Here is a 60,948-nt window from a genome sequence, read left to right as displayed (position 1 = left end):
CTATGTTACTTAGTTCTGGAGCACACTTAAATTTATGGGGTGAAGCTGTTTTGACTGTATGCTATGTGCTGAATAGAATTGCTAATTCTAAAACAAAGGTTACACCTTATGAGCTATGGAAGAACAAGAAGCCTAATTTGAGTTACTTTAGAACCTGGGGATGTCTGGCTTTTGTGAGGAAGCATGATCCCAAAATCTCAAAGTTTGAGAGTAAAGCTTATGGGTGTGTCTTTCTAGGTTATGCCATGAATAGCAAGGCCTATAGGTTTCTAGATATGAAGACCAATGTCTTGTTTGAATCATCTGATGCTAAATTTCTAGAAGATAGATTTCCATATTTATCTAGAAATAGTGGGGGTGTGTCTTCCTCTAAGGCACCTACTTCTGATGTTTCTAACACTAATATACCTAGATTGCATGATAGAGACACTATTACATAATCTGAACCTAGAAGAGGTAAGAGAGTAAGGGTAACTAAGGATTTGGGACCCGATTTTGTCACTTTTGCTTTAGAAGGAGATCCCTCCATTGAAGAAGCTCTCGCATCTTCTAACTCTAAGTTTTGGAGAGAAGCCATTTAGAGTAAGCTTGACTCTCTCATGGATAACAAAACTTGAGAGCTTGTTGATTTGCCTCCTGGTTGCAACATTATAGGAAACAAATGGGTTTTAAGAAGGAACTTTAAAACCGATGGTTTAGTAGACAAGTTTAAGGCAAGGCTTGTTATCAAGGGTTTTAGACAGAGAGAGAACTTTGATTTCTTTGACACATATTCACCTGTTACAAGGATAACATCCATTAGAGTATTATTTTTTGTTGTTGCTGTTCATAATCTTGTTATTCATCAAATGGATGTTAAGACAGCCTTTATAAATGGGGATTTAGAAAAGGAGATTTACATGGATCAGCCAACAAGTTACGTGGAACCAAGTAGTGGTAAAAAGTTATACAGATTACTTAAGTCACTTTATGGGTTGAAATAGGCACCTAAATAGTGGCATGAGAAATTTGATAGCTTTGTCATTACTAATGGGTTCTAGATAAATGAAAGTGACAAGTGCATTTATTGTAAGTATTCTGATGGGATATGTGTTATCATATGCTTATATGTTAATGATCTACTAATCTTTGGTTCTAATTTACATATTGTGAAAGAGACCAAGAACATGTTGTCTTCTAACTTTGATATGAAGGACTTAGATGAGGCTGATGTAATATTATGGATCAAAATTACAAGATCATCTGATGACATATGGTTGGATCAATCACACTACATTGAAAAAGTGTTGAAGAAGTATAATTACTTCGATTGCGTGACTGTTAGTACTCCTTTTGATCCCAGTGTTAAATTATTTGCGAAGAATGGTGAACCTATGAATCAAAAGGAATATGCAAGTATGATTGGTAGTTAATTTGAGATATGCTACAGATTGTATTAGACCTGATATTGCCTATGTAGTAGGTGTTCTTTGCAGGTATACTAATAGTCCTGGTGTTGAGCATTGGCAAGCAATTGGCAGGTTAATGAGATACTTAAAGAAAACTATTAATTTGGGTATTCATTATCATAGATATCCTGTTGTTCTTGAATAGTATACAGATACTGACTAAAACACTCTCTCATAAGACTCTAAGGCCACCAGTGGCTATGTGTTTAGCATTGGTGGAGGTGTTGTATCTTGGAAGTCCAAGAAGCAGACCATTATAGCACAATCTACCATGCATGGAGTCTGAACTGATTGCTTTGGCTAGTGCAAGTGAGGAGGCTGGTTGGTTACGAGATCTACTCACTCATATTCCGGTTTGGCATAAACCGATACCAGCTACTTTGATACATTGTGATGGCACTGCTGCTATTGGGCGAGTCCACAGTAAGTTTTATAATGGTAAATCACGACAGATTCGCCGTAAACATGGTACTGTAGGGGATTTTATATCTAAATGTGCAGCAACTATTGATTTTGTGAGATCTGGAGATAATCTAGCAGATCTATTTACCAAAGCTTTGGCAAGAGAAAAAATGTGGACTATTGCCAGAAGCATGGGACTAAAGCCCATTGAAAGATGAACTTAACATTTATGATGGTAACCCAACCTAGGGACTAGAGATCCCAAGAACTAGGTTCAAATGGAAGAACAAGTCATAGAATGTTGGTTATGAGACATGCATTGTTATTAATGTGTCCTGTAGTTGGATGATAAAATGTATGAGATCCTGAAGCGATGAATAAAGGTTAAAGTTTTATGGGAAAAACTCTTAATGAAGTTCTATGGTCCTTATGGGCAAAGTGCATAGCTAAAAGAGCACTCTTGATAAACTCACCTAGTGAATGTGAAAGTACAGACCACTTTCTATAAGAATGAGGGTTGATTCTCTAGATCATTCACGAATCCAAGATGGAAGCACAAAGCATTTAATGTGCAAACATGAAAAGAGAACACTAAATGTGTTATGCGTGATTCTATGTTATTGTATACTCAAGACCTAAGTTTAAGACTTTGTCACTTATGACTCTTATACTTTGAGTAATTTTCACTACGTAAAGATTTAAGTCTTGAACACCTTCATCTATGCATAACATGTTGAAACTGATATTGATTGCCTTTAAATATATTTTATATTTTGTTTTTTATCAAAAATAACTGGGGGATTGTTGTGTTATTTTGAATAAAACAAGTGGTTATGTTGGGGTGGCTTTGTGGTGGTTTGATACCTTGACCTCATTGTGGGATAGTTGTTTAGGTAAAGAACTTTAGTCCCACATTAGAGAAGAAACACTAGCAAGTAATGTTTATAAGTTAAAGTCCAATACTAAGGGCGTGCTCTTAAGGTATAAAGTCTTTTGGGTTAGGAAGGAGGACTCACACAAAGTCACACACGCGCGCGCCAAACCGAACTGATCCAGGCTTGGGCTCTTTGATCCCTTATCTTTTTGGTAAGCCTTTTTCTTAACTGTTCCTTTTGGGATTGGAAACAGAATTGGAAACAAAAACGTAGTGGGCTAGTAGACTCCGATCCAAACTAACAGGAAACTATATCAGTTCCCTACTTTAGCGGATCGATCTACTACTGCTCCACGTTTCTCCACCATTTTTCCTCTCTATATATACTATATATACGCCTCTTCCAGCAGCCTAAAGAGCATATGCAAAACTCTATTTTTCTTATCTTCTTAACTACGTTTTTGGACAGTAATAATATCAATATCGTTGTTCGTCCTTTTATTCTTTGTTTAAGTGCAATTAACACAGAAGATTGATTAGTGGTGGTTGTATCTTAGAGGTTGACGTGGTCTATCTGCACAGAGAAGAACAGACGCAAAACAACCTTAAAGAGAGCGTACTAATCCGCGTCTCAGCCTTCTTGTATTCACAGTTTGTTCTTGTTGCAGAAATTATTTTCCAATACATAATAAATTTGCACCAATATATAGTCTTCAAATCCCAGTTGATACGCTTGTACTCTCTTGTAGACGGATTAAATAAGCAGACAACATCCCACCTAAGTAAGAAAACTAATCCATTACAAGAACCCAAAAGCAACGCCTCACAAAAGTTGTCACTCGTTGTCCCAGTTCAGACCCAGGCGGCAGGCCACTGATTACAGACACAAGACATAACGCCCACATTAAAAAGGCTCTTGCATGAAAGAAATGCTTAATTGACGTATACAGTCACACTAAATCAAAACATTGTTTACTGTATTATCACCACTGGCTCTCAGGCTTCTCGCAAATATAGTCTTCAGTTGGGTCGTAAATTTTTTTTTTTTTTGCTAAAGATAATTCATTATCGATGAATCAACCTCGGAAAACAGATGTCTCGCATATCATGGTTAATCCACCCTCCTAAGAACGGAGGAGGAATTACATTCCAAACAAACGCGAACTTGGGTATCCAAAATCTCCAATTCTCGAATTTGAACCAAATGATACGTGTTGCAATCCAGTCCATAGCTTCAAATTCTACGAGCTCGCGAAGTTTGCTCTGGCATCGGCAGCGTAGTTTGCTTCCCTATAAATCCATCGCGATGATAAAATTCCCATCCTTCATCAAATCCCGAATTTCCATAATAAATTCTTGAACCGAAATTTCGGCGCTAAAGAGTCTTTATTAGTAACGAGTTGATGTATAAGACTGCAATCCGTTTCCACGACCACATTAGCAAGGTTTAATTCTCATTTGCCTTGATTCCTATCCTCGGTAGCCAAAGTCTCGCCATAAAAGCTGATTCATAAGCAATCGGTGCTGCAATGGCCAAAACGAAATTCCCATTATCACCTCTTAATACACACCCCCCGCAAAGACCCGGATTCCCATGCGACGATCCATCAGTATTTAATTTAAACCACCCCCTCGGGGGACAATCCCATTTGACCCGAATCTCCATCAAGTTATGACCATTTGGTTTGTTTTCACCATTGATATACTCCATTGTTGCTGCCATCCTTTTGGCTTTTATCACAGATGCTAGTGGAAATTGTTTTGTGTCGGTGAACTTTTTTCCATTTCTTGCGAGCCAGATATACCATAGACCAGCACCCAAAGTTGTGAGCCATGTTCTTGAACCATCCGCACTTCCAAGGCATTTCATCATATGGATTAACCACTCACTCATCTGATTGATGTCGAAGTGTGCTATGGAAACAGACAGACCTAAACCCAGCCATACCGCCCTCGCAAATGGGCATTGGAAGAAAAGATGCTTTAAAGATTCTTCCTCCTCCAAACACAGTGAGCACCGAGCCTCAACTTGGAAACCTCGATGACGTAGTAAATCAGAAGTCGGTATCAGTTGATGTGTAAGCTGCCACAGAAAAAAACGAACCTTTTGCGGAAGGTTGAGTTTCCAAATTTTGGAGAAGATGGGAACTTTCTCTTTATCTGGATCACAGTAATTTTGCATCATATTGTAGGCGCTTTTGACATCATATCTCCCATATTTATTAGGCCACCAGAAGGTAGAGTCCTCTTTTGCTGTGATTGTCAGAGGGATAGAGATGATCCTTTTCGCATATTCATCTGGCCAAAACTCCCTGATAAGTCTCGTATTCCATTGTCTATGTACTGGATCAATGAAGTCGCACACTCGGTCCATCAAACAGCCATTCGGTTTAACCATCAAGGGCATTTTAATTGGAGTTCCGGAATCCAATTATCCCTCCAGGCTCGAATTGAGATGCCATCCCCAACCTTCCATCTCCTTCCTATAACCAACATATTCCTTAAATAAAACATAGATCTCCAGGTTCTTGATGCACTTTTGTGCTAAAATTTGGGCATGCATAAAATGTTGGTTCTTGAAATACTTGTCTTTCATTTGTGTCGCCCATAATGATCTTGGATTGCATAATTCCCATGCCTTCTTCCCCAAAAGAGCCAAATTTTGCATCTGAAGGTCCTTGATTCCCAAACCTCCGAACTGAATTGGTGTACAAGCTAAATCCCATCCAAAGTAATGTATTTTCCTTTCTCCTGGTTCTTGCGCCCAAAGGAAATTCCTTCTAATTTTATCCATATCCTCAATAATGTTCATCGGAATCTGTATACAGGCCATGATATGTGTCGGTAAAGCCGACAAGACAGAATTGATTAAAGTCAGTCGCCCTCCTTTGGAAAGCAAGGACGCCTTCCACGATGCAAGTCTGTTGTTAAACTTTTGAATCAACGGCAAGAAGTGACTTCGTTTATTCTTCCCATTGAATACCGGTGGAATTCCCAAATAAGTAGGGAACTTATGAGTACATGGCGTGCCAAAAATCCGATGAAAGATCCTTATTTCAGTCTCCGGTAACCCTTTGTGGTGAAGGAATTGTGACTTTGTTTTATTTATACTCTGACCTGAGGCCTCGCAGTATCTGTCCAGGCATCTGCTAATTTCATCTGCTTCTTGAACCGATCCTTTCCCAAAAATAATGGTATCGTCAGCATACATGAGGTGGGTGATCGGTGAGTTATTCCTGGAAAGTTTAATTCCATGAACCAGCCCTTGCTCTTGTAGTTTATTGAGATTCAGAGAGAGGACCTCAGCACAAAGTACAAACAGGAAAGGAGACATAGGATCGCCTTGACGAAGTCCCCGTGTAGGGGAGAAGAAACCAAAAGTAGATCCATTGAGTAGAATTGAAAACGTCGGGCTTTTAACACAGAACATCACCTTCCTAATCCAGTTTTCCCCAAAGCCAAATATGGTTAGAACCTCCTCAAGAAAAGGCCATTCAATTTTGTCGTAGGCTTTGTGCATATCCAGCTTCAGGCCAAATCATTTGGCATTTACATTTGTTCTGTTCTTGATAACATGGAAGGCCTCATGTGCTAGTAGGGCATTATCATGTAAGGATCTCCCCTGTAGAAAGGCGCTCTGTTGGGGCCCTATAATTCGCTGGAGGATCGGTCTCATTCTTCTGACAATTATCTTCACAATGATCTTGTAACTTACATTTGTTAGACTGATCGGCCTGAAGTGCTCATCTGCAGATGGATGTTGCACTTTGGGGATAAGCACAATATTGGTATGGTTGAGCTATTTACTGAAGGTACCTGAGTTAAAGAATTGTTGAACAAGGGCATTTACTTTTTCGTGAATCTCCTCCCAGTATGTTTTATAGAACCCTGCCTGAAATCCATCAGGCCCCGGAGCCTTGTAGGATCCAATGTTCTTAACAGCCCACCAGATTTCATCATGCGAAATTGCTCTATTCAAAGAAGAGTTATCCTCCGGAGTTACCAGGAGTGGGATCACATCCATTAACATTGCATCAGTTTCTGGGTTCGATGTGGTCAGTAAATTGGAGTAGTAATCTATCAAATGATTTCCAATCTCCTTCCGCTGTGTCAACACCTCTCCATTTAACTGTACCAATCTATTAATGTCATTTCTTCTCCTTCTATTAATCACCACAGAATGTAAATATTTCGTATTCAGTTCACCCATTCCGTACCAGTCATGTCTAGCCTTTTGTCCCCAGTGTATGTCCTTCAACTCCAAAACCGCTTCATACTCCAAGAGTAGTTCTTGTTCTTCTTTGCACCGTAGGTCAGTTGGACTCCCACTTCGATGTTGTTCTTTGTTGGCAATGTTTGATTTTCAAGTCCAACCGATTCGGTTTATAATCCAAGTTGCCAAAACTGTTATGATTCCACTCAATAAGATCGGTTCTACATGCGCTAATCTTTTACAAAAGGAATATGAAGGAGATCCATACAACTCTTTGCGCCATGATATTTTGGATTACACGCCGGCAACCATCATCCACGGTCCACATGGCCTCAAACACGAAAGGCCTCTTGAGTTTCGGTTTATATGGTTCAAAGATCAGGTGGAGCATCTTATGATCTGAAGCCAGTGTGGCTTTATGGTATATCATAGCATTTGGGAACATTCCTCTCCAGTTGGTTGAACACAAGGCACGGTCAAGCCTTTTAGACACTCTGTTAAGAAAACTCTGTCTGTTGTTCCAGGTGAAGATTGGTCCAACAAAACCCAAATCCATAAAAGCACAATTTTGAATCATATCTGCAAAAGGTTGACACGCCATTGATACAGTGTCCGCCACCCTTTTCTCCCCTCTATACAAAATGTCGTTGAAATCACCAAAGACATAAACCGGGCTTGGTTATTACCCGGGTTCAAACTTTCCAGCATTTGCCATTGCTCTTTTCTCACAGAAAAATCATTACTTCCATAAATTCCAGAGAAAAACCAAGAAGTACTATTTTCATTAATTTTCGCCTGAATGATCCAAGAATCCACATATTCTATATGAAGGTCTACATCATCATCCCACAATAACCATAAACCACCAGAAAGACCTCTTGCTGGAACTACAAAAGACAGATAACCACTCCTCATATTCCTTATAATATTATTAGATTTTAATAAGCTAGCCTTAGTTTCACACAAAAAGATAATTTTTGGTCTCGACTTCTTGATAACATCCTTCAGCTCTCTTACTGTCGAGGTGAGACCCATACCTCGACAGTTCCAAATTAAACAACTCATGGCGCCTTGTGGAGCTGTCTTGGTTTTACCCTTCACCGTCTGAACTTTATGTCGCCTTCGAGAGGCCAATTGTGTTTCCAATTGAGGAGATAGAATTCTCATCACCACCTGTGTTTAATGCTGATTTGCGCCTCTGCTCACGGTCTTGGAACATACTCCCATCAAATTCTATCTGACGTTGTGCATTGTGTCATTCCATGTTCAATCTCCTGTCTTTTATAAGGCAATGAATTTTCACCAATGAGGTCTGATTCAGAATACCTAGAGAGGTCCACATAGGGGATATTGGTTGGGTCATTAATCATACCTTGAGAAGTCAGTACATAGGAAGTATTTGGAAGCACATTCATCTGTTGGCCTGGGATTTGGGAACTAAACACCAACGCATTCGGAAACTGAGTGTCATAGTTAACCGGATTGTTATTAATAGTCCATTCATTATTCATCTGGCTAGAAGGTCCCAGGTTAGTAGGGTGTACAACATATGGCTCAGGGGAATTAATTTCCATGATCGAGGTTCTTTTCCCTTGTCCCGCTTCTCACGGCGGTGTTGTTCCGCATAAATCGTCACCGGATTGGTGAAGGCACATTCTTTGTGTTCTTGCAAATAGTCTTCCGAAGCCATAGCGGTTGATACACTCTTGGTACATCAAACCTGGTTGAGAAGGGATCTTGCACTAACGGGACGGTCGGGGCATTGGCTTGGGGAAGATTCTTGTTTTGGATTATACATCTCAAAAGCGGCTGTCCATTTGATGTGTGGCGGGGTTCCACACTTAAATCCAAGATTCGCTATATTGCATGAAGCTTGATGATGGCCAATGAAACCACATTTGAAGCGACATCTTGGTAGATTTTCATAAGAGAACTGAACCCATTCAACTCCATTGGCGGCTTCCGGTAGTTTAAATCCCGGGACGGTATCGGGTCGAGAAATGTCCATTAGAACTTTTACTTTCGAGTCGGTTGCACAAAATCATTGTGTTTAGGGTATAACTCCATATGAAAGAGTTGATTTGGAGAAAAACATCCTGAATCTATCAGATTACCCTCCACAATTTCCCTATCCTGAAAGATTTCTGGAAAGTTAATGAGCTGCATCCACACAAAAAACTTATTGAAGTCTGGATCTCTATGCTCCTTCATTTCCATCCATGGCACAATTTGCAGAATGTGTTGAGATACAACCCACGGTTGAGCTTGTAAAATCATTTCAATCTGGTGTTGGTTTTCCATCCACACTTATAAAGATGCATTTCAGTGATCCTAAATGGAGCCCATGTTTTTTCAAGGTTCAGTTTGAAAGCTCCAGCCAAAAGTTTCCCATCTAGAATCTTGACAAAGAGGGTCGTAAATTCAATAAACCACTTATACCCAAAATCCTAAATCAATACAGTACAAGTGATGGTGCTCAGAAATGAAATTAGTTCTAAAATTCCAAAGATTGCACGGAAGACAAAATTAAAACGTGTCACACAGGTAATAAACCACATAAAACAGTGTCTTTAAAAAATTATAAGATCCAGAACATCCTCCTATCCTTGAACTGAATATTCGAAAAATGGAAGTCACACAAATTAGGATAGATTAAAAAAGCTTCCATCATCAGATATCCATTGGTGCTGGAGCTGCTTCTGGGCTCCTCTCTTCCATAGCTTCGCCTTGATCAGTAGGTTCCTCCTCCTTTATCTCTAATGATTCAATCAGCTCCTGGATGGTCTTCTGATCCATGATGTGGAAAGGCTCCTCCACTCCAACCACAGCAACGGTGCAGATAGAACTGGTCAGTTTCTCCCCTTGTAAGGTTTCCTTGATTGCAAAGAGTGCATCCTTAATGAGATCTTCACGAGATGAGTTAGTGAAAGACTCAAACTTGCGCTCTAAGTAAGTTTTGGCAGCTTGTGATCGGGATCCAATGGCAAAGGCCTGATATTCAAAATAATTCCCACTAGGGCAATTGTAATAAAGGTGAGCTCCTGATTCATCCAAGCCAGCAACCAGCAAACCCACACCATAAGGCCGTTTCCAAGACCGTTGTGTGCAAACCTGCAGAAAAAGGAGAAGATAGCATGATCACCCCAAAGTAGTTCCGCTACTAAACCAATTCAAAAAGTTAGGATGAATGCAAACAAGATGAAACTTGATCCACCAGAATTGTTCAACTCGAAAAGAGTAAAGCCAACTAACATTTGAAAAGTCTAACACGACACTGAACTAAGATCAAACTGGACAGTATCCATACCACTGGAAATAAAGCATTTCCACTTCTAGGGAATGCACTCTCTACTCACAGATGAAAATCAAAACACAAAAACCTAATCCCGGATCACCCCATGCAAAAGAGATAAAAAAATTAAAATGTACGCTTCCATTGCAATTTGCAAATGCATAATAGTGATAGGAATTCCCAAGTCCCAACATTTGGGCATCAGAACATCTTGAGAGCGTCAAGCATGCATGGGACATAAACAAAGTAGGACCAATACTATATGGGTTTCATCTCTTAGGAAGGGGTCCGGGTTTCTGCTTGCAAGGGCTTCTTGCAAGTGCCTTAAAGGAATAAAAGTCTAACTTTGAACATGCGAACCCTGTTTCCTGTTCTGAGCAGGGGTTTACACCATTCTAACCTAAACTAGTATACTACAACATTGCAAGTATTCAACCAAAACAAATAAATAAAAATTGAAAATCCACTGACAGATATAAAAATAACAGGTTATGTTGTTTCTAAAATAAGTAGAAAGTAAAAAGTTATGCCAAGTCATTTGTGATTTATGTTATACAATCATAATTAGAGCAACAATAATAGTTATAAGCAATATAATATTTCCCAAAAATCATATTACATATACCATCCATGCCTGTACCCGTGTCCTCGATTTTCTACAATCGTGTGTTACCCTGTATCCATCCCCAGTGTGTGTTCCCATCTTGGCATTAGCGATTTAGTGCTTGCCACTGATTGGCAAAATCCCTCGTAATGCTAGCACTCTCTGCCAATGCACCTAATGACCAAAATGGCAATTTGCCAAGGCGCTTATTATAATGGTGCCTTTGTTTCCAATAATATTATTGGTCCAACTCAACTTTCGGGACCAAGTTGAGCAATATAGTAGACACTTGAGGGGTGTACTAGCATGAATTCTACGTCCTGCCCTGTAACCCATATCTAGGCATATAAGAACTACTAAGGTACTTGTTGAGGTGAAGCTGCAACAGTTTCTTATTACCGTCCAGTGCTTTATAAAAATAGCTTCATGCAAAGCTGAGTGAAGATTCATGATAAAAAAGACCCACTAAGACACTCAATCTCAGGACCTTGACGAGTGCTAGCTCAGGACAAGGGTTACGATCTGTTGAAATTTACAAACTGAGCAGAATCCTAATCAAGTATTTCAAGCAGCATGTAAATCGTTTCAGGGATTTTATGACACTTCGTGGATGGTGGTGGCCGACACTCATATTCTCAATAATATGCATATTATAGCATAAAGTCCCTGTGTTATCCTTGTGCTTTTTCTGGGTCGTTAAATCCTTGTACTTTTTATTTTTTAACTTGTAATGTAGACCTTGTTTAATCAGTATGAGAAGCATCCGTCATTAGGAGGTTGGAAACTGCAATCATTATCACAAAAAGAAAGCAAACAGACTAACAATTTGAGTAGACACCAGTACAAGGGACCTCACAAACCAAACCAAATCTGCACCAAACCTAGACAGTAATTCAATAAAATAAGCAACACAAGTTCAATTGCACTTCAATCATTACGAGAAGCATCAATACCTAGTTAGTTGACTAAAGGTAAAACCAGGTTACCCAAAGCGCAAAGGTTAATACTCCTGAATTCTAGAAGAACCTTCCAAAACCCATAAAAAAAAAAGCTTGTGTTTACCATATAATTCAACCAATCAAACACATTGAAACTCGATACTCATCACATTGTTTTGTAGTATTGGTCTGTGATCAGTTAGTTTGTTTACTGAGAAACTATCATTCAGGGGTTGTTCATGCAAAGATATTCAAAACTTCAGTAACCACGGTGCGAAGAAATAGGGATGAAGGAGTATCAGTTAAGAGAAATCCAACTATTAAACATCTAAGTAAAAGTAAACCTTCAGATAATTTTCACTTTTTAACTATATATGAATATTTTAATGAAAAAAAAGTACTCCTAGACTTGGGGATAATATCTGATTATAATGTCATGCTAAAATTTCAGAAAGAACCTTTCATCATTGGATTTCTGATATATCTTAACTGGTCATATGAAAATGCAATGGACTGAAGTTTATGTTTTAATACATACTTGGAGAAACTGATACAAGGATAAGGCTGAATGGCTGATTGTTTTGGCACTTGAGAACCATGGCATATATACAAATGGAAAAATCTATTCTTTAAATAAATAAATAAATAAGCTTACAAAAAACATTTCTGAAGTCTCAACCCAAAACCGAGGGATAGTAACAATGTTAACCACATATACGTGTAAAGAGGACTCCTAAAATATGCAACTTGTCTCCTGATACTAGTTCCTCTTATGACAAGTTGAGAGTTGTATTATGAGTTTATGACATGTCATATGTACCACAACAGGGTTCGAGTACATTCAAGCCTTCAAGGGGATGCTGATTGCACCACTTGTAAGTGTGGTCTTACTTGAATCGACTTAAAAGTGACAAACCAAATAATAGTTGATTGTTTTTTTCTTTTCTAATTTTTCTGCAATCACATATGTGCCCAACAGCTAGATTAGCTAAATGATGTACTAATAAGGGTCAATTAAAAATTGCGGACCATATTTTATCTGAGCAAATAATAATTTTGGGCTACTATAAGTTGTTAATGCACTCTTATTTGTTAATGCACCACTTCAAGCCGACATAAGTTGTCTGCCTCTTACAACAGTTGAAATCAAACAACCTTTTAGATTCCCTTTAAATGAACCAGAAATCCAGCGCAGTTTGAGTACATTTAAGAGGAAGCAATAACAAAATAAACTCTTAACATGCCTCTTTTTCTGTAAAATAAACTTTTAACATGCCTTTTTTTGTAAAAGAAATTCTTAACATGTCATAAGAGGTATATCATGGTAAATGTCAGTAAAAAAAAGAAAAGAAAAAATCTAGAGCACAATTACCTACCACTGTAGATCTTTACTTTTTTTTTTTATTAAATTTTAATTCATAAGAATCTTCTCAAGGATGGTCATATATGATTATAGTGAAATATGGTCTAAAAGTATAGTTTTGGCAAAATCTTTTAATGTTGGTCTCTTCATTCTTGAGACATCTGCATCCTTCTCAGTTGGATCATAGTTACTAAAGTTTTTGAGTATAATAACATCATCAACTCCTGACCATATTTTCCAAGAAATCAAATCTTCACTAATGTTCCTCTTAAATCAACAAAACCAGTAACACAAATCAACTGCTAAAACTCACCCACTACAAAAAACAAAATAGCCTACAATCACTACAGGAGGCATCCATCTGTAACAAGTCGAATCAGTAAAAACAAAATTTCTACCAAAGCTCGAAGTTTCAAACCCTAAAACCCCTAATAAATATTCCCAAACCCAAAATAACTGTGCATGTACCACAAAATTCAAAAGAAGTAAAGTCACTAAAGATCTATGCATTTCGAATCCAATGCAATTCCATCACTACAGGGGAAACATCAATACCTAGTAAGTTTGAAACTATACACGAGAATCCCTAAAAAAAACCTTATAATACTTACTGGAAAGAACCTTAAATCCTACCATAAAGTTTCACCAAAGTTCATCAAAATAACTTCCAATTCAATGACTAGTAGAACCATCAAGCTTTAGTAGTAAATTGACTAAAGTTTAAAACCGAGATTTCCCCATAGCTCATAACATTTTACTATAATAACCATAACAAACCTTTAAAAACCCTATAAAACCTCGCATTGTACCCTACAAATGAACCAAATCAAAATCCAAAAACCAAACAAATCAATTATGAAGAAACAAAAAAAAAAAAAAAAAAACCAAGTCCCAACAGCATAAAAAGTAGTAATCAGACTAGCCAAAACCCTAATAGGCAGTTGCATTCTACCATACAAAACCCAAAAGTTAGAAAAAAAAACAAGTCAAAATAACTCAATTAGTCATTAAAAATAAGAATTAAAAAAAAATGAAAAACTAGGGTTTAGATTGTTATCGATACCTGAGCTTTATCAGCCAACTGAACAACAAGTCTGCCAACAGGAAGAGGAGATTCATAAGTGAAAGCATAATTAATACATTCAGATCTAAGATACCTACTAAGAACACGTCCATCAGCAGTCAAACCAGCAATAGCCACACCAATATGGTCATCAATTTTAAATATCTTCTTCTGATGTGATGACAATTCAGAATTAGATTTGTTAACAGTTGCTAATACAACATGGGTTTTGGAACGGAGGCCTATTGCTGCTGATCCTTGTTTCACTGCTTCCATTGCATATTCCACTTGGAATAATCTCCCTGCTGGACTCCATGTTGTCACATCAGTGTCGTACTGGTTTCTGAACATCTTTACTTTCTTGTGTTTCTTGTTTTTCAGAGAGGGGATTCAAATGATGGGTTTGTTCTCGAATTTATTATGTTTTCTTTTTCTTCAAGACAATAATAAACTGGGCCTTTTATTTTTATTGGGCCTTTATTAGTGGGCGTGGACTTCATTGCCAGATTTTTAGATTAAAGGAGTGTTTGTTTCAGAAATTTGGCTGCCAAGGTATGAATTGCCATTGTTTTTCTTATCATGACGAATACAAATCAGTTGGAGAATATTTTAGAACTACTGGCGAACCAAACAAAAGAATAATGGAACGCAAGGTTTTTGAAGCTTCAAGTCATTAGTTTTCACGGTATCTAATTTTGGCCCCAGAACTTTCACGGCAGTTTCAAGAATGTCCATTTCAACTTTAAACAACTCAACAAGGGCATTAACAAGCTCAATAAAGACTTTAATAACACAAAAACCGAATAAGTACTGGCCTTTTTAAAGTTATTATTAACACAAGAACTGCTTTGTTAATAGCAAGGCTTTCAGAAATGTGTCTAAAATGCCAAATACGATACAATCCTTAACTAAGTAATAAAGGCAATTCACCGGCTCAAGCTTTCCACAATGTAAGAAGCATAGAGGTCCCTGCACCAGAAAACAGTCCATGATGACGTACAGGAGAAGATGATATCTCAGGAAAATAAAAGAAATTGAACTTCCTTTAACTGACAGTATTTATTAATGAAAATCAGCAAAAGGCACTTGGGAGTTGCGCAAGCATACAACACGAACACGTTACGGTCTGGGAACTCTTTCTTCCTATATTGGCCATACTTGTACCAGCTTAAACACACACACCAAACATTAGATATTTCTAGGTTCTGTTTGTCAAACAAACTAGCCTGTCGCGACTCTATAGCCGTTGCCCCACCCTGTGCAGTAAACCTTTGGCCTGTAGGCCTGAATATGTGGTGTGGAAGAATGGGAGAACGTTCTTTTGCTGATATTATCATCAGTACCCAATACTGGGTCAATCATAGCATTACTATACCTTCCCATTTCATTGTGTGCTGCTGGTTCCATATCTTAGGATCCCGAGAGTTTTGTCAGTTCTGTGGACTCAACGCCTACTTTTTGTTTGGTTTATACTCACTCATGTGCGCCTACAATCTTATTAATCAGCAGGTGATTGGCCCATGGGAATCACCAATCTGGCCCTAACAGTATAAGATGACAACACTCCACACTAATTGTGTGACCACGACCATGGCTGATAGTTCTTCAGGCTACCAAACCTACTGTGTACGGAGCCGAGTACTTATCACTCAACCACACGAGCCAGAATCCCTTTCAGTCTCAAAATCCCTTGGGATGTTTTTCTTTTTTTCTCAAAGGTACAAAGTTACCTGACTAACAGTAATATAGTTGAGCCCTTATTATGTAATAAATCTTTTTTTAAAACTATTTTCTATGAAAATTTGAGTTTGTGGTTTATCGTTTAAGAGAAACAGAATATATGGAATAACTTGTTACAGATTACCAAAATCTCTAAATTTTTGGTCTATTGGTTCATTAAGCTATAACCAACATATATGTCAGTGCAGTATCTACTATCTAGTAGGCTTAGTAGCATTTCTCAAAAGAATTAAACAACTGATGATACTGTAGAAAGAGAGACAGTAAAAGTTAGGTCTCAAAGAGAGACCCATCCTCTATTTATAATAACAGAGTTACAGTGTACATAGGTTGGGCCCAAGTATAGGCCCAATAGGACTAATATTACAATACTCCCCCTCAAGCTGGTGCGAAGATATCCAATAGACCCAGCTTGCCAATGGAAGAGCGAAGATCGAGGTCCCAACCTGGTTTGGTAAGAGTATCAGCAATCGTGTCTTAGTCCTAACAAAGGACGGGGAGACAATCCCAGCACGAACTTTCTCCCGCAGAAAATGCACATCAATCTCTATGTGCTTAGTCCGCTCATGTAGGACTGAATTTGAAGCTAAATGGATGGTAGCTTGATTGTCACAGTGAAGTACGGATGATCCAGACTGTGCAAAACCAAGCTCTCCCAAAATAGATCGCAACCACATAATCTCACAAGTGCCCAAAGCTAGGGCACGATACTCAGCTTCAGCAGATGATCTGGAGACAACAGACTGCTTCTGGCTTTTCCATGAGATAAGGTGATTCCCACGAAAAGCACATAAGCCGGTAGTGGAACGACTGTCAATAGAGCTCCATAATCAGAATCAGTGTAGCATTCTAAGGGACCCTGTGAACCGGCTGCATAGAAGAGACCTAAGCCAGGGCAAGACTTTAGGTGCCCGGAATATGCTCCATTTGCATCCATATAAGATTGGCGTGGAGCATGCATGAATCGACTAACTCTCGCCACAAAGATAGGCAATGTCCGGGTCTAGTATTAACTAGATAAATAAGGCGTCAACAAACCGATAAGCTAATGGATCTGACAATAATGGTCCATCGTCTGCAACTAACCGGCTGTTAGGCACCATAGGAGTAGAAATTGGTCGACAACCCAGCATCCCTGTATCAGTCAGAAGATCTAGAACATACTTTCGTTGAGATAAAGAGATTCCCTTGGGACTATGTGCAATCTCAATGCCAAGAAAGTAACGTAAAGTACCCAAGTTTTTAACCTCAAAAGACTTCCCAAAGGATTCCTTAATTTGTACAATGCCTGATGCATCGTCTCCTGTAATAATAATGTCGTCCACATATACAAGCGGATAAGTCGCATTTGAGTTCGTAGAACAAACAATGTATGGTCCGAAAGTGGCACTTGGTAAATCCCATCTTGTAGCACAACCTCATTTGAATCTCATGAACCGGGCTCGTGGTGGTGGCCGCTTAAGCCCATATAAAGACTTACGAGTCGACAAACTTTCCTAGCATACTCCCCACCTCACCACGAAACCACGGTGGGGATCCATGTAAAATCGTCGGCCCGGATCTCCGTGAAGGAAGGCATTCTTCACATCCAATGATGAAGAGGCCAATCATAAAGAGAGCGACCCGGGGAAATAAGAAGTCGAGCAGATTTTAACTTGGCTACGGAGCAAAGGTCGCACCAAAGTCACGCCCGTGCACTGTGTAAATCCTTTAGCAACCAAAGCGGGCCTTATATCGTTCAATTTGTACCATCGCCAAGTACTTCCTTTGTAAAAACCCATTTGCATCCAACCGGTAGTCTTGGGAGGTAAAGCAACCATTTCCCAAGTCCGATTCGCTCGAAATGGTCGGTCATCTCACCGCTGATAATGGCTACCAATAATGGATCCGACAGAGCCCCTAAACGGTGATCAAAGATCCGAATGGAGGAAACCGAAGTCGGATATGTCCGATAGGAAGCGGATACATACGATAAGAGACAAACTGCCAATGATAGGATGGTTAGTGGGAAAACCGTATTTGCGGGAGATGCTTGGTCTGGAAGGAAATTGGGGGGCTCAATACGGGAGAATCAACGGGAGCAGCAATCATAGAGTCAGCGGTAGGAAGCGATCCGCGATGGGTAGATCACTAGAAGGTGAAGGAATGTTACCCGAGGCAAAGGCGATTAAAGGCGAGCATGAGCATGAGGAGAAGCGGCGAGTATACACTGTAAATGTTTAGTAGGAGGGACCACTAGTAGGAGTATCAAAAATAGGAATAGGATAAGCAAATGGAAGGCGCTCCTGCGGGAAGACAAAGGTTTCCGCGCGGATGTATAAGGACCAAAATATGCACTATGCTTTCGACAAATGTGACATCCAAGATATGATAGAGGCGACTAGGTGGATGATAACAACAATACCCCGCGGACATAGGGAATACCTAGAAAGACACAATCGAATGGATTTATCATCCAATTTGGTTCGCGTAGGACTTTTATCATGAACATAGCAAACACGACCAAACACGGGGAATAATGGGAAACGAGAACACGGTAGGGTATACACTTGAAGAGGGGCCTTACCATTAAGAACTCTACTTGGGTGTCGCGGTTTTGAAGGTAAGCGATGGTAAGAACCGCGATAATGCGATGGGATCGAGGAACATGCATACCTTGCAACAAACACCGAACTACATCCATAAGACTCCGATTTTTTTCGTTCAAAGAACACCATTTTGCTTTCGGTGTGAGGGCGGTCGATTCTTTGAAGGATACCCTATCGGGTTAAGGCAGGCGACAAATTCGTTGGAAACATACTCTTTTCGATTATCGGGCCGAAGTCCGCGAACCACGATATTGAACCGAAGTTTTAATGAGTTGGAAAACCGAGTGAAAACAGGGGAGAACTTCAAATTTCTTGCGAAGTAAATAGATCCAAATACACCGAGTATGGTCATCTATAAAGGTCACGTAGTACCTATGGCCAGAGAGGGTAGTCACAGGAGAAGGGCCCCAAACATCCGTATGAATCACATCAAACATACAAGGAGATCTAGAAATGCGAGGAATATAAAAATTACGCATGTTTAGACAAAGAACAAGTATCACAATGAAAAGAGTACTTTTGCATGCTTTTATTAATTCGAGGAAATAAAGTACATAGATACTTGAAGTTGACATGGCCCAACCGAAAGCATGCCAACTTTTCAAAGACTCGGCCAGAAAACAAATAATGACCGACCACGAGGCAACACACTAGCATGCAAACTTCAATCTTGGTGGAGCAGTAATTGGGACAAGGGGATCTCAAAGTAGTATAGTCGCATGCTCATAGCCCCGCCAAAAAATCTGCTGCCTCGTACTTTCGGGTTCAAGATAACAAGAATGGGGTAAGAAAACAATGAGCGATTGATAATCTTTAGCAAGGCGACTAGCGGATAACGGCTAAGTGCTAAGTGAGGAACATGTAAGCGACTCTAAAAGAGATAGCGGGGGATAAGCCGAGCGGTACCACTTATGGGTAATAGTGGTGTATGAGCCATCCATGAAAGGCGGACATGATGTGAAAAAGGGTGTGCTATCGACATGATAATCTAGACTTCGCGGTCGTATGATCATTTGCCCGGAATCAAGGACCCAACCGGATGGAGGTGGGGAACGAATATGGAACGCGATAGGTGTACAATGGCGCGATCCATGGCAAAAGTACTAGATGCCCCCATCGTAGAGACATAGCATGCATGTTCGATCAATCTGTCTTTGGGTAAAAGTCCCGGAATCCTCGAAACTCCCCCGAATGATGACTACCGGAAATATCGCAATAGGCGCAATCACGAGGCTTCTTCGCCTCCTAAGCCCCTCGACCCCTCTTTGGGACGAAGCTCGGATGCAACCGATAGCAACTATCAATAAGGTGGCCACTACCCTTGCAATGATCACAAAAGCGTCCACGAGTGTTCGGATGGAAAAGAGAACGAAAGCAACCGAAGACCCCGGGGTCGAAAGTAGTAACAACAAACGCCATCCGATCGGCCCGAAGGCGGTGCATCGAAACCACCGGAGAAAAGTAATCCGAACATCGCCGCTTTCGTGTTTCTCAATAATGGCATATGCCTCACCAAGAGATGGAAGAGGTGCGATATTGAGAACTTGAGTCGCGAATGGCTTCAAAATCGAGTGAAGACCAATAAGAACCGATGAACTCTCTGTTTCCCCACGCTCAAGAGCGGCCATAATAGTAGGTGTCATACCCGAATATCTTGGATAGGGAAGTGTAAGTAGAAAGCTCCTCCCGGCCGCTTCTTCGAGTACCCAAAGTAAGCTAAGGCGAAAAGCCCCCTGTGTGGCGACCCAACTCACGGTAGAGCTCATAAATTCGAACCTCATTGTTAAGTAGTAGCATACATTTCGGAGAAGCGACCCACAAACCATCATCAAGTGATCTCATAAAAGGTAAACATCTCATAGACATCGGGGCTCCATAGAGTTGAACAACCAACTTAGAATCATACGGTTGGTCATGGACCAACTATTGTAGGTGGTCTATATTAATTGGACAAATCATCTTGTGGGGAACAAGCCAATCCATTTTTCCTTTGGCCCCAAAAATAAAAGCCGAACGTAAGCGAGCCCAAGAGTAGAAATTCCGCCCATTAAGAAAGCGGTAGAGTAATTTTCTTGAAGAAGAAATTATTCAACAAGGAGACATCATCCGTACCTTTAGAGTCGTTATCCGTTATGATAAGGGATATAGTGCAAAAGAATAGTATCTTGATGTGAGAAAAAAAGTTATAATCGCCCGGAAACACGGCCGGAAAAATGTGATAAATGTCGGAAACCTACCGGAAAAGCGTGATGATAAAGGAAACCTACCGGAAACGAGAGGCAAAGACCTGAAGTCGGTATTTCGGATGAAAGCGACTCAATGACACAGTCGGTATGATATCGTCATTTGCGAGCCAAAAAAAGGAAGGAATTTGGCGGGGGCTAGGGTGGTGGCTAAGGTTGGTGACTAGGGTTTGATCTCCTTACTTTCTTTTCTTTTCTTTTTTTCCGATACCATGTAGAAAGAGACAAGAAAAGTTAGGTCTCAAAGGAGACCCATCCTCTATTTATAATAACAGATTCTGATTAATACATAGGTTGGGCCCAAGTATAGGCCCAATAGGACTAATATTACAATAGATACCAAATTTGAAATGGGGAGTATCTATAACTATGTATTTTTTTTTTACGGATGTAGGATCTTGAAACTTACATTGAGTATTTGATTGCTTTTAACAAAGATCTTGTGAGGGAGGAAGTCATTGGATCGCGAACTTCTTTGTTCTCATTCTTCTTATCTTTGTTAAAGCAACGAAGTTAAGGAAATAAAGAGTATATGTGCATTACAAATAAAATGACCGCAATATATATTAGTTTGCATGAAATCAACTTAAAGGGGACCGATACTTGAGTTAAGAGTTTCACGAAATTCCCTTAATTTGCACAACCAAGAGAACTGTAAAGAAATAAAAGCATGAAAGTGGATACAGTCCTCAAAGAATCGACGGATCTCGGCAAGGCGATGAGGAGCAAGCTCCTTGATATCCTGATAATGACGAAACTCAGGATCGTCTGCACATACTGCAATTATCTTATCATCCATTTCACCCTGCAAAGAAGATCATTTCACTGGCTAGGAACATATTCGGAGTTGGAGCATCAAATATAAATAAATAAAATTCTCTTAACGTGAACGCATCACCCAAAAAAAAAAACAAAAAAAACAAAACAGAGAATAGTTGTTTTGCCCATCTATGCAGTGTCCAGTTCAACAGATGAGTAGAAGAACGTGAAAGAATGGTTTGTCCGCCCAACCGTTTATATTGAATCAGGCTCAACCATTGCAAAGCTGTGTTGCATGGGTACGGGTACGGGTACGAGTGTCCGGTTTGGACACGGGTACGGCGATTTGGACACGGGGAGGTCTGAAAATCAAGACACGGGGACACGGCTAATATTTTAATTTAATATTATATTTTATTAAAAGATAAATTATTTTAAATAGAAAAAAAATTATATATATAGATTTTGATAAAGCCCACTTCCATTTAAAACAAGTTTAGATTTTTGAATATAACCATTCCAAAAAAGCCCAAGCCCACATTGCTTAAAAGCCCCATTTAATCTTATCTATGGAAGAAAGAAAGAAAATAGCCCAAGCCCACGTCACTTATTAAAGCCCACGTCTTTTTAATTGTGTTAAACAAACCCTAGATCTGAGTTGCAGCCGCCGCCATGGAAGAAGATGGTGCACAGCCGACAACATCAGGTCAGTCTACTCCATTTCTCGCTCTCTTCCTTCTTTCTTAATCTTCCTTCTTTCTTAATCTTTTTTATTTTTTTCTTTGAAAGAGTATAGATTCAAATGGCGAATATGTGTCGTGTCGGTGTCGGTGTCGGTACGACACGACATGGGACACGCCGGAATAATAGGTGTACCCATGCAACACAGTTGCAAAGTATGTGATGGATGAAAAGTTGCATTCTTGCAAATGATATATATTTGCAACACTACAACCACTATATAAGATAAGGATTCGGGGAAAGAGTAGGGTGATTCTGGTGGAATAGAGTATACATCTGTACAGTGGAAGCAGGGGAAAAAAGCTCTGACCTGGTCAATCATGGGCATCAATCCAATAGCCCGAGCACGTAGGAAACAACCAGGAATCACAGGCTCCTATTCACAAGGAGAATCAACCAAACAGAACCTTGACTTGAAGGATATAATTGGGAAAAAAAAGGTGTCCTCTTGACTAAATTATGGAATAACAAAAAGTACCTGCATTAGTACCAGCACGTCCATGGGGTCACTGTCTTCACAAAGTGTTCGTGGGATGAAGCCATAGTTGTGTGGATATACAACAGACGAGTACAGAACACGATCAACCTAAGCTCAAAATGACCCGTCATTAGTTATAATTTGTTGAGAATAAATCTAAGGAGAAATCTTAAGATCCACAACAGTATAAGTACAAGAAAGGAGTGCTACAAAAGTCCCAAATGATACGACATTCAAACGCTATTTGTGCTGTTAATATTGTTTCTCTACTATCATTTTTATGACACCAACCAGGAAAAGGTTATAAAAGCAACGTGCAAGGGTGAAGCCTAATGGTGGTTATGTAAAACCAAAACACAGATGGTGCTCTTTCTGCAACAAGATGTGGGATGGGAGGTGCGGTCAGAAACCAATATGGGAAAGAATTAATTGCTTACACAGGTTCTACTGGCTTAATTTCAGTCCCTCTTCCAAAAGCTGCAGGCTATTCTACTAGGCTAAGGGGATGTCTGATGCAGGATCATAAGAAGGTAATGGTTGCAACTGATTCCTTGATAGCAACAGGGATCCTAACAGGTGGAGAAACCACCTTGGTACTCCTTAATATAGAAAAAACAATACAAGGCATGAGTTATAGTGATGGGGAACAAGGGTCTAGAAAGAGATGAAAGGATGCGGAGATCCTCAAAAGAGAGAATGGAATCAAGAAGAATAATTGAAGTTTGAAGAATTGTAGAGGTTAGGGAGAAAAGTATAATAAGGTTTTGGAGATTTGATATTTGATAATTGGTTTATTGATTAAATCTTAACAAACTACATTGGCCTCTTTATATAGATAAGCCATACTTGATAACCAAGAAAGAAAAATACTAATTCTAATTAAACTCAAATAAGAAACTACTAATTAGATAGCCTTTCTAATTCTATAGAACCCATCCTTATTGTCCTACACTATATAGGTTTTGGGACTTATCTTTTGTACATGTTTATAGAGAAAGCAACAGATTGTACAATGTATCAAGATTGTACCTACTTTGTCTCTCATCATTTATTTTTTTTTGAGATGACCATGACAAAGATGGTAAAGTCTATTTAAGATTCTAAAGCAGATAAGGGTCTGCCTGACCGGCTGACCCTCCATTTTGTTAATAAAAATCCATCACAACGACATGAGCAGCAACAAAGTCATATAATCTTATTCTTATGGGTTGTAGTTACAGTTCGGAGCAGAAAATGCAAAGCCAGGCGCACAATTAACATCATAATCACCATCTATAATTCTCAATATATGCCAAGAAATCAATTTATAATCATTTTAAGTAAAAACAACTAAATAAGTACTAGAAAATTTATGAATGTAGTCTTTCCAATAGAGACGTGCTTCATCATTTTCATGGCATTTTGTTAATTTCAAGTTAACTTTACTTTGAGGCCTACAGAAGAACTCTTATTGGTTACTAGATGAGATGTCTTTTTTTATGATAACTTCGATGAGATACCGCAGTAATTGAAAAATAGAAACTAGGCTTTCTAAACAGGAACTAACATGTTTAAGCTACATTACACATTCTATTGGTGATCAGATATGACTTGGGAATGAAAAGCAAATTGAAAAAGAAAAGTTCCAAGAAAGAATTCACACTTTTATAAGGCCACTATTCTTGTCAAGCTCGTACTTAACCTTGCTGCCTTTGCCGATTTCTACCACCTGCACCACAAATTTAAGTGAAATTCAATACAGTACTACAATATAAAGAAACAAAAATTCATCAATCATGAGAAAATCAAAGTAACCCCATATACAATGTTTGACATGACAAAATCACCACCTCAAACCAAGAACTAACAAACTTATTTTTATGTCTATGATGGAATTGTACGTTAATCCTTGCCATTGTTTTCTGCCACACATAGTTCAAACAAACACAAATTCCATCCTGCATCAGAGATTATGTAAATGAACAGTGAACTTACACAATTGAAAACTGATGGTGCCCCTGGTCCTGCAAAGAATAAATATCAAACATTACTTTCACGAAGTTCTTACTATCAAAAGACGAAAATACCACATTTAGATTTTTGTTTGTCTGTTTGTGGTGAACTAATCTAGTATACCAAAAGGTAATTGGATTATAGTCGAAAATAGTTGTAGTAGTTAACTAAAAAATATAGTAGAAAAATCTAAAAAGAAAAACCTAACTTTGCAGAAAGTTCAAAATATTAAACATAGAATAAAGAACAAAAGAAAATTTTGTTTAAGGCATAGGGTGAAGCGAACCAAATAGCTTAAACTAATGCTGCCATAACTACAACACACTCACCAACAACGAGAGAGACAAAATTAAGTGTGTGGCTCCCTTTCGATTATATTCCATTTATTAAGGAGTGAAATCCTTCCTCATACATGGGAAGAATGAGTCCTAGAAGAGTTTTACTGTCTTGGCAAAATTTAACATCGACACAAATAGGGAGAACTGGACATAAAACAAAACCTCGTACCGATTTCCAAATCATGCCACGGATGAGCAGCAACAGTTCTTCGAGACATGGAAGAAATTATTCTCTCATTGAGTGCAGGACGGGTATAGCTGTGTCCACTTCCTTCAGCATTGTTAGCCATATTTCCCTTTCAAACAACAAAAAAAGACATTTATAGCTGGAGACAATAAAATTGCAAAAGACAATAAAAATACCCAGCAGGAAAGTTTCTACACAAATTGGAGAGAAACATATACTAATATGACATACTATTTCAAGGAGATGATGCTAGAAAGCATAAACCAGAAACATATTACGCATCATATAAGATACCAGAATATACACTCATTAAGGAATTACAACTTCTTAGCACTTGAAAACAGCAAAAGTATGATACCAGTAATCGATCAAGTAGAAAAAAACAAAATTGCCCTCTCTCTTTCTTCATGCAATAGATGGGAATCTTCCTAGCATTTACCTTGACAAAAAAAAAACAAGAATACCAAGTCTGTGAATGGACCTTTGGGGTTATGGATTAATTACTACTTAGAAACTGCTTCTACTTTATTCTAAACAAAAATTAGTTTGGCAATTCGAAAATGAGGCCTAGCAATCTAGCATGGATACTAACTATAACAAATTCATAAACTAATACAAGGGGGGGACATAACAGCTAACCCCGGCCATGCAACATGAAAGGTCCTGTTTGGGTTGGTCTTTTTTTTTTCTCTCAATACCCTCAGAACTCAGACCATGAACTTAACCTTACAATACACATTTTTTACACTACTGTTCAAGCAATACATTTAACAGTCCATGAACAAAATATTAACGACCCATTTATGGTTAGGGTAAACATTGAGAAAAAATAAGTAGACTAAAGTGAACTTACAGTTAGTTGAAACTTGAAAGTAACCCAACCCTTTTTTCTTTTCTCTTTTCTCTTGGCGTTGATGGAGCAGAAGGAAATGGAGTTTGGGTGGTAATAGTGAAGATATGGAAGTTCGTGCTGGAATGCTTAAATGAGACCTTCCCTTTTATTTTTTGTGATTTTGTTTGTCAGTTTGTGAGTCGAACGCTAGTCCACTTGTCAGAGTGTAAGATGGGTATGGTGCGTTTGAATTTATTTTTGACGAGGAATCAACGGTTGAGAATCGGCATACAGTGTAACTAGATTTTTGGGATGTCAAATAGAGCCAAAAGGAGATATTATGCTGTCAAAGTGTCCGGACGCACAGTACAAAATATCAAAGCAGCCTGCGCTCGTCTTCTTGGCTCTATTTTTTGAGCATTCAACATAGTCTCCAATATTTATAAAACTCTTTGACTAATTACTAAAAAGTAGGAAACTTATATAAAACAATTTTTTCTAAACTCTATTACTAATTAGTAAAAAAATATGATATAAAAAAGTAAACAATCCCATCTAGATTTTCATAGATTCTCCAACTTTTCCTAAATACTATAACTAATTATGAAAAAATATGAGACAAAAAACTAAATTGCTAAAAACAATAATTTCCACCGAAAACGATTTTCCTAAAACTCTTACGCTGCGAAGAATAGTTTCCACACTAATCTTAGGTGAAGTTTAACATAACAAAGTTTTTTTTTTTTTTTTAAAAAGACAATGAAATCATGATGAAGGAAAAAATAAATTGAGTTGCCTGAACATTTAATTTATACATTTGTTAACCACACATGTGACTGGGACAAAAAGGAAAAATAAAAGTCAACTAATCATAAAATAAGTAACAGTGTGCACTTAAAACTAAGCAGACAACAAATAAAATTGTATTGTTTGCACTATATGTCTATATGGGCCTAAACAAATAAAGTTTGATAGATTTAATACATCATCCACTTTGAGATTTAGACATTTAGTTATCGTTAAGGATTTCAAAAATCATAGTAATTACGACATAGTCCAATTAAATTTATAAATTTATAAATTTTTTTTCAACACTACAATGTAATTTCTAATTTTATAATATATATATATATATATATATATATATATATATATATATATATATATATATATATATATATATATATACCAAACCAAAACAAATTACAGTGGAAAATTAAATTATATAAAAAATAACATCACAAAACATATAATAGAAAATTTTGCATTCATTCTAATGCAAGCTCACATATATAAAAAAATAATAAAAAAAAAATAATGGCAAACCAATAATGACAAATATTTTAAAATATATATAATACTACATGAAACTAAGCTCAAAAAACAATTAATGGGAAACAGAAAACTGGATGCAAATGCATCGAACTAGCCTCAAATAATATTTAACGGGAAATCAGAAACTTGATGCAAATGCAAACATTAAACTAATCTTAAAAAGTAATTAAGGGGAAATCGGACTATGGATACAACTGCATTAAACTAACCTCAAAGAATAATTAACGAAAAATCAAAACTTTGATGCAAATATATCGAATTAACATAAAAAAAAAATTGTCGGGAAATCGAAAAATGGTTGGAAATGCATTGAACTAACCCTCTATGATTAAATTAATGGGAAATCAGAAACTTGATGCAACTGCATTGAACTAACATCAGAGAAAAATTAACTATAAATTGGGAACAAAATGCAAATGTGTAGAACTAATTTTAAATAATAATTAATGGGAAATCGGAAACCGAATGCAACTGCATTGAACTAATCTCAAAAAATAAACTGGATGCAAATGCATTGAACTAACTTCAAAAAATTATTAACGGAAAATAAAAAACTGGATGCAAATTAATTGAACTAACCTCAAACAATAATTAACGGAAAATCAGAAACTAAATGCAAATGCAACCTTATCGAATAATAAACGAGAAATTAAAAATTGGATGCAAATGCATTAAAATAATCTCAAAGAATAATTAACGGAAAATCGGAAATTGGATGCAAATGCATTGAACTGACCTCAAAGAACAATTAATAGGAAATTTGATGCAAATGCATTGAACTAACTTCAAAAAATAAATAACGGAAAATCGAAAACTAAATGCAACTGTATTGAACTATCATCAAAAAATAAATAATGGAATTGAAAATCAGAAACTGGATGCAAATGCATTAAACTAACCTTTTTTTTTGCTCGGTAAGTGTAAATTGAATTAAGGAAAGAAACGAAATAAAAGAATTATACAGGAGTGGTAGAACCTACATATTATATAATGTAGGTTCAAGATATTCTAAAATAGCAACCATATGGAACCTCCCATTCATATAACCATGGGGGTTTGCCATTTGATACAAAATCTTCATTCTCAGCTAAGAAAGATCCAAATTTTGCCGCCTGGTCTGCGACTAGGTTAGCCTCTCTTCAGTTGTGCTACACTTTCAAGCTTTGCACCTTCGTCGTGTAAATTTTTCATCTACATAGGAGTTGCCAAGGGATGCCCCATGAGTTAAAAGTTGTGACAGCTACTGCCAAATATGATTCCATCCAGAGATTGCTTCATCATTTTGAAAGGGCAAGCTCCACACTCTCCAATATAACCATGCATTCGGCTGTATAGTTGTCTGCAATTCCGATACCCTTGATCAAGAGTAAGACAAAATCACCATAAACAATTCTAAAGGATCCACCCAACCTAGCTGGATCTGGGTTCCCTCTAGAAGCCCCATCTATGTTGACCTTAATTTGATCACCAATTGGATGAAGTATTAAACTAACCTCAAAACATAGTTGTGTTATATATTGTAGGAATGTCTCGATAAGTATAGTTTTGCATTTAAAATAGTGTTTATCTTATCTCTTTTTGTATGATTGGGAACGCCTTGCTATTCAAGTAGCTTCAATATGAACTTCGCCTTATTAGGCAATCTCACAAAACTTTAATCAAACTTCTATTATTAAACAACAAAATGAAGTTAAAGGGTTTTATCAAGGGTGAGTTATTTTTTTTTAATGGATAGTGGGGTTATCACGTTATAAAAAATTTGGATGAGTGATAAATATAATATTCATATATAATAGTTCTGCATATATAGTTGCAAATATTTTTCAGAATAATTAATATAACATCACACGTTCGTAGATAATCTTTGAAGATCCCACATAGTGAGTCATGTATAATTTAAATAATAATTAACTAGAAATCGGGAACTAGATAATTTTTGATGATCCCACATAGTAAATCAAACATAACTTATTTTTATGTCCTGTTTGAAATTGATATTACACACTACATTGGATAATTAAAAGGAAATCAGAAACTGGATTTAAATACATTGAACTGAGCTCAAAGAGTAATTAAAAGGAAATCAAAAACTTTATATAAATACAATAAACCATACTCAAAAAGTAATTAACTAAAAATCATAAACTGGATGTAACTGCATTAAACTAACGTCAGAAAATGACTAACGATAAATTAGAAATTGGATGCAAATCCTTGAAAAATATTTAATCGGAAATTGGAAACGGTATGTAAATACATCAAACAAACTTCAAATAATAATTAACGGGAAATCGAAAACTATATGTAAATGCATTGAACTAATCTAAAAAAATAATTAATAGAAAATCAAAAATCGAATGCAACTGCGTTGAACTAACCTCATAGAATAATTGGCGGGAAATCAGAAACTAGATGCAAATGCATTAAAATAACCTCAAAGAATAGTTAACAAAAAAATCAGAAACCGAATGTAATTGCATCGAACTAACCTCAAAACATAAATAATCAAAAACTAGATGTATATATATATATATATATTGATGGTTGATGCATATATATTGAACTAACCTCAAAGAGTTATTAACGGAAAGTCAGAAACTGTATGCAAATGCAATGAACTAATCTCAAAGACTAATTAACGAAACATCGAAAAATAGATGCAACCGCGACTTTGAACTAATCTTAATGAATAATTAACAAGAAAGCATAAATTTGATGCAACTACATTGAACTAACCTCAAAAAATAATTAACGGGAAATCGGAAACTTGATATTGAACTAACCTCAAAGAACAATTAACTAGAAATCGAAAATTGGATGCAACTTCATTGAGCTAACCTCAAAGAATAATTAACATAAAATCAGAAACTGGATGCAATTGCATAAAACTAAAATCAGAGAATAACTAATGGTAAATCAGAAATTGGATGCAATATATTGAGAAATATTTAATGGAAAATCAGAAACTTGATACAAATGCATTGAAATAATCTCAAATAATAGTTAACTATAAATCAGAAGTCGGATGTAAATGGTCAAACTAACTTCAAAACATAAATAACCAAAAATTTGAAACTAGATACAAATGTATTGAACATCGAACTAACCTCTAAAAATAATTAACTGAAACTCAGAAACTGGATGCAGATGTATTGAACTAATCTGAAAGAGTCATTAATGAGAAATTGGAACCTGGATGGAAATGTAATGAAGTAATCTCAAAAACTAATTAAAGAAACATCGAAAACTGGATGCAACTGCACTAAATTAACCTTAATGAATAACTAACGAGAAATCATAAACTTAATGCAACTGCACTGAATTAACCTCAAAGAATAATTAACGGGAAATCGAAAACTTGATGCAACTGCATTGAACTAACCTCAAAGAATAATTTATGGGAAATCAGAAACTAGATGCAATAACTACATTGAACTAATCTCAATGAATAATTAACAAAAAATCAGAAACTTGATGCAAATGCATTGAACTAATCTCGAAACATAATTGTATTATTTGTAGGGGGAATATAATGTCTCAACAAGTATAATTTTGCATTTTAAATAGTGTTTATCATAATTATTTTATTATGATTGAGAGTGTCTTACTATTCAAGTAGTTTCAATATCATCTTCGCCATATTGAGCATTCTTATAAAACTTCAATCAAACTTCAATTGTTAAACCTAACAGCTAAAAGAAGTCAATAGGTTTTATCAAGGTTTGGTGTTTTCTTTTTATTGAGAGTAGTGCAAGAAATTTCAATGAGTGATTAATATAATTATAATATATATCTCATAGCTATGTATAATTGTTAATATTTTTTAGAATAATTTAATATAACGGCACCCGTTCGTAGGACGGGTTCGAAAACTAGTTAGATATATATAGCTGCACCCTCTTGGCTCTATTTTTTGAGAATTCACAGAGTCTCTAATATTTGTAAAATTCTTTGACTAATTACGAAAAAATAGGAAACTAATATGGAAAAAATCAGACAATTGGAGCACTCAGAGACTCTAGTTTTTTCTAAACTCTATTACTAATTACTAAAAAAAAATGATATAAAGAAGAAAACAATCTCATCTAGAGTTTCACAGATTCTCCAACTTTTCCTAAATACTATAGCTAATTATGAAAAAATATGAGACAAAAAACTAAATTGCTAAAAACAATAGTTTCCACCGAAAACAATTTTCCTAAAATCCTTATGCCACAAAGAATAATTTCTACACTAATCTTAGATGAAGTTTAACATAACAAAGTTTTTTTCTAGAAAAAGACAATGATATAATGAAGAAAAAATGAATTGAGTTGTCTGAACATTTACTTTCTACATTTGTTAACATGTAACTGGGATAAAAAAGAAAAAATAAAAGTCAATTAATCATAAAATAAGTAACAATGTACACCCAAAACTAAGTGGCAACAAACAAAATTGTATTGTATGCACTATATGTCTATATGGGCCTAAACAAATAAAGTTGGATAAATTTAATGCATCATCCACTTTGGGATTTAGACATTTAGTTATCGTTAAAGATTTCAAAAACCACATAAATTACGACATATTCCAATTAAATTTTTGAATTTATAATTTTTTTTCAACATTATAATGTAATTTTTTTCAACACTATATATATATATATATATATATATATATATTATACCAAACCAAAACAAATTACAATGGAAAATTAAATTATACAAAAAATAACATCACAAAACATATAATAGAAAATTTTGCATTCATTCTAATGCAAGCTCACATGTATAAAAAAAAATAAAAAAATAACGGCAAACCAATAATGACAAATATTTTAAAATATATATAATACTAAATGAAACTAAGCTCAAAGAACAATTAATGGGAAACTGAAAACTGGTTGCAAATGCATTGAACTAACCTCAAATAATATTTAACGGAAAATCAAAAACTTTATGCAAATGCAAACATTAAACTAATCTTAAAAAATAATTAATAGGGAATCGGACTATGGATACAACTGCATTAAACTAACCTCAAAGAATAATTAACGGGAAATCAAAACTTGGATGCAAATACATCGAATTAACATAAAAAAATAATTGTCAGGAAATGGAAAACTGGTTGGAAATGCATTGAACTAACCCTCAATGATTAAATTAATGGAAAATTGGAAATTGGAGGCAACTACATTGAACTAACATCAAAGAAAATTTAACTATAAATTGGGAACAGGATGCAAATGCGTAAAACTAAATTTAAATAATAATTAATGGGAAATCGAAAATCAGATGCAACTGCATTGAACTAATCTCAAAAAATAAACTGGATGCAAATGCATTGAACTAACCTCAAGAAATAATTAATGAAAAACCGAAAACTGTATGCAAATTCATTAAACTAACCTCAAACAATAATTAACGGGAATCGGAAACTAGATGCAAATGCAACATTATCGAATGATAAATGAGAAATCAAAAAATGGATGTAAATGCATTAAAATAATCTCAAAAAATAATTAACGGGAAATCGGAAATTGGATGCAAATGCATTGAACTGACCTCGAAGAATAATTAATAGAAAATTGGCCGGATGCAAATGCATTGAACTAACCACATTGAACTAACCTCAAAAAATAAATAACAGAAAATTGGAAACTAGATGCAACTGCATTGAACTAACATCAAAAAATAAATAACGAAAATGAAAATCAGAAACTGGATGCAAATGCATTAAACTAACCTCAAAACATAGTTGTGTTATATGTTGTGGGAATGTCTCGATAAATATAGTTTTGTATTTAAAATAGTGTTTATCTTATCTCTTTTCGTATGATTGAAAACGCCTTGCTATTCAAGTAGTTTCAATATGAACTTCGTCTTATTAGGCAATCTCATAAAACTTCAATCAAACTTCTATTATTAAACAACAAAATAAAGTTGAAGGGTTTTATCAATCAAGGGTGATTTTTTTTTTTTTTTTTTTATATATAATGGATAGTGGGGTATTCACAATATAAGAAATTTGGATGAGTAATCAATATAATATTCATATATAATAGTTTTGCACATATAGTTGCAAATATTTTTCAGAATAATTAACATAACATCACACGTCTGTAGATAATCTTTGAAGATCCCATATAGTGAGTCATGTATAATTTAAATAATAATTAACGGAAAATCGGGAATTGGATAATTTTTTATGATCCCACATAGTAAATCAAACATAATTTATTTTTATGTCCTGTTTGAAGTTAATATTACACACCACATTGGATAATTAAAAGGAAATCGGAAACTGGATTCAAATACATTGAACTGAGCTCAAAAAGTAATTAGCAGAAAATCAGAAACTTTATGCAAATACAATAAACCAAACTCAAAAAGTAATTAACTAAAAATTAGAAACTGCGTTAAACTTATGTCAGAGAATAACTAAAGAGAAATTAGAAATTGAATGCAAATCCTTAAAAAAATATTTAACGGGAAATTGGAAATGGTATGTAAATACATCAAACAACATTCAAATAATAAATAATGTGAAATTGAAAACTAGTTGCAAATGCACTGAACTATTCTAAAAAAATAATTAACAGAAAATTAAAAATCGAATGCAACTGCGTTGAACTAACCTCATAGAATAATTGGCGGGAAACAGAAACTAGATACAAATGCATTGATATAACCTCAAAGAATAGTTAACGAAAAATCAGAAACCATATGTAATTGCATCGAACTAACCTCAAAGCATAAATAATCAAAAACTATATGCATATATATTGAACTAATCTCAAAGAGTTATTAACGGGAAGTCAGAAACTGTATGCAAATGCAATTAACTAATTTCAAAGACTAATTAATGAAACATCGAAAAATGGATGCAACTACACTGAACTAATCTCAACGAATAATTAACAGGAAATCATAAATTTGATGCAACTACATTGAACTAACCTCAAAAAATAATTAACGGGAAATCAGAAACTTGATGCAAATGCATTGAACTAACCTCAAAGAACAATTAACTAGAAATCGAAAATTGGATGCAACTACATTGAGCTAGCCTCAAAGAATAATTAACGGAAAATCAAAAATTGGATGCAACTGCATTAAATTAACTAAAATCAGAGATTAACTAATAGTAAATCAGAAATTAGATGCAATATCTTGAGGAATATTTAACGAAAAATCAGAAACTTGATACAAATGCATTGAAACAACCTCAAAGAATAGTTAACTAGAAATCAGAATCGGATGTAACTGGTCGAACTAACTTCAAAGCATAAATAACCAAAAATTTGAAACTAGATGCAAATGCATTGAACATCGAACTAACCTCTAAAAATAATTAACTAGAAATCAGAAACTGGATGCAGATGTATTGAACTAATCTGAAAAAAGTAATTAATGAGAAATTGGAACCTGGATGGAAATGTAATGAACTAATCTCAAAAACGAATTAACGGAACATCGAAAACTGGATGCAACTATACTAAATTAACCTTAATGAATAACTAACGAGAAATCATAAACTTGATGCAACTACACTGAATTAACCTTAAAGAATAATTAATGGGAAATCGGAAACTTGATGCAACTGTATTGAACTAACCTCAAAGAACAATTAATGGAAAATCGGAAACTAGATGCAATAACTACATTGAACTAACCTCAATGAATAATTAATAGAAAATCGGAAACTTGATGCAAATGCATTGAACTAACCTCGAAACATAGTTGTATTATTTGTAGGGGGAATATACTGTCTCAACAAGTATAGTTTTGTATTTTAAATAGTGTTTATCATAATTATTTTATTATGATTAAGAGTGTATTGCTATTCAAGTAGTTTCAATATCATCTTCACCACATTGAGCATTCTCATAAAACTTCAATTATTAAACCTAACAACTAAAAGAAGTTGATAGGTTTTATCAAGGTTTGATATTTTTTTTTATTGAAAGTGGTGCAAGAAATTTGAATGAGTGATTAATATAATTTGTATATATATCTCATAGCTCTACATAATTGCTAATATTTTTTAAAATTATTTAATATAATGACACCCGTTCGTAGGACGGGTTCGAAAACTATATGTATATAAAATTATAAAATTATAGTTCGAAAAATATAAAATTATATATATATGTGTGTGTGTGTGTGTGTGTGTGTGTGTGTGTGTGTGTGTGTGTGTGTATTTAACACCTCAGCGTTTTTAGTCGATCAAAATTACTAAAAAGGAGTCAAGTACCAACTGGGCATTTGGATAAAATGTCGGGTTTTTTTTTTCGACTGGAATAGTTGTCCCATTCAAAACAGAGCCGTTATAATTTTTTATTTAAATAAAAAATAAAAAAATGCACAAAACTTGTCTCATTCCACTCTTAGACGGAACAACTTGTCTCGTCCCCCTCTTAAATGGGACAACTTCTCCCGTGCGACTCATTTCTATTTTTCTCAGTATTTTGGTTTGGAATCTGACAATTGTTATAATCCAAATCGTGTTTTGGCAGCGCGTTGGGGGTCAAAATTACCAAATTCATTTCCATCTGTCATATTATAAATGGGATTTGGCAATGCGTTGATGATGCTCTCATGACAGCTATTTATGGATACTCAATTTCTTGATATGCATCATGGATATATCCCTCTCTTTGAAGATATTGTACATTGTTTCATATGCAAATATCGTAGATATTATAGATATTTATTGATATATCACGATATATTTTTTGTATTTATTTGAAATATAATAATAAATATTAAATTAAAGTATTCCCTTCACAAAATATTGCCAAATATCCACAAATATCGCAATATATCTCCAAATATCGTAAATATTGTTAAAAACGTTGAAATATCACTAATATTTGTAGTCTCATATATCAGGATATTTTGTATCTATTGCTGAAATATCAATAAATCTCACAATATATCGCGATATCTTGTACTATGTCTGGACGAAATTGGTTTGAGCATTTATATTTCATTCAAAATTTCTAAATTTGCCAAAACCATAATATTTGGAACAAGAAATTGGGCTAAAAACCCATTTTCGGGTTAAAAACTTAAAATCACCCACCCTTATGGACGTCCCGATTGGAACTCGAGCTAATCAAGCCAAGCTTTGATGTGCTCCCACTCGGCTTGGAAAATATAGAGAGAAGCTCGAGCTCGGTGACGAGCTTTAAAATAGGCTCGAGCTCGCTCGACTGATTTATAGAAAGCTCAGCTCGAGCTCAATAAGCTTGTTTATTAAACGAGTTCGAGCCAAGCTCAAGTTTGACAAACTTGTTTATTGAAGAGTATGTAACAAAAACTTTAGATCACAAGAACATTAAGGATTTGTAACAAAAAGGGTTTTTTAGATAAAACCCCCCAAAGTTTGGTACACTCGGTAAAAAACCTTCCATGATTTGAAAACTCACGACACTTAATCACCCACTCCATCCCGGTTATGTTTTTCTCACATCCCTATTTTCATTATTGACAACTCTACCCTTCGGGGGGTTTTATCTAAAAAACTTTTTCTTATCTAAAAGATCCTTTCTTCTCTCTCCTCTATAAATTCCACCCTAAATTCTCCAACTCCAAATTCCAACTTCATCACAATACGGTGAGCATATATGCAAGTGATAGAAAATGAGAAATTTATTTGATATATGCAACTTATGTTTTGGAATGGTGCCAATACTGCGAAATGCCATATACAGAATGTCACAGTGTAGAAAGTACCTTCATGCTTTTAGCAATTCGAAAGTGTGTAGAATTTAGACTTGTGTGTTTTGGAATGGTTCAAACTGCAATATACAGAATCTAACAAGTAGAAGGGTAGTTCATCACTTCATGCTTTGACTTTTACCAATCGGGAAGTGTTTGTATGCTTAGAGGCTGGCTTCTTAGCATATGCGCGTGAAACAGTGCACATCATAAGTGCGGTTACCGTGTATTTGTATGTGGTTCAGCACTTGAATTTATAACAGTTTAAAAGTTAATCCAATGCTTGAAGTGCCAGACTATCAGGTAATCAGGTGTACGTTATACAAAACTAATTCAAGTCATTCATTCATTCATTAAAGTACAAAACAATGGTCTGTGTCTCTGAAAATAACTGATGTATGCATGTAAAAGTCAATAAATAAATCCATCCATTAACCATTTCGATTTTTTTTTATAACTATCCAAATAGCTAATTAATATTATTCTTCTTTATCGCATATAAAATTGGGAAACTGGATATCCTTTTTACCTACCGAGTCATTAAGATGGGACTTTGAATTCCGACACTATATACCAAATGCACTTATTGGTGCTGCTATTGTGCATCAGCACTCATATTGACGAAGGAAAGGATATCTTCATAGATTTATCATTTTTTTGCACTTGGATATATGCTCACTGTATTGTGATAAAGTTGGAATTTGGAGTTAGAGAATTTAGGGTGAAATTTATAGAGGAGAGAGAAAAAAGGATTTTTTAGATAAGAAAGAGTTTTTTAGATAAAACCTCCAAAAAGTAGAGTTGTCAATAACGAAAATAGGGATGTGAGAAAAACAGAACCGGGATAGAGTGAGTGGTTAAGTGTGAGTTTTCAAATCATGGAGATTCTTTACAAAGTGTACCAAACTTTGGTGGGGGGTTTTATCTAAAAAAACCCTGAAAAAAAACTTTTAGTGAATTGAATAAAAAAATCTAAAGTTTGAAAAAAAAAAAAAAAAAAAAAGGCAACGTACGATTAAGTAAAAACCTTTAAACCACACATTTTTATACACTCCAGCAACACAAACTTTACAATTTCAGCACAAACATTTTGAACAGTAATAATTGGATTGTCTAGGCAGCAACGACGACATTAGCAGTGGTGGTAGCAGCGTTTTCAGCTACATAGCAGCAACTTGCACTCTTTTACATCACACACTAACTTCACTAATCAGCATCACCACTATACATATGACATACCACCACTATTCCAAAATTAGAACCCACTTTCACCAGGCTTTAGCACACCAACAGGTGATAATCACAACAGTATGCAACATTCAAACACAAGGCGGCAACAACATTTTGGTATTAGCAAACACTACCACTTCCTTTTCCACACCACCGTAATACTCAGCACCAAATACACAACACATGCTAGCACTCTAAGTTCAAGAAACCAAAGTTAGTTGAAGGAATTTGATAAGAGCCAAAAACTGTAGTTTTTACCCTTTAATAATCATACTTTTAGACCAATTATGTGAATAATAAGTAAAAATTAATACTGATTACGTGTTTTTATGCATTTCAGGCTTCAAAGTCCATTATGTGCAGAAATGTGCCACTTTAGCGAGATAAAGGAGCAATGGTTGGTTCTTGGGAGTTACGTGATTAAAGGCCAAGATTCAAGAAGACAAAGCTTTCTAAAGCCGGGCCAAATTTGAAAAGTCAAAGTCAACGCGGGCAGAAACAACACACAAAGTTAGTAGAACTTCCGTAGACCATATCTTTGGACTCAGACCTCGGAATTGGGCCTACCTTATGTCAAAACGACCGGCTCGGAAAGAGCTTTCCAATGGTCCAAGCCTTGACCCAATCAGAGGAGCAGAAGTGGACGAAACATTTGTCGAAGCCAACTGCAGCTGAAGAGCCCATTTTGGACTAAAGAAATTGGGTTTTGGGCGATTCTCGGCCCAAAACATGGCTCAAGCCCATGCACGATTTTTGGATCTGAAAGTATAAAAACAAAAGCTTAGCTCTTTGTTAATGGTAGACAGTTAGACCTAGATTAGAATTAGATTAGTTAGCCTCCATTAATGAGTTTTAGAACTTAGTTTTAGAATTTTATTTCTTGTTTTAGATTAATTTCTTGAATCATTGAATATCATTCATTAGATAAATAAAATAGTTATTATTCTTGTCATTTCGATTTTTGTTATTTAAATCTATTAGATCTAGTTTTAATTATTGTTGGTTATCATTTCTTAGTTGTTAATTAGATTTTAATTATTATTTAATTTAGATTAGTAAATTTCGAATCTTGATATTATATTTAGTTTAGATTCATATGGAAATGATTGGAATGATTCTCGGCTAAACCTCCATTAGAGGGGTTGAGAAGCCTTGATGAAAGCTTGATTCGATTATCGTAGAGTCATTGTAATTTCTATTCCACTCTAGAAACGATTAATTCGCCATGAGAATGGGTTTAATCGTTCACATGCTAGTTATGAATTGGTAGAAATGTCATGTGTAATTAGGGATTAGGAAGAACCAATTGTTTAGCGTAGCTCAATTCAATTGGATTCTGACGATTCGTTGTTAGTGAGTTAAGTTGAGTTAAGGTGGAATCAATCCCCCCTAATTCCTTATTATAGAATCAACGTAGTATTACCGTAGTTGAATCAATTATAGTTTATATCTTGTGGGTAGTTGCATCGTAGTATAATTCCCCCTCGTAAAACTCTCATTAAACCTAAGACCGATTAGTTAACTAGAAAACATCACATGCTAAAGAACTAGGAGTGGAACGAACTTCCTACTCCACTATATCTGTTCAATAGAAAGAGAGTAGAAACTTTGATAAATATGGACTCGTAATAAGTTTTAGTTTACTTACGTTTTGAGTTTCATCGTTCATTTCGTAGGTAAACCATCATTTTTTATGTTTATCAGAATTGAAGACACAACTTTTATTAATTGGGTTTAGATAGATAGATTATAGATACCTTTGTTGATGAAGAGTAGAGTTTGCAAAGAAACCAAATAATGAAAATGGTTTTTTGGCGTGAATGAACCCTAAAAATGAGATGGGTAGATGAACTATATACCATGGGTCATGGGTAAAAGGGTACTTGTTTAGTCTTCTACCCGATACCCAATGACAAACTCATCTTGTGAAAACTCTTTACACTAAAAATTCTTTTGTTAGACAAATTCCACACCCAAGCATCTTGTTCATCATTAACACATTGATTTTCTAACACCTACATACATCAGTTCATCATAAGCATGTATATTCCATTCACGAATCAGTCCTCTTAAGTGGAGGTTCCACAATCATTAATGATAGTAAAGTGGGTTGCTACAAGACCTTCTTTCTTGATTGTGAATATGAAAATACCAGGGAATCTCACATGCAAGGGAGTGTTCCCATACCATACATCTCTCCAAAAACGAATTTTGTTGCCATACCCCACTTTAAACGAAAATTTTAAAGCAATCCCTCCAAACGTCCTAGCATTGCTGTGACAAAGGCAAAAAAACTTGATTTGTTGGGTCGCATGCCTTATATCCCAGAGGACCTAGTGGTGTCGCCCAAGGCCAATTTTTCAGTAAACTTGCCCTGACTAGAGAGGGTCGCTGCATGACTTAATCCCATATATGACTTGGGTTTGTCACATAACTTTATCCCAGACGACTTGGGTGGGTCGCGTAACTTGATCCCAGACAACTCGAGTGGGCCGCATGACTTTATCCTAAACAACTTGATGTTGTCGCGCTAGGACAAATTTTCCAACAAACTCGGGAATTTCATCAATTAAAGATTACATCAATTTCGAGCTACAAAATTAATAAATATAAAAAAGAAAAATAATTTCAGTTAAAAAACACAATTAAAATACACATTTCAAAACAATGTAGTTGGTGAAATACCCAACTCAAAACATATTTTTAAGGAAAATGACAAATTTGTAATAATTTTTTTTATTTTTGGGTCTGCCTAACACAAAATGGAAGGTGCCCATAGCGAATACTTATTTAAAATGATAAATAATGTTTGACCTGTATTTTTGCATTCTAAGGGCATCTCCAATAGGGGGGGGGGGGTGATAAACACCCAAAACTGTAATATTAAACCCCGTAGAGACATATCATTTTGGTATATTACGTGTTTAATAATCATGAATACTTGTATTTTCATATTTTTGCAGATTTTCGTAGTTAACGTGAATATGTTGATAAAATTTGCATCAAAGTACGGAAATACTGTGCATACTTGAAGTCTTCCTACTCAGCCCCAATGAAGCCTAACAGAGTCTGACTAGAGCCGAAAATTCCAAAGGGACAAAACCAGTGCAGAACGGGTCTACGTGTAAAGAAACAGCAAACTTTTGAAGCTCACATCTTTCAAACCTGGACGCCGATTTCGGCAAGTGAACTACCATAACGATCAGGGCGACGAGCTTTACGCAAAAACAAAAAAGTTGTAAAAAATGCCAAAATTTGAGCCGCCACTGGACCCACTCTGTGAGCCCACAAGAAATGATGAGTCATCATGCATAGACAAGTGGCAAGACACTTATGTGCCACCTTGCAAATGAAGAAAAGACAAAACAAGAAATTAATACATGATTTGATGTTTGGAAAGAAGAAAAGACAAAGTTTGTTAATACAAAGTTTGGATTTTTAGAAATAGAAAAGGACAAAACTTATAAATGGAAGGCTTCACGTGAGATTCAAAGAGGGGGTATATAGTTTGATGTTGGAGAAAGAGAGGGAGATTTCATTCTTGTATATTTTCCTTTTCGTTGTTAGATTTTCATACAGTAGTTTTTTTTTTCCTTTCATGCTTTTATATTTGGTACAGTAAGTATTCACTTCAATAAAATCTATTTTCTTCAAGTTAAATTCCTATTCTTCATTCACTTCTTTTTACTTATTCATTGCATACATCAAGAACAATCAATCAATCCAAGGACCATGAGCTAAAATCCTCTCAAGGGGAGGGTTAATGATACTCATGTGAGGATCCGATTGCAATTTAGTGTTCCAAAATCACTACTTAGGAAATAGGTTTAGATTATACATCCGGTCCCAAAATAATTGAGTCTGACCAAGTTTAGAGTGCTGATACTCCAGACCAGTCTCGTGGGAGACCCAGTTAACACTAGGTCCAGTCTCGTGCAAGACCTTATGGTGGCCGTTAGCCCTCTGGTTTGTCCAGCTGATGTAAAATCAAACCAGGATCTGAAGTGATATTCCAGAGATAGAATGTTAATTCAACTCCTCATGCTAGTAAAATGAATTCAGAGATGAGTGTATCTCACTAGGGATCGATACTCGACGCCATTTCGGGTTTGTCTATGAACTCGAGACGGATTAGAGCTGTAATGAGATGATACTCTAACTTTAGAAACTAACTTTGCATGATTATGATTAACCCTTTTCCTGTATCTCTATCCCTATTTAGTTTAAGTAGAAATCAATCGTTGTTATTTTATGTTACTTGCATTCCAAGTTTTAATTAAGTAACAAACTAAAATCTTACTCACTAAAGGCTGTAAATCCAGTTGTGAACCTTGCCTAGCCCTAAGGTATAGGTGATCCCTTACTCGACCTATGCTACCAGCCCACGTGAGTAAGGTAACTTGACTAATCGAATGTTTACAGACTTTAGACTTTGGACTGCGGACTCAAAAGGACAAAACCCTAAAGGACTGATTATCAGGTATAAACAGTATAAAGTGTAAAGTTTACACTCCAAGTGTCGAAAAACTTTTCTAATGGGGGTTGTATATTGTAGGTAATATGTTATTAGTCAATAAATGGGGTGGGGAATTCCCCATCCGGCTATTATTTAATAAAAAATCCCAGATGCCACTTATAGTAATGTCTGTTTAACTTAAAAACTCGGACGTCACTTCAACTCAAGCTTTATTTTTCACTTTGTGACGGTCTAAGTCTGTTGCTCGATTAGTGATTTATAAGTATTCCAAAGCACGGACGTTGTTTTGAATAAGGCTGTCAATGGGTTTCGATAACCCGATAACCACTACACCAAAAAAGGTGTTTACTAACAGTTATATCCGTTACTTATATTTTTACTAACGCTTATATCCATTAGCTTTGGGGTGTTACAGTCACTTAGGCTAAATTTAGTAACGGATATAACCGTTACTTAAATGAATCTTAGTAACGTTTATATCCGTTCACTACACCATAACAGGCTATTTGCAACGGCAAAAAACCGTTATTAATAATTTTCGCAACGTTTTTTAAGTGTTGCAAATATGGCGTGGGTAAAATGTTGAAAATATTTGCAACGGTTAATAAGCGTTGCAAACAGAAATTTCCAACGTTTATTAACCGTTGCAATAATGATTTGTAACGCTTTTTATAATTGCTGCGTACATAAATTTAAAACCTTTGCAACGGTTTTTCAGCCTTGGTAATTTGTTAAAAATATTACCAACGGTTCTTAACCGTTGCAAAGTTGTTAGTTAATTTAAAAAAAATTAATTTAAAAGTCGTTTGTTGATAAAAAAAAAATGATTTCTCTTATTTTGTAGCGAGACCAGCTAAACCTACAAAAGATGAATGGCACATCCACAAGTTTGTGTCACTGAATACCCATAAATAACTATACATAGACTTCACACACCACTATGCGCGAGTATGGAAAACGTCATCTTAGAAAATCAAATCCTGCAAAAATTGCTGGTTGGTTCGTATTACACAGTGATTTATTACTCAGTTTTATAATCAAAAGTTAAATGTTACAGTTCCCTGTCAAAGAATAACTGTCATTACAATTTACAATTGGAAATGTAGCTCGGAGGAACACAAACTATACAATCCTAATTTCTGATAACAACACAACAGAACCAAGCCAATGTAAATTTGTACAAATATTTTAATTCAATTTAAGGCAGAAAAACTCACAACAACAATATATTTACAAAGTTTTGGATTCTACAAATGGTTTTGCAAGGCACCAGAGTAGACCCACCTCATCATCAGAACATCCACTAAGCAGCACAGCGAAATCAGAAGAGCTTTGATATAACATGGCAGGAAGTCCAAAAGGCCACAGAAGCTGCCCTAAACAGTGCTGGGTTTTGGTATATCCTGTTTGGAGCAATAATAATACATCATAAGAAGCTTGCAGCAGTCTAAAAGAGGATGCTGCGAGTATTAACTTTTCATTTTCCCATCTTCTAATTTTTCAGTTCAGAGATAAACAGAACAAGCACTACGATAGAATTACCTTAAGAAAAAAATAATATCAAATGTGGTGTGCAGTGTACACTGCTAATTCTATGATTACTCATTCAAAGTTAAAAGAGAAATTGAAGTACCTTCAGCTTCATGAGGAAGCACCTCCCCAGATGTCAATCCTTTAATTGATTTACCATCAGAAAACCCTTCATACATGAAATAGATAATCTAAGTACGTTTATATTTCATAAAAATTAGTAAATTCCTATTAGCAGGAAAACCACGCACCTTTCAGACTCAAAGGTTTTATAACAAAAGCTAAAACAGCCCATGAGAATATCAAAATTGCCTCCCCATAGAATGCCCAACGCCAACTGAAGTGACTTGCAACCTGACAATTTAAGGGAACACAGTAATGTTATTTTCAAAGAAACGAAAGCCCAAACTCTGCTTTACCAATTGTAAACAAGCCTGCAGTGATCTTTTACCAAATCTCAAAAGTTTTAACTATATCTTCCTAACATTTACCAATAATTGCATTCCCTATTTAAATCCAATATATATTCTTTATGAGAATATTTTTATATGCATTGAGCAAACTGGTTCGAGTACGTTGGGCAGAGCAAACTAATAGCAACTGGCAAGTCAACTGACGTATGAATAACGTTGACAGTAAAACCAATGGTGTACTCCACTGTGTTGTAGATGCGGTCAAGTTAGGGGTGGTCAATGAGAAGATGCAAATATTTATATTGTACTTGCTACAGAGCAAGTTGAAAGACATGCTATACTATTAAAGCTAGTCCATATCTTGCAATAAAAAAAAGAGAAAATTAGAGGAGTCGTTCAAGAGTCTGCCAGGTTTCATTTTAAACAAAGAAAGCCACATTAAAGGCAAAGTAAGACTAAGTGCATCTTAAAAAAAACTTCTTTGCATTGTCCAAAGAAGAAAAGCTTACCAGTCCACCAAGGACATAGCCACAAGCAATTCCACCAGGTATACACATGTAGAAGGCTGCAAGCCATGCTGTTTTCTGACAACATAAGAGGGAAGTATATAGCATTGAGTGAATCAACACATGCACCGTTAACATTCATGATAAAAACGTATATGATTCGAAGACCAATGTATTTAGCCCACAAGTTAAGAAACGGAACCTGAGCAACTGGTGCATTATCATCAATGAAAGGAGCAGCAAGACTAACAGAAGAAGCTTCGCCAACACCAACAAACCTACACAAACGAAAAGGTAAATACTTCCAAGTAAGAAACATGAGCAGTTCTGATTTGGTATCTTAGTATGCAGGCCGTGTATGTTAGTACACTTACACACGGAAAACAGCAATGGTCAAAATTACTTGAAAAGCCACAAAGAGCGGTAGCAATAGTGCAGACTGACAATCCAACCCCAATAAGCCTAAAAGGGTTAAACTTGCAGAAAGAGAATAATAGAAGCAAAGAAACAGATGGATCAAGTAAATATAACATAAATAAACTCTAGCTTTAAAAGGAAATAATGTACTACAGTATAGTACCAACTACCATGTGATAGTGTCAACTTTTTACATTGCTTATTTTTCATTTTTATTATAATGTTTTCTTATATTTGTGAAAGGAAGATATATTTATAAGTACGAAACCAGAACTAAGAGGGAAAAAAATTAAGGAAGTCAAGGTGGCCTACATGGCCAACATATAAGCAAATAAAGGTAGAAAACACCCACATGCGCTAAAGTCAGGAAAAACTCACTCTCACCCTAAGAAAGTATCTCATATAAAACAAAGTAATCGAACGGAGTACCGTCAAGTTCCTCTACCACAATACAGCATAAGAACTTTTGCTCTTAATACTGAACTAAAAAAAAACAGACTCAACAGTCAACATGCCTCTAACTCCACTGCAACTGATTGCCTCTAGAAGAGACTACACGTGTACCACAGTGCTAAATGGTCTTTCACTGAACCCGCTCCAACTAAATTATGTTAGAGGGAGAACTGAAATACCATCAAACAATCCAAGAGGACAGACAGATGAATTAACGTCTGGCTGAGCGAATATTGATCAGCCATGCCGAGGATACAATAAATTGTGTCATAAGGGGATCTGACTTAAAAGGTCTCATGGATAGTGTTCGAAGAAAATAAATTTTGTCGGTTCACTTTGTATTTCTAATTCAAAAATAGTACAGAAATCCTCTCTGCCACGTGCACTTCCCTCTTACATTTTGTCTTTTTCCTTTTTTACCTTTGCCCTTCCAAATTCTGCATACCTACACTCTGCCATTACATCTTCCTTAGCCCACTTTAAGCCATCGGATATGTGTGTCGTATTTAGAATGATTGAATGATTGACAAAGGTCACTAGTATCTACCAGACTACCACCCATTGCAATTTTGAATCTAGCAGATAAGTGTAGAATATTAGAATCTAACCCATCCAACCCATAAAATCATCTCAGCACTTCTCAAAAGTTTGATAGGAATGGGTTTGCAAAAGATACCTTCAACCCAAGGTTTTGGATTTTAGGCCAACTACGAAACGCAAAGGCATGCACAGCTGAATAGATACTTTCCAAATATTCACGATCCAGATTTGGCCCATCCTTTAACAAGTACGTATTGATGCACTTGATCAACTTGTGTGAGATATTTCCCTCGTCACTGAAAAGTTTAGCAACAGTAAGAGACAATATAATTTGGAAACAAGCTCATACACATAATCAATAGTCCTGCAGGAACTAATTCAAATGTACCTTACGAGTGACCAAATCGCAAGTAATCCCTCTACAATCTCTTTTCTAATATTATCAGGGAAGTCTCCAGGTGGGTTTTCCAATAATGAATGAAGCGTTGAAATACAATTCACCAACTCCTTTTTATTTTTCATTTCTTTCCTTTATTCAAAAGTAAGATGGTTAGAAATACTGTACAATTAACATTGATACCGCCACTTCCTTGAACATCAAAAGAATGCAAAACATTTAGATGGTTAGAAATTGAGAGAAAGGCGATATACATACCTCAACCGATGAAGCCATCTTAAAGTAAAACCAAATTAAGAACGTTGGTCTCTTAAAGTTTCTTGGTAGTTAAAATTTGAAAATCGAGCAGGCGATAACAAAACCCTAAGATTGGGAAGAGAGTAGTAGCGGCTGTGAGAGAGAAAGAGTAGTTTTCTATTTCGACATACGAGCGCGATTTCTTTTTTGTTTCCTTGTTTCCGAAATTTCGAAGTTGTTTTGGTTTTTTGGATTTCTAACCCTTATCATACGGTTTTAAGCGTTAGAAATTAATTCATGAAATTCATGCAAATTTAAGCAACACTTAACAACATTTCCAACGCTTAAAAAGCGTAGGCGACTTACCAACGGTAAAAAACTGTTGCAAATCAAAACAGGTCTGTGTTACAAATATTCTATTATGGTGTAGTGGTTACTATAATTCTTTGTAACGGATAGCTAACTGTTGATAGGCAGTTTAATCTATTCATTTCTAACGGATGTAAGTGTTAGTAACGTTTGGCACTACTTTAGTTACTTTTCTAGCGGGAAATCAATTTTCATATGTCACGGATATATCAGTTAGTAATAGATGTGTCACTTTCTATTAATATCGATTAGTGTAACGGATATATCCGTTAGTAATAGATGTGCCACTTGTTATTAATATCGATGTGTAACAGATATATCCATTACTAAAGTTTTGTCATATATATATATATATATATATATATATATATATATATATATATATATATATATATATATATATATATATATATATATATATCTTTCCCGGTCAAAATGTCAAAAAAAGTTCACCCTGCACATCTAACTCTAGCACATGAATATTCCATCTTATAGAGATATCACATTCCACAAACTTAATCAACATATAATAACAAAAAATAAAACCACTAATCAATTAAACATTATTATAAAAATATATACACCAATCCAAATCCCAATTTACAAATCAAACTTATATAGAAATGACTTCACCTAACCTAATCTTGGGATGTGTAATGCTGTCATAGAATATCCCATTGTATTGGTCGTCACTGCTCGCCTATTATTGCTCTCTTGAGTGTTCCCCATCAATTTTAGGGGTGCACATCTACAATTCCCATAACTTCTCCCACGATATCACCACTTATTTGACAAAGTCTGGCAAGAACTGAAAAAAGTGAGAGGAACATTACAAAATTTCATATGAAACTTTTCATCGGGTTGTGAGAACTGAAGAAATGATGAGTGGGTTAGTGTGGTAGGCTAATGTCAGCTCTTGCAGTAGCACTTCCTCAGCTATTAGACCACTATTTGAATAAAGCTTATGGATAAGAACAACTAATTTCTATAGATGAAGGCATACTAAAACATTTCAGCCCATACAAATCACTTCAAGCTGACCCACAATGGTTTTTGTGACTTTACTAACTCTAGTAAAATGTTTTTTGACAAAGGCATTAGGATGGAATACTGGTAAAAAAAAATGTCATAGAAGTTAACTAAATGGATGGTATTAGACAAAGATAAACACCTGGAAGAGAAGAGACCGTTGCTTTGTCTCCGGATCAAATTGCTTAGTTACCCAATTGCCAGGCCGTCCAATTTTGACTGCAAGTGAAAGAAATAAGTCAAGATTATGATAAAGATACAAATAAATAAAGGTACAGATCTTACATTCCTTTCTTATATTTATCCACTATTTACTATTCTTGTATAGATTTTTCTATTGCCCTTTCTAGCACCATTTATGTTTATTTCAAAATATCAGCATATATATTGTAAATGAAATGTATAAACACTAAAAATTATAAAAATATAATATGAAGAACAATACCATTGCAGGTATAAATATTAAAAAGGTTACCTAAAAGCATAGATTCGCACCCTCATCAATTAGTCTGTATAGATCCGTTCTTCGACTTGAAAGGAAAAACCATTTGAAGTCATAATCCAATTCCTTAGAAAGTTTTTCTTCATGTTTGTTCCCAGAAAAGGTGACATCAAGAGAATTTACTGCTCCTTCAAAATCCAACTGATTCCTAAAAGACTCATAGGGTACTTGAAAAGCAGATGGTGGCGATCCACTAGACTGGTGTGACAGAAAAAATAAGAAGGCATTACTAGTTTTGCAGGATACAATGTTATAGAATGTACAATTCTATATGGGTTAGTTAGACTTACCCCCCCATTAATAGTTGAAATTAGTGTTACCCCCCCATTTTCAAAAATATTAGTGATTCCCCCCAATTGCAAGATCCAACGGCTACGAGATGATTTTTTTTTTCAGATGAAGAAATCTGACCGTTGGATCTTACAAATGGGGTAAGTCTATCTAACCCATTCTATATTATCCAGGAAAATATCCTACAACATAAGAAAGTACAAAATAATTTATAAAGAGAATGTTAAGGAGTGAATAACTCCACATACTCTTAAGAGAATGCACATGAATATATGAAACCCATAACTTCAGACCTTAAAAAGAAATTGTCTCGAAATGAAATTGTTAAACTAGATAAAATCATGTTATACATAAGGAAAATGAAAACTTTTCCAGGTGGATAAGGAAAACCATACAAAGTTCAGAGTTCAAACAATAATCGATGAAGGCATACCTTAATAATCTCAAGACTGTAGGAACCGTTATTTCAGAACGAATATTTCTACAAACCGCGAGAACCCACGCGCAGCGGAATCAATGTGGTTCTCACAATTTTGAATAGAAAACATACCTTTAAGAATTGGTTTAGATAACTCTGAGAATCCAAGCTTTATGAAATCCAAAATCAACCTCTTGATCTTCTGTTGTATTCCTTTAGAATAGATTGGACGTTGTGCGGACAACGATCTACCAACCCCCTTCTTTCTCTCAAGATCATAAACGAATTCAGATCTACTTTTCTTGCCTATTTTTCTAATCCAATGAATAGTGAATTTCGGCCAGAGAGAGATTATTCTATTTATAGGCTACAACAGGGACCATGAGGAAAAATTAGGGTTGGGCCTCCTGACGGGCTTGGGTTTCCCATGTTCGCCCAGAACACACGGCCCAAGTCCGTCAACAAATGACTTATTCCACTAAAGGCCATTGTTGCACTACCGCCCTAATCCCAAATTACGTGTCAGCGTTTATGGGCTCCATATTATATGCTCATTGATCTCCCCGTGTTTAAGATATCGAATGTCCGTTGATTAAGTCAAGTTACTGACAACTACATTAATCAACTTCTTATGTCCTTCAGTCGTACCACTCAACCTCATTGTCATGTTAGAATAAATCCACTTGCAGGGTTTACATGACAATCTTTTTGAGCTCCTCAAGGGGACATCATCAACCCGACCTCTTGCGGGACACGGATTCCTTCTATATATAATCAACTGCACACCTTACATACAATGTCATTACCCAATCCATCGAGTTTGTTGATTCACAAATGAATCTCACTCATTGATGATTTAAAACAATGTACAATGCATGTAAGTGCCCGTTATTATATCCGGATTAGGAGGACAAACATCCATAATAACAAAGGCATTTGTTCTCTTATATAGTCAGTATAGGGAGAAACAACCTCACTTGGTCCTGTTCAATACATACAAAATGTACTAGTGTAATCTTATAGTCAAGATAGACTAATACCAGATTATACTACAACCGTACTAATGGTTTGTCCAAATCCATCTAGGTTGTGAACGATTACTTAGACTTTATAATGTACTGATGATATGATCTTCTAGTATGTTCACACCATATCATCTACAACATAAAGTATTAGACACATGCATATAACTAATAACATATATAATATGCATAACATTTGCCCATATGATTTTTATTCAAAAAATGAAGAATTAGAGTTAATACAAAAGTAATGCTTTTAGTATATAATCCTATCAAAGACTACGCTTTAAGCGATACCAATCATTTAAAGCTACATGATGAGCCTCCGAATCACCTGCTTTAACAACTAATGCTACAGCTGCATCCCAGTCCCCATTTCTTTGTAAATATATGAGCTATGAGTGGACTTCAGAAGCAATCTCTGGAGACACTTTTGGAACTTCTGGCTTCCCATATACCTTTCAGTTTAGCAAATATATCAAATACTATACACCAGAGATGAATTAACACGGTCAAATATTATACAACTTCTGGAGATGCATTGTATCAAATACTATACAACTTGTTTAATAAATTCAAAAATGAAACAAAATCTCCCATTTCAACATTCAAACATAAGACTAGAAAATTAACACAGTCAAACTTATAAAAAAAAAGAGTGAAACTTGTGTACCTGGGCAAGTTACAATCTTTGGGTTGCCAACGCCACTTAGTATGGAGAGGAACCTTGTCTCCGTTGTTTAGCCAACCATCTTGTAGCTTCTTGTATGCTTCATTGATCTTCCCTTGTTTCTCATATAAGATATGCCTTGCTGTAAAAAAAAAATCCAAAGGCAATTATTAGCATCATGACAGTAAGGTGAACTAATATAAAACCAAATACAAAATACGTATGTATAGAAAACAAGAGTGAAGTGAGAAATGAGGAAGCAGAAAAAAATGGAGAGGTTCTTCGGAAATGCTTACCGAGGTGACCCGGGGGTTCCACACACGGATCCAGAACAGTTCATGAATATATGGATCGGTTCAGTTGCCTTCTTTGCAATCTCTTGGTTCCATCCTTACATGTGGCAACTCTCCAACCAGTACAACTGGTATGACCGAGCAATGCTATTTGAGTAGCACCACTGGAAGAAAGCACTGAAGAAGGGGCAGCCATATCAGTTCAAGTGGAACCAGTACATGGACAAGGACTTATGGGAATCGTACTACTTCAACTAGTCTGTGTACTTCCCTTAGATTGAGACAGCAGTGGTGTGCTAGTTCTCGTTTATCTGCATCTTTAGACATTCGAAATGGATTTTATCAGAGAGATTACTTTTCTGGTTATACATTTTCAGAGTATTGGATGTTAATATCCTGAAAAGGAATTAATCTGTTCTTACTTTCGAGACTATAATTTTTCTAAAGAACTAGCCTTTCTATGTACAGAAAACGACCTTTGACAAAAACCAGAAAAAACATTGGTACCACCTAACGCCTCCAGATAGAAAATTTCATATTTTCCAATAACAAATTAGAACTGGACAGAAGGCTCACCAGTAGTAACACCACATCCAATAGGACACAAATTATAAATCATAACTGTTACCTGCAGTGTGCCTTGTGTCAAAACTCAAAACACAATCAAGTGATCAACCCTCTAGCAAATTAACCTTAAATTATATACACTGACATTTCTTATCCTTAAATCCATGCATGATGCACGTACAACCTACAAACTATTTTCAAAGATGACTAATAAGATTGTTTCATGATTGATCAGTGATTGATTCTATGATATTAAACAGAAAATAAATAACCTTGTTTATGGAAAAAGCAAACAATCAATGATTTTAACATAAACAAACACAGAATAACACAAGTTCAAAATAATTATACCCATGCCCAAGGCAGAAAGTTCGACCTCTTCATAAGGCGCATATACTTCTGCACAACATAAACAAAAATATACATCATTAGAAAGATGATAAAAAAAAAAACACAGTTGCAATAATATAACAACTTACACAACAACAAAATTTGTTTACACTTGAAATCAACATTACAATGCTACACAAGCAGAGAGAGGATTTTGACATACTTACTTTGACATTAACATCAATTCTGCGAATCAACCTGCATCAATCCCAATCATAGAAACAAATGAAGTCATTTGAGCACATTGCAAGTAAGGTTCCTCCAAAGATACATGTTGATTTTATATTGCCATACATGTCTTTCTTTATGTCTTTATATGTGTCACAAGAGAAGAACAAAATTATCTCATTCACTTTAAATCTTATGATGGATCAAGAGCATTAAGTTCTACTCCAAGAGTTCGCTTTTTCTCAAGATGCCAAAGAACCTTCTCAAACAATTGCTGCCTCCTCTTCAATGTAGCCTTGATCCCTCTTTTCAAAGTTATTGTTTATGGCACTCACTGAGTTCAGTTTGTTCCATCTGCTGATCAGATCATCAGACAGCCAACCTATTCATTAAGGGTCATTACAAAAATCAGGTACAGATAAACCAATGAAGAGCCTTCAAACTCCCCAAGAGAAAGGACAATTCACTTTCTTGGCTATCCCCTCTGTTCCATTAATTACCATCCATGGTCTTATACAACAAATACCACTACCTAATCTATGATCTTATACTGAAGGACGAAATTAAGTCAATCCCATACAAACTGAACAGTTGAAAGAATAACAGAAACTTCTGCAGTGCTTATGAAACCAGACTGCAAAATAATAGCTACAAAATGTTTACATAAGACTTACTCGAAGACAAGGTCTAGATAAAACTGAGTAGAGCACATGATCACATAATGGAAGAATATATTTATTGTAAATCATGACCACATGATGGAATGCATAAAGAAAACTAGCATGCACTACTCCCACTTACAAATCACAGACAACAACAAATTGAGGATGCTATGAATAGATTAACATACAATCAATCAGTATTTTCCAGTGAATTCTCAATCAAATCATGCATACATGCTACTAATCTGAGCAACAATCAACAGTCAACTGAACGGTATTCTCTAAACATGAAGTCTGTTGAGTATTTCAGTATTAATTTCTATTTAATACTGAAATTAGCTCGAAACAGTAACAAGAATCTCTATTAGAAAAAGAAAAACAAGGATTTCATTATAGTTTCTCATTAGTGCAAAAACATGTTTACAAACAACCAAGAGGAGAGAGAGAAAGAGAGAGAGAGAGTCAGCAAAAAAATAACCTTTTTTAATCGAGAATCTACGAAGAGATTGACCTGGTTCGTCAAGAATCTAGTAAAGAGAAATTGGAGAATATGCGAAGAGAAGCTATGGTTCTTCAGAGAGTGTTTTTTTTTTTTGGTTTCCTGCAGTATGAAAAAAGAGGCGAGATTAGAATTCGTTTTCTAAGTGTTAGTCAAAAAAATAAGTGTTAGCCGAAAAAAAATAAGAAAAAAGAAGGGGGAAATGTGACAACGAAGCATAGGTTAAGACTTGAGCCTTTGCGATATAGTTGCAAAAGACCGTTCGAAGTCGAGATGAGACAATATTTCTAAGCATCGCGTTTGACACGATCACCCACTTTATGATCGGGAGGCAAGATGTGATCATGTAAATATGTGATATAAGGAAGACGCCAATCATCCTCGTCACAAGGCGTAAGCGGAAAACTTAGCTCTATATCAGGAACTTCTGGAGCATTGTCAGCTTCATGATTATCGTCGGTATGGACCAAGACAATATCATTCAAGTGTTTTCTCTGCACCGATAGCTTAATTATCAAGATCGCGCTTGCGCTTTCGAGTCAGCACAGGAGATATCAAATTGGCATGACGTGATTCGTCAGAAAATGTCTCAACGAAAAAAACAACTCTGAGTGATGTACATATCACGCAAATCCTCGATGGACAGATCGATACTCGATTCCTTTTGAAATTCAATGGTAATCTGGCGAGGTTCATCTGACTTAACTGCCACGGATAAATATGCGAGAGAATCAGCATGTCATACATCATGATGCGGACGCTGCACAATGCTGATAGATTCAAAATTTCGAGCAATCCGATGCATTAAGTCTAAATAAGTTGTCATTCTCTCATCACGAGCTGCATACGATCCTCCAAACTGGCTAGCGACTAACTTAGAATATGTGAATAATTGTAACTTAGTCGCCCCCAAGTGAAGAGTAGTGCGTAAGCTGCAAATGACAACTTCGTACTCAGCCTCATTATTTGAAGCGACAAAACCCAAATGCACTGACTTCTCAATTTTTCTCCATTCGGCTGCAAGATTACACACCCAATACCGGAGCCAGACTTATTATACGAACCATCAGTGTAAACAATCCAGCAATCGGCAGATACATCTGATAAGTGTGGTAAGTTATCGCCCCCAAGAGGTAATGGCGTGTTGTCGACAATATTTTCTTCGTCTAGTAATGCATAAGACATAGGAATATCATCAATAGGAAAATCAACCATTAGCGAAGCCAAAACTTGTTCTTTCTCAGCTGTGCGAGTCTAAAAAACAATGCTATAAGCGTTAAGGTAACTTTCCCATTCTACGAGGTGACTTGATTTCTGGGCATTGCGAAAAAGCTTTCGCAGTGGATATTCGGTATAAACTTTAACAACTCGTCCCTGGAAATAAGGCTTAAGACGTCGGGCAGCATGAACCAAGGCCAATGCAATTTTCTCCACTCGAGAATACCTTGTTTCAGCCGTTGTAAGAGTCATGCTAACAAATAATATAGGACGACCATCACCACTGTTGACAAATAAGACGACGTTTACAGCATGATCAGTAGTGGCTAAATATAGACCTGTATGCTGCCCCGTTGCTGGACTGGCAAGAACTGGAGGTTGGACTAAGTATGCTTTCAATTGACAAAATGCAAGTTCACAATCCTTCGTCCAATTCGATGCGTCTTTCAATGTTAGAAAAAAAGAATGACATCGATCAGAATACCGAGAGATAAAGCGATTTAGGGCAGCCAAGCGTCCTGTAAGTCGTTGAATCTTTTTCTTTGACGTCGGAGAAAACATTTCAAGGATAGCCTGAATCTGATCCGGATTTGCTTCAATTCCGCGTCTACTCATCATGTATCCTAAGAATTTACCATATGATAAACTGAAAGAACACTTAGCCGGATTCAAATGCATGTTGACATTGGAGAGTCTGTCGAAAATAGCCTGCAAATTAGTAAGATGATCAGGTGCTTCTGTAGATTTGACAACCATGTTGTCGATGTATGCTTCGACTGTCTTGCGAAGTAGATCAGAAAAAATGGTGTTGACTAGATTTTGATATGTGGCTCCGGCGTTTTTCAGACCGAAAGGCATTACCTGGTAACAGTAAATTCCTTGGTCTATAAGAAATGCAGTTAACTCTTGGTCCTCAATGAATAACGGAATCTGATGATAACCATAATAAGCATCCAAAAAAGACAAACGTTGAAAACCAGATGTGGCATCAACTATTTCAGATATACGAGGCAATGAATATGGGTGAATCGGACATGCTTTATTGAGATTCGTGAAATCGATATAAACACATAATTTGCCGTTCTTTTTAGGCACTGCGACTATATTTGACAGCCATGTTGGATAAGTCACAGGCCTTATAAAATTAACAGATAAGAGACGGTCGATTTATTCTTTCACTTTCATCTTTCTATCTGGGGTCATCCTTCAGGGCTTTTGTCTAACCGACTTTGCATTAGGATCAATGTCGAGTTTATGACAAGCCACAGAAGGATCTATACCAGACATTTGCTCTATTCGCCAAGCAAAAACATGATTATTCTTCCTCAATAACAAAATAAGCTCTTGTCTCTCCGCTTTTGGAAGTTCGACTAAAATAAAACTTGTCTCTCCAGGGAGTTGGCCAATTTGAACTTCTAAAAGTGGATCAACGGTCGGTGGTCCTTCAACCTTTCTATTGGCAGAGTAAACTAAAGGTCCCAGATGCTGTAATTGCTATTTGATGGCGTTGGAACTCAGAATAGTTCGTCAAACAACTTCAGACTTCTTATAATTATCGAGAACATTGTCATGGCAAATTAGAGATGCAAGTTGATCGTTGTGCACTTTACAGACTTTTTTATTGAATGGGAACTTGATGGCTTGATGATATGTTGAGACGACAGCTTCCATATAATGAATCCAATTGCGACCAAGGATGACATTGTAAGGAGATTTACAATCCATCAATAGGAAATCAATATTGACTTCCTTCTACATAAGAGTGACTGAAAGAGAAACCTTTCCAATGCAATGAGTAGCGGTACCATCAAAACCAACGATAGACGCATTTTCAGGAGTAACCAAGTTATCAATAAAAGGAATACTGCGATAACAACCAAAAAATATGACGCTAGCTGAACTACCAGTGTCGATCATTATACGTTGTATGCGTATACAGCTGATATATGCAGTTATCATGACAACATCATAATGAGGAACATGCACTCCCATTAGATCTTGGTCAGTAAAACATAATGGTTCATCTTCAATAGTCTCTGTGCAAAAACCTTCCACGAAATTGATTTCGTTAATATAACACCCCGTGTTTTATTCTTTTATTTTTCCTAATAATAATAATAATGGATAATAGATAAATTAAAATAGGATAAGTGTTAGTGGAAATAGGAGACGTGGGTTTATGGGATAAACCTTCTTCCCTATTTCGGTGGTTTTTAAAAAAAACAGAAAAAGAGAGAATTTCATAGAGAGGAAGGAGAGAAGTTTCTTGCTGGAGATCTTGCTGACAGCAGGAAAGGAAGTTTTTTTTTCTAATAGCGAGCTAATAGTTGGAGCGTTACGAGTGAGTAGATTTTTACGTTTTTTTTATTTCTCGTTTACTGTAGATTGTACAGTATTGTTCACATGCTCACATGCTCATTTACTGTATACTGTGTAGTGTTAACTACGTATACAACTTTGAATAACCGTCTGTTCTGGAAAACTTAAAACGAGGGTATTAAATCGATGATGGCTGCTGTAAAAACAGTGGTCGACTTATGTATTGGCTTTCGCGTTTTCGCCAAAAGCCAAAAGAAACAACTTGAACTAATTTGTTTTGTGTGAATGTGATTGTTTATGTTTACTGTAAATGTTCTGGTGGAACTAGATAAGTATCTATGTGTCTAATTGATTGTATTGACGGCGGTTGATGGTTGTTGGTGTCGTGAGATGGAGCTTTTGCAGAGCTGAAGTAATGGCGTCCAGAGTTTTGGTGTTGTTTGAACTATTGTTTTGTTTGAATTTGGTTGTGAGATGGTTGTTGGGTTGGATGGGCGAACTGTGGAGTTATGTGGACTGTGCGTGGTGAAGTAGAGGTGATTGTTTGAGAGTGGTAGTGCTGTGAAGCTTGAACTGCCATTAATGGCGTTCAAGCAAGAACCAAACCGTTCGGATTTTTTTGTATTGTTTAACTATTTGTTTTGTTTTGATTTTTGTTGTGAGGTTTTTGTTGGTTGGTTATGGGTTGTTGATGGTTGTTTGGGGGCTGGAGAGTGTGTGGTTGAAGCTTTGAACAAGCTTTAATGGCGGCGCGAATCCAGATCTAGTTTTGAGGAAGGGTATTGATTTAATGAATTGGGATTTTCGCTTTTGTTAAAGTTGGTTGGTTTTTGATGGGGAGTCAAACCGATGTGATGAGGAGGTGAGGAGTGGTGGCCGGCGTGCGAGTTGGTGGTGGAGGCTGCTGGAGGAAGGAGATGACCGGTTTGGGCCTGGGGCTTGGGCCTTAGATGGTTGCTGGGCCGAATTCTATTTTAAGTCTTTGGGCAAATTTTCTTTTAAGTTATGGGCTAGTTTTATTTGTTTTGATTGGGCCCGGGTTTTTGTTTTAGTTTTGGGCCAGTTCAGTTTAAAGTTTTTTTGGGCCGAATCAGGCAAGTGGGCTTGAGTGATTTTTTGGATATTCACTCATGGCTTTAAGTTTAGATTGGGCTTGGGAAAGTCCAAGGGTTTTGGACCTTAGTCTTTGGGTTTTTGGTTAGATTGGCTTTGACCAGAGTTGACTTTGACTGTTGACCAGAGTTGACTTTGATTGTTGACCAGGGTTGACTTTGACCAGTTGACCCAGTTTGACTTTTAAGTTGGATTATACTTTGGTCTATTAGGATAAGTCTAGGGCTATTAGCGTGATTGGCGTTAGGCTAAGACTTTATATATATATCTACGTGTGTACGTGTATTTACTACTCTGTGATATTTAGTCTTTTATGATATACAACGTTATGACACTTAGACATCTATATAATTAATAACGCGTAAACAAAAAATACATAAATCAAGGTACTCCTTAGTTCTCTGAAATAATATATGCAATAAAGTTCAATAATACGTAAACAAATTTACCGCACCCTTTTTGAACTCTTCACGCCTCAAGTTTTGGGATTTGTGTTTTATGACTGATGATGTCATATGTTAGGTGGGCATTTATTGAATGTGCCATAAATGTCCCGTTAGCGTTATCTATGGGTATTCATTGAATGTGCCATGAATGACCCGGGTATTCATTGAATGTGCCATGAATGACCAGATTGTTTGGACTGCCCTAGAGAGGAACTAAGGTATTCGCCTTGCGGGTTAGTTGTATTAATTTGATTATGCGAGTGTGTTTGGGGTTACTTTTGAATACCTAATATAATATCTACATATGTTATATAGAAGTTCTAACTTTCTTTCAGAAGGGTAGGACTTAATAACATTTTGTGCAGGGACGCGGTCCTACCCTTATACAGTAGTGGATATCGGTAAGTTTTAATTCAATGACTTAGTTATTAAAACAAGTTATTATAATGAGTTAATAAAATAGAAGTCTTGCTTGGGAAGAAACTATGCCGGTTGACATGACAGAACTACCTATCTTCTAAGCTGAGAATGATTAAGTTATGGGAAAATATAACGTGATTGTTTGGATAATTAAAGTATGATAATGGTTATATGTGGTTAATCTACTCATACCAGCAAATTCTATTTTGCTGACCCATGTTTGCTTTGTTTTGGCAACGTGGGTGTGTTCTTGGGAACATAGGTGGAAGGCAGTGGAACCGCGGCGTTTGATTTGGATTTGTTTCTGGAGCAGTCAGGGAATTTATTTTTATTAGGTCTGACCTTTTGGAAGTATGTAATAACGTAGTTTCCTATTCATATGACATGAGAATACGATGTTGAGGACCTATTATTCTTAAAATGTTATATTGATGATTTTTTGATGGAAGATAGACTTTCATAAAGAAATAAAGAGATTTTTTGGAGATTATTTTTGTTGTTATGATTCTTTATGATGTGGGTTTTAGGTTTTGACATGTGTTGTATCTACCCCGTCATAGCCTGGGTTTTTAGACAATTGAACCAAGTGATGTTTGAGATATTTATATTTCAAATATACACTTTGTTATTGTTAAGAAATTCAGGCTGTGACAGTTAACTTCGTAAAAATTAGAGAGATATTTGACTTTAGAATGACGAACATTTTTCCGCTGAGTATTGGACAATGAATCAATGACGGCATGTCACACCCCGAATTTCGACAAAATTCGAAAAAAACAATATTTGTTCCCGACTCTTCGATCTTCGAGGTGTGACGCACTCTCAACTCCTAAAAACCCATAAATAGTTTAAATATGCGGATAATTAAAAACCAATAAAAATTTTAACTTAAACAAAAGTCCTCTTCATTACAAAAATTTACAAATAAGATTAGGTTACAAATCTCTTTTCAATAACTCTTTCTTTAAATTTACAAATGAAAATACAAATAACCTTGTCTCAACTAAAAATCTATATCACCTCAAGGGAAAACAAAACATATCCTGAAATGCAGCGCTAACGCAAACCACAAGCAACAACCGACCTTCTTCAATACTAAACCTGTCAAGACTTATCAACTATGTTCATTTAATGAACACACCCGATAAGCAAATATGCAAATCGGGTCAGCATTATAAAAATGCTGGTGTGAGTAGCTCTAAAATACAACATATA

General features: G+C 35.9%; 5 protein-coding genes and 1 pseudogene across 8 annotated transcripts; 2 read left to right on the top strand and 4 right to left on the bottom strand.

The window, feature by feature from the left end:
* Positions 1–1,723: 1,723 nt before the first annotated feature.
* LOC147514899 (uncharacterized) lies at positions 1,724–2,068 on the top strand. Its single transcript, XM_086592731.1, has one exon. It carries the CDS (start codon positions 1,724–1,726, stop codon positions 2,066–2,068), a length of 345 nt encoding a protein of 114 aa, XP_086448857.1.
* Positions 2,069–5,155: 3,087 nt separating this feature from the next.
* On the bottom strand, positions 5,156–6,058 carry LOC147514898 (uncharacterized). The gene has a single exon (XM_086592730.1). It carries the CDS (start codon positions 6,056–6,058, stop codon positions 5,156–5,158), a length of 903 nt encoding a protein of 300 aa, XP_086448856.1.
* A 3,427-nt stretch (positions 6,059–9,485) lies between these two features.
* Positions 9,486–14,847, bottom strand: LOC147514897 (proteasome subunit alpha type-1-B-like). The gene is made up of 2 exons (XM_086585427.1): positions 14,198–14,847; positions 9,486–10,048 (listed from the first exon to the last, which is right to left on the bottom strand). The coding sequence occupies exons 1-2, from the start codon at positions 14,546–14,548 to the stop codon at positions 9,608–9,610; spliced, it is 792 nt and encodes a 263-aa protein (XP_086441553.1). The 5' UTR covers positions 14,549–14,847; the 3' UTR covers positions 9,486–9,607.
* A 113-nt stretch (positions 14,848–14,960) lies between these two features.
* Positions 14,961–26,553, bottom strand: LOC147514896 (soluble inorganic pyrophosphatase-like). 3 transcript variants are annotated; one of them, XM_086585443.1, is made up of 10 exons: positions 26,117–26,202; positions 25,622–25,702; positions 25,246–25,372; positions 24,721–24,749; positions 24,389–24,454; positions 22,747–22,854; positions 22,579–22,644; positions 21,453–21,573; positions 21,178–21,262; positions 14,961–15,166 (listed from the first exon to the last, which is right to left on the bottom strand). In XM_086585443.1, the coding sequence occupies exons 2-10, from the start codon at positions 25,670–25,672 to the stop codon at positions 15,124–15,126; spliced, it is 696 nt and encodes a 231-aa protein (XP_086441569.1). In that variant the 5' UTR covers positions 25,673–25,702; positions 26,117–26,202; the 3' UTR covers positions 14,961–15,123. The 3 variants fall into 3 exon arrangements, with proteins under 3 accessions (XP_086441569.1, XP_086441559.1, XP_086441564.1); XM_086585433.1 differs by lacking the exon at positions 25,622–25,702 and having other exon boundaries at positions 26,117–26,553; XM_086585438.1 differs by lacking the exons at positions 22,579–22,644; positions 25,622–25,702 and having other exon boundaries at positions 26,117–26,533.
* A 17,291-nt stretch (positions 26,554–43,844) lies between these two features.
* LOC147514895 (uncharacterized) lies at positions 43,845–47,574 on the bottom strand. Of its 2 annotated transcripts, none has more exons than XM_086585420.1 (9): positions 47,359–47,574; positions 47,092–47,232; positions 46,840–46,999; positions 45,668–45,732; positions 45,496–45,571; positions 45,297–45,371; positions 44,626–44,728; positions 44,478–44,543; positions 43,845–44,247 (listed from the first exon to the last, which is right to left on the bottom strand). In XM_086585420.1, exons 2-9 carry the CDS (start codon positions 47,223–47,225, stop codon positions 44,075–44,077), a joined length of 852 nt encoding a protein of 283 aa, XP_086441546.1. In that variant the 5' UTR covers positions 47,226–47,232; positions 47,359–47,574; the 3' UTR covers positions 43,845–44,074. The 2 variants fall into 2 exon arrangements, with proteins under 2 accessions (XP_086441546.1, XP_086441550.1); XM_086585424.1 differs by having other exon boundaries at positions 47,092–47,227; positions 47,359–47,497.
* A 4,323-nt stretch (positions 47,575–51,897) lies between these two features.
* On the top strand, positions 51,898–52,252 carry LOC147514894 (uncharacterized; annotated as a pseudogene).
* The last annotated feature ends 8,696 nt before the right edge of the window (positions 52,253–60,948 follow it).

The sequence above is a fragment of the Coptis chinensis genome, chromosome 2, assembly GCF_015680905.1.
Source record: "Coptis chinensis isolate HL-2020 chromosome 2, ASM1568090v1, whole genome shotgun sequence".
Taxonomy (NCBI): Eukaryota; Viridiplantae; Streptophyta; class Magnoliopsida; order Ranunculales; family Ranunculaceae; genus Coptis; species Coptis chinensis.
This window is presented reverse-complemented; position numbering and strand designations above follow the sequence as displayed.

Coding starts and splice junctions, on each gene's coding strand:
- LOC147514895 (XM_086585420.1), bottom strand. CDS start 47,225: ATGAAAAATAAAAAGGAGTTGGTGAATTGTATTTCAACGCTTCATTCA. Junction 45,572..45,667: donor ACCATTGCTGTTTTCCGTGT/GTAAGTGTACTA, acceptor TCGTTTGTGTAG/GTTTGTTGGTGTTGGCGAAG. Junction 44,544..44,625: donor AAAACCTTTGAGTCTGAAAG/GTGCGTGGTTTT, acceptor TCATGTATGAAG/GGTTTTCTGATGGTAAATCA.
- LOC147514898 (XM_086592730.1), bottom strand. CDS start 6,058: ATGTCTCCTTTCCTGTTTGTACTTTGTGCTGAGGTCCTCTCTCTGAAT.
- LOC147514897 (XM_086585427.1), bottom strand. CDS start 14,548: ATGTTCAGAAACCAGTACGACACTGATGTGACAACATGGAGTCCAGCA. Junction 10,049..14,197: donor AGTTGGCTGATAAAGCTCAG/GTATCGATAACA, acceptor CTTTTTCTGCAG/GTTTGCACACAACGGTCTTG.
- LOC147514896 (XM_086585443.1), bottom strand. CDS start 25,672: ATGAAGAAAGAGAGAGGGCAATTTTGTTTTTTTCTACTTGATCGATTA. Junction 21,574..22,578: donor TGATGCCCATGATTGACCAG/GTCAGAGCTTTT, acceptor TCTTCTTTGCAG/GGTGAAATGGATGATAAGAT. Junction 21,263..21,452: donor CCGTCGATTCTTTGAGGACT/GTATCCACTTTC, acceptor GCTTTAACAAAG/ATAAGAAGAATGAGAACAAA.
- LOC147514899 (XM_086592731.1), top strand. CDS start 1,724: ATGGAGTCTGAACTGATTGCTTTGGCTAGTGCAAGTGAGGAGGCTGGT.